Source organism: Cupressus sempervirens, chromosome 2 (assembly GCF_028749045.1).
Source record: "Cupressus sempervirens isolate cs-2001-9-10 chromosome 2, ASM2874904v1, whole genome shotgun sequence".
In the NCBI taxonomy this organism is placed as follows: domain Eukaryota; kingdom Viridiplantae; phylum Streptophyta; class Pinopsida; order Cupressales; family Cupressaceae; genus Cupressus; species Cupressus sempervirens.
In genome coordinates, this window is record NC_143119.1 from 609,712,354 (window position 1) to 609,784,442 (window position 72,089).

The window sequence follows — 72,089 nt, forward strand, 5'->3', positions numbered from 1 at the left end:
ATTAGTTGATACCGAGTAAAATTGTGCTAGTTGATGTCGAATAAGGGTAAGTCCTTCAGCTAATGAGTAAAAGGAAAATTACATTGATGCTGAGTAACATAGGAAAATGCATACAAGATGAGTTGACAGTTGTATGAGCACTAAGCATTTAATGCTAGGTATTGAAGGGTATTTGTTTGATTTTTTGACCATTTTTCATCTTTCGAATGCAAAGAAAAGAACAAGAAGAGAAAACAAGTGATTTTAAGTGAAGGCAAAACATTCAAAAAAATTTTAGCAGAGATTCAGCACAATTTCATCGATCTAAAGGTATTTAATCAAGTGCTAAGCTATGCAGTGTTTAAATTCATTAAACCCTAGTTTGTGCAAATGGAATCTAGCTCTAGAAACCCCAAGGATAAGGATCCATTTGAAGTTCAACTAGATAGTAGGGATGTAAAATAGCCATAATTTAGACCAATCCCTGAGGTAGCCTACAAGAATGACCCAACTAGTGCACTATCCATCATTCCCCCTAAAGTAGTCATGGTTCAAGACATTCAAAAATGCTATAATTACAAAGTAGGTGGGATAAGAGACATGGAAATTAGGGAAGCATATAATAAATTATGTGACAACAATATGTTGAAGGAAGAATATAGCATAGTTGAGAAAAAGGGACTTACCTATGCCCTAGACTTCCCTACAGTCTTTAAAATAGAATGGATCAAACTTGTTCTAAGAAAAATTCATGACAATTACTTATGGTTAGAAGGAGGACTAGTAAAGATAACCAAGAGAATCATTCACTAAGTCATAGGGTATCCAACCCTAAATCAGCCTAAGACCTTAAGAACTGACTCAAAGGAGGTCATTAAAAAGAACATTGGTGCTCAATAGAATAAGAGGGGTATGACAATTGAAACAATTAAGGACCCCCTCATAGAATTTGTTGTTAGAGTTATCTCTCACAAATTCTATTAGTCAATAAGATTGAACAATGTGCCCTGCATTGCAGTTGATGTAGGATATAAGATTGTGAAGAAAGATCATACATATGACCTATCTGAGCTACAACTACAACAAATCATGGAGAACTTGGGAGCCATAAGAAGATCTAAGAGTGCCCAATGCAAATTTGGATCAATTTTGATATGCACATTCTTTTATGTTCAAAATGAATTTCCATCCTTTGACAAGATAGGCTAGAAAACAAATAGATCAGCTATTGTATAGATCAATGAATACATAGAGCAGATGGGGGAAAATTTTGAAACAATTTTGACAAGCTATTTTGAAGACTTTAAGAAGTCTATGAAACAGAGGCTTAAGATACCTATTTCATTAGTTGAGTAGCACATCAATGACATCTATTTTCTAGTTGACATTGGTTATACATATATTCAAGCTGCAGTGCCAAGAGTTAGATGGCTAAGGCCACTTGGCTATGAAATCAATATTGATGAAGCATCAATGGCAATAAGAGCTTTACTTGTAGAGGAAGTAGATGAAAGTGTTGAACCCTTTAGCACTTATGATATTGTTAGATCCAAGGTGGAGATGGAACTAAAAATAGCATCAGTTTTGAAAAAGAAGGACAGATTAGTAAAGAAGTTAAAGGCCAGATTTGGTGAAGGAATAGTAGAAGGTGAAGAAGATGATGAAGAAGAAGATGAGGAAGAAGGAGAGTACGATCTTTCTTTGGCACAAGGCATGGGAGAAGATATAGAAGAACATGCTAAGGAAGAGGAAGTTGAGGAAGCACCTATTAGACCTTAGCCAAAGAAAACAAAAGCCTCCACCAAACTAGCTGCAAAGCCCAAGAAAGTTTCCAAGCCAAGCCCTGCCAAGCCCACAACAAGAGCAAGCACTAGGGAAACCACTCAGCAAGTCAAAGAATAGGCCAAAGAGAGGAAGAAGGAAATAGAGAAACAAAAGCCAAAAAAGAAAAAGTTGAGAAGAAAATATGTTGCTCAACCTGACTCTAGTGAAGACAAGACCAAGTCAAAGGACATAAGCCAATTTAGAGTGGTAAATCATGCATTTAAATCTAATTTAGAAAACATTTGTGATAATATTAAGGATAATGCTTACTTGATTCGCTTGAAAAGTATTTATTTTGGTAAGTTGAGTAGAGAAGAGAAAAACATGGTGGAAGAATCTATCTAAACCATGATGTCTAAGTTCAAGACAACTCCACTTGAACTTGACAACTCAATACCAAAAGATTTATATTCAATTATTGAAAATAAATGACATTACTACCTAAACATGGAAAATGAAATAAGAGAATCTACCTTAGCCATGGTAATGTCTGAGCTAACAAAAGGTTGGATCACTAAGGCAAGCAAAAAGCATGGGAGTAAATTCTATCCCAAGTATAGAGCCTTCAAAATTCTTCAAAATAACATTGAAGATGTTGTAAATAAATCAAAAAAGATATGGAAGTTGATTTATGGATTGACAATAGTGAAACCAAGAGAAGAGTATCCCCTTAAAGATAAAGACAATGAAGAAGAAGAAGAGAATCAGAAGGAGGAGGAAGTAGAGAAAGATTCAAGGGAAAACATAGTGGAGGAGACACAACAAAGGACAGATAAAGTGGCAACTACTGAGGAGCAGCAACAAGAACAAAGTGTGCAAGACATATAACTACCACCCTTGAGCCCTCCACATGATACCACCACACCTGTAGATTAATAATTGTAAAGGATGTCCTTGAAAAATCTGGTCCTAACATCAATCCACTGACTGTAGAGGATCTCAAAAAGATTCTTGACCAAACTACATTGCAAGCACAATTGTGTACAAATCTAGTTTTGGTCAGTGTGGAAGAACTACAAAAGGTTGTAGCATATATAACAAAGGATAAGGTGAATCCACAAGAACCACCTTCTCACATCCCTACAGCCACAAGTGGACAACTAATAGTGCAAATAGCAATAGAAACATCTGCAAAGGTTGATTCTATAGTTCAAGTATTGATGATTAAACAAAAGACACAGAGTACAGAGGAGAAAGAGCCTACAAGGGAGAAAATAGGATAGATAGATACATCTATATCTATAGCACAAGTACAAGGTGTAGTTGCATAGATCATAATAATTGATAAGGAAAGATATGAAGAGGGCAAGGGAATTCCTAAGGAGAAGGAGCAAGAAGTAATACAAACATTGGTAAATTTTCCTACAACAAGGACTCCAATAATGCTTCAAAAGTTTACCATTGTTGCCATGTCATTGCAAATATCTACACTAGGCTCAAGCTCAACAAGAGTAGCAATGGTACTTCACTATGGAGACCCTGCATTAGAAGATGACATAGTCATCCCCAAGTATGACTATGAAACTATGAACATCGATCAAATCAATGAAGTACAAGAGGCACTAGAGAGCAAAAAGAAGCAAGAGATACTTAGGAGCAAGTATAAATAGAGTCAAGCATTGATTGAAATAAAGGACATCTTTCTAGATGCCTTCAACTTGCAAACACCTAATGAAACAAGGCCAATTATGGAACAACTTTCAAATATAGTGGACTAGGTGCAAAATGAAGACCTTGATACAAATGCCAAACTACTAGAATGGTTAGAAAGGAAATTTTAGTTGAAGTTAAATGAGAAAATCTCTATTGAAATTGCACTTTCACAAGTTGAACTAGCTAAAAAAGTTGAAAAAGTGAAGAAAGTACTCAAGAACATTTTCTCATTGTACACAAAGCTATGTGATCCTTTCATCTTCACACAGAAAACTAGCCAGAGTATTATGTGCTTGGAAAAAGACTTGAAGTTATCTGCTATGCAACTACCAAGAGATCTAGCTCAAAGTGAGAAGCATTTTCACACTACACTTCACACTCAAAAGGAACTAGTTGTGTTAATAGTAGATGAGGCAAATACAAAGGCCAAACTAATCCAGATACAATCTGTCGTAACCCCACACATCAAAATTTTGCAAAAAGAACTAGCCTATGCTAAAAATGTATTACAGAAAGACCCCAATCTTTCCACATTAGATGGCTTACTTCACCTTGCAGTAGATTCAACCATCCAGATTAAATCACTGGAAGTAGCACTACAAAACTAGAATGTTTCTCGAGGATAGTAATGGAGGTAAAAAGATCCTTTTTGGAAAAATATTCAATTAATGTATAGACCCCTTTGACATAAGTGTCATCAATGGGGGAGATAAATTTTGAGGGGGAGAAATAAAAAAGCCAAAAGGAAACTATAACTACAAGGGAAGATATGTGAAAAGGGGAGTTAGAATAGAATAGATAGAGAAAGAATGATAAGGCAAGGCATAGATAAAGAGTATCAAAATCAACATGAGACAAATCTAGCATGAGAAGTTTTAGATATAGCAAAGGCACATCAACTTAGGGGGAGTTACAAATTTTGAGGTATAAATTCCTTCACAAAATTTTGAACAATTTTGAAGTTTTGTATATATGCCAAATAGAATGTATATTATACTCAAAAAGATTAGATTCATCATGTATAATTAAGTGTTTTTGACACTCATGTCAAAGGGGGAGATTGTTGATCTCATATTGGTTTTGATAATTGAGTGTCAACACACTTAAGAAACTTTCTACATTGATGTCAAGTATAATATAGATGTTGAGTTACAATATGTGCCAAGCCAAAAATTCAATATGTACTGAGTCATTTAGATGATGAGTAGATAGATAGTGTTGAGCAAGTTTTAACTACTAAGTGACTAATAGATGTTGAGCCAGTATATGTGTTGAGTAAACTATAGGTGTTGAGCAAGACACAATTTCTATATGTGTTGAGCATTAGTAATCAGTAAGTGTCAAGTAACATAGAATTAGCATAAGAGTTTGTGCCCTCACAAACTAAGATGTAAACTATTTTTGAGCTAGCATATGATAAATCTCAAAGGATTAAAAGATAAGATCGAATCTATTTGATTCCCTATGTAATCAACATGCAACTAATTAGAAAAATGGAAATATTTGAGTGACAAAGATGGATGAATCTCAATCATAGATTAATACCTATCCCTAAGTCATGAAACCTTTTTAAGGAGCTCAAAACCCCATAATTCAATAATGTATGAGAGAGTATGCGAGAAGAGAATGCATGCAAGGAGAGAATACTAGTGAAGTTTGAAGGAAGTGAAAGGGATGAAATGTCTTAGAAGGACAGCATTGAAGTATTAGTTAGTAGAACAATGAATCAAGATCATACAGAATCATATCAGATCAAAGAGGATCAGATCAAAATGAACTAAACATTGATCTAAAATCAGCAATTGAAGAATGTAAGTGATTAGGTTAACACATTCTACTATCCTTTCTAGCTATTGTATTAGGAGAATGAAAATCCTATGAAGATAGGTTGGTTTAATAGCCATTTTGTAAATCCTTTAACAAGGTGACATTCCAAGTGAATGTTTTGTAAATCCTTTAGAAAGGTACACTTCTAACAAGGTGTTGGAGCCTTTAATAGGGTAGGCCTCTCATAGCGCAGACCATTGTTGATGGTCAAACTTTGTAACATTGATAAGTTGCATATTGTTGTAGTGATAAGTTGTGGGTGTCATCCCCACCCCAATTTTACATTCTCATTTAGGAGGGTTTCTAGGTGATAAAATGTTATGTTATCTAATTTCATGCATGCCTTTACTTTCATGTTAATTAGAAATGTTACATGCATGCATTGATTTCAGCTTAAAGTTTTATAGCTTAAAGTTTTATACTTCTGATTCACCCCCCCTCTCAGAAGTATACTTCCTACTTGTAAATTCCAACACTTTTTTTCAAGGGGACATGTTCTAGTTTCTCCCCTTCTTCCTCATCTTCCACCTCAGGGATGGTTTCAGGCACTTGAGGTGATGGAGTGCTCTTTTTCTTCAACCCCTCCTCTTTTCCCCTACCATTGTCATCTTAGTTCTTGCCTTTTTAGGTACTAATAGAGAGATTTATGTTGTAGGGTCCTTAGGTGTTGGTTCTTCCTCTTCTATTGCTTGATCCTCTTCCTACTCAAGTTGGGCTTCTTCTCCTTGGGTAGTTGGATTTTCCTAAGTCTCTTCCTCTTGATACCTTACCCAAGAGACCCTCTTTCTCTTCTTTCTTTTTACCCTTTCTTTCTAAAAGTAATCTACCTCCCTCTCATGTTTATGTACCATTTTTGGCCTCACTGTTGACTTCATAGGGTAGCTAAGCATAGTAATTTTGGTTCATTTACCCTTTTTGGGTTGACCTATGGCTTGAAGAGTTGGATCTTGAGGAACTAGATCTAGATGGAAAGGTTTTATGACCTATTCCCTAGTTAATTTGACAATATGTCAAGCCTGATGATTAATACCATCATTTTTCACTCACCCAATGTCCACATTCATAATGGGCATGTAGTATTGTTAGAAATAGATAATACTGACAAGGTGGAATGAATCAATATTTTCAATCTTTTTGCCCACAACTGGATATTATTAATTACTTCAATACATGCATAAGGAAGTAAACCAATAATGCTAAATAGTATAAACAACCATACATAAAGAGAGCTCATAACACCATATTTTGTTAATTAGGGAAACCCTAGCCAAGGGAAAACCCTGGTGTGGATAAAACCCACAAGATGATTCACTATATAAAGAATTTGGTTAAGGAACCCTATTAGGAGTCTATGAAGACTGTATAGTGTCTTGAGTCCCTATTAGGAGATTAGGCCTTGTTAGAAGCCTCAACCTTGTTAGGAGTTTCTTCAACCCTGTTGGGATTTGGTGGATCATATAAAAATGTGTGCAAGAAGAGCCCACTACCCTAACATGAAACTATACAATTGAGTTCTTCAAGGGAATAGATATACATGCAATACTGGACCACTTGTTGTACTTCACAATACTTTTGGTTGTTAGTTCTTCATACAAGGAGTGACTGTGCATATATCAGTTTGCATCATATCTCGCATTATCACATCACATAACATTACTTTGCACCACATATCATAACATCACATTCCCTCTAACTTTGCAATTGAAGTTCTTTACTTATATCAATCATATTAATAAATTCTTCCTTAGTCAACTCATATATCATCCTTAGAGGTGGCTCATCAAGTTTTAAAAATTGAAACAATTCTTCAAGTCGTACAGCTCAATCTATTGACTTGATTTGTTCTACACTGTGAAGTAACTACATAGGTATTTCCTTCATCACTTGAACTTGGTTTCTTGTATGAACATGTGTACTAGTATGCATCATCAAAGTGACATTATGCTTCTATGGTTAACTACATAAGAGAATATTCTAAGGGAATATTCTACAATCAATAAATCTCATCATGTTGTTGTAACATTGTCCAATACTTAGACAATTTTCCTTCACAAATAATCATAATTAAAATTCAAAACATATGTTGCCATAAATGACAACCACATATCTCACCTAATTTGATTGATTGGTCATATTACTAATAAGTATATTGTGTCCCTATTATATAAGCAATCCAGGACTTCGAGGGCATCCTTGTTCCATACCTTGAGAGGTATCTCTATGTTAAGAAATTTTTTAGCAATTTTAGACTAAATCTATAGAATACTCTAATTCAAACATCGTAGTCATCTACAGTATTCATCTAATGATATTTTGGTGCCACTTCAGGCACAAATTTCTTTCCCACCAAATGTTGCACCATGGTGATATTTTAAAATATGGGTGAGGTGACTGGTAATCATCAAGAGGATATTGATCCCATTTTGAATCAAATGTAGCAATGTCATACTTCTATTTAACTTTGAAATCCCCAATGGTGATTGACCACACCCAAGTCTTATTATGTTGCTTCCTCACCCTATCATAAGAAGAAGTTAATTGCCTTGTTGCATCCAATAGCAGTAGCCTATCTGATGGATATCATGGGAGTTTCTTCAGGAATAGGAGAGTACCAGCTATCTAGATATAAGTAAATGTCTTGAATTGGATGTAATAAGATCCAATTTTTTTTATTTGTGTTGTTGCTTCTACTAATATTCTATTGGAAAAATATTGTTTGATGTAGCAAATGATGGAAAATATGAACCCATCATTGACCACCCTATATTCAGAACTTTATAGGGGGAGTTTCTTCTTAATCAATTGGGGATAAACTATGTATGGCCAGGCATTTGCATCTTGTATACTTTCTTTCCTGTACAACCCTAGGTAGTTAGTTGGTCTTGTTGCTAAAAGATACACCATATAAGAGGTCATATAAAAGTGGGGGTCATTATTTACTAAGATTAGTTGCTCATCCATATTATCATTTAGTATAATAGCCCAATCAATTGGCATATTCCCCCTTCTAGTTTTTTTTATGAAGTGCACCATCCATGTTTCTAGATGATTGGTTGCAGGAAGGCCCATGGGTCTACTCGAAAGAAAAATTGAGTACCCAATATCATCTATAATATAGCCTCAGGTGCTGCCCACTTTTCCACTTCTCTTGCCTAAAGGTGTTCTATCAATTAGGTACTTCCCTTGTACCAACTCCTTGGCTTTTGACTCATTCTCCATGTACCATCTATCTATTTCATCATAGGTGATTTGCAAGTATTGATCTACTTGTGGAACATGGAAAACCTTCTCAATGATCTCAGATCTAATGTCCAAGACTATCTCTCTAGTCCACTCTTGACTACTTTCTCTTCTAGCACATAATGGTGTGCTAAAGTCATATGATCAGTTCTAATGATTAAACTAACACCAAATGAGAATCAATGTTTACCAAACCCCTTTGGATCAATCTTGACATCATGGTTGACCTCTATTTGGACTTGTTACACAATAATAGGAAAGTGTTCCAATCAATATACCCCAGCTCAGTGTCTCGGATCTCAAAATGCTTATCTTGAAATTGGGATTTCTTTGGAGCTCCTTGATACTTGAAGGCAATTGGTTTTACTGCAATCTTCATAGCCATGGAGGATGAAGATGATGCCATTATATCTACAAAAAAGAGAGATATTAGTATTATTGAAGTTGAAAACATATGACTACCCTAAAGTGTGACTCAAACTGATAGAAGACAAACAAAAATAGAAGAAATTGGTTGAAATCCCCTAATTATGCCTAAAATATGCATATGTACACATTGCACACCTAGCACACCTATGGATGTGTGCAAGGTGCACATATGCACACCTTGTTAAGAATAATCTCCTGATTAGTGGAAGGTGTGTAGTTATTTACTTAGCAAATGTGTGTATGTGTGTAACTACGCACTTTACTTGTGTTAAAGTCATAATCATGTGGGGGCTTGTGTTTATGCACACCTAATGGAGGTGCACACATGTGCATATTTTTACATGCACATCCCTAGTAGTTGTGTTTTTACCTTCAAGTAGGTAGATGCCCTTTTGAGGTGGATTGGAGGAGTGAAGCTATGGAGGGTGTGAAAGTGCAGTGTTTGGTTGTTGAAAGAAGATGAGTGAGGATGAATTTAAGGGGGGGTTCAATTTAGAAGCATAAGCCTTCATAGTGCACACCTCCAAGAACATGCACACCTCCAAGAACATGTACACATCCTAAACTAGATGTGGGTGTAAAAATATACACTCAGCGCACATATGCATGTGTGTATGGTGAGATAGTGCACAATTGTGCACTTTTTGTACAATGAAGCAAAAAATTGAATTTCCAACCCTCAAACATGACATGAACTTTCTTGACCAAGGACCAAGGACTAATCTAGACCTATAGGAAGATCCTAATTGATCAAGGCACTTGACCAAGTATTTTGAGAGGGATCTTAAAAGGGGGGGTTCCCATTTTGGACGAGAAAAATGGGGCATGCCTTGTGAAACCACAACAAGTCTGTTCAACATTTCAATGAATTCCTTTCTAGATTTCTACTCATTCTTTAGTTTATCATCTTAAAATTTTGTAATCTCCAATTCCTTTCTTGCAATCTAAAGATCTTTAGTTAGTAACTGATTAACCATGTCAAATTGATTATGATTCATATTATGTACCTCTTTGATCCTTTCATCAATTCTTCTAGTCATCTATTTTTTATCTTCATCTACCATTACTTTGTCTTCTTCATCATTTTCTCTATCTTCCTCAACCATTTTATTTTGTTTAGTGACTTCACATAGTCTTACTACTTGTATCTCATGTTCTCTTTTCAATGATCTTACTTCTTCGTATAGAATATTTTTCTTCTCCAAAAAATCTTTTATTGTTGCATCAAAATCACTAGATCTTCCTTCATCAAAAAACTATTCAATAGTTTCTTCTTTGTATTGTGTGTCATTTTTTTTGAATTTCCATCTCTTTCCTTCTCTTCAAGGATTTCTTCAATGTCTTCTTTGTAGTCTTAACTTTTTCAAATGCCAATAGAACATCAATCTTCTAATTCTCAATGATCTTTCCTAGTTTCTAGGGTTCCATCTTCAATATATTGTACTCCTAAATGGTTATACTTTTTCCAAGAGTACCTAGCTCTTATAACAATTGTTGGAAATCTCATAGGAAGAGTAAGATGCTAAGAGGGGGGTGAATCAATATCTATGAAACTTTAATACTTCAAACTTGAATCATATTTGATGTCTTCACATTAACCCTCATCAAACCTTAATCTTATATCAATGGAATCATGTATTGCAATATAACATCATATCTAATATTGTATTGCATGAATAAAACTCACAAACAAATAACACATTTGACACAAATATTTGGTAACATAAAAACCCTCCAAGGTGAAGGCAAAGTTGTGATGGGGATGACACCCACAAAATCCTCACTACTGCACCAATAAAGTGTGCATGTTAAGGATACAATGTTTGATCACTTCTAATGATCAACCCTATGAGGGGTTTTCCCTATTAAAGGCTTACAATAATATTAGGTCTACCTTGATTAAAGGATTTTTCATCACAACTAAGTGAGAAATTTGTTAGGAGATTTACAAAGGTCTGTTAAAGCCACTCTATTAAGAGATTTAAACCTTGAAACACCTATTAAAATTTATCAATACCTAATCATTTTTTGTGCACTTCAATTTTGATGTGAAATCTCCTCTATTCAATTTATTATCACCTCTTTGTGACTGATCTTCAATAACTTTTCTCATAACTGTTCACTTCGTTGCTCTATTGCTTTGCCTAATTCACCTTCAACTTCACATGCATTCAAACTCTTAATCACATGTGTTTTTCATGAGAGAACTTGGTCTACCAACCCTTTTTGAATAATTTTTTAGTGAAGCTTCTAGATCCATATCAATGATCTAGATTCATCCCTTTTTCTACATAGTCCTTAAAAATTTTTGATTTGTGGATTTCCTTACATAGGGATTAATGATCCTCTATTGGATGCATAATCAACTCCTTGATTAGCTCCTCAATCTTTAAAATATGCTTCCAACTCAATAAAAATGGTTTACATAGGACTCACTGCCATTACAAACAAATATATCAAATTGTATTACTCAAAAAAAAACCTTACTAGCACTCGGTCCAAACTGACTCATCCTATTGTCATTCGGCCTTAACTATATTCAGCATACACTACTTTTCTCAGCCTCTCTATCACTTAGCTTTTGTGACTTACTGAAAAAATTAGTAATCACTAGAGTACTTGGTGACCTCTAGCTTGCTCAAAAACAACTACTAAGCTTCTGATTAAAATATGTAGAATTATTTAGTACATGGCTCAACCTATATAGGATGGCTTGGTCATAGTGATGACTGACCAATCCTTCTTTTTGAATAACTAAGTGTTTGACACTAATAGAAAACTTTGTCTTAGGGATCAACAACTAATGTAAATTGTGTTGAAAATAGATTGATACAAGTATGATTAATGTGTTTCAATCATTTTTTTGTCATTGATGTCAAGCCTACTACTTGTTGGTAAGACAATTTCTTATATAATTTGAGTACTATCATTTTTTTCATTGATGAAGAGGATTTGATCAAATGAGGTAACAATATAACCTAAAGTAAAGGTTGAGTTATGATATGGAAAAGGAGTACAAAGATCAGTTAAGACAATTGGATTATAGTTCATTAATAATCTACTGAAGGTTGCAAAGGATGGTTACACTAATTAAGTTCAGAAGAATAAGTTTTAAAAAGTATGTCTACCAAGCTTAACAATCTACATAGTAGGTGCCAAGAAAATATAGTGTAAGCCATGCAAAAAATTAGTTGGAGTCAAGCAAAGTCAATTTTAGTGTAATCCAAGTGAGGCAGTGTAAGCCAAGTAAAGTTTAGTTGATCTTGAGCACCAATAGACTTTAGTTTGTGCTAAGTGATTTGATAGTGGATGTCGAGCAATGCAGTATGTGTCGAGCATCAGAAGCCAGTTAATGTTGAGTGTTAGCATTATGAGAAAGATCAAGAATTTGATGAATATAAGTTGACAAGTTTGATTTCTTTAAGTATGTGAACCATGTGGAAGATAGGGTTGATGAGCTAGTGGCATAGAATTCATAGTGAACCATTTTGAGGTGAATTCAAAGAGAATTGAAGGAGAATTTTTTAGAAGGAAATGAAATGAAATAATGGGTAGATTCATTGAATCCTACCTAATCTAACCTAATCCTAAAATAAAAGATGGAGGATGAATGAAAAAATCTATATATAGAGATGGGTGGTCAGAAGAAAAGGTTGTCATGTGTGAGAACCTAAGGAAGACAAGGAGTCTATAGTACTACTTCATTTAGTGACCTAAGAGAAGAGAGTGCATTAGCAAGAAAAGAAAGAAGGCTTAAGGGTATGGATGCTTGAAGGGTGAACAAGTTGTCAGAGCTTAAGTGTGTGAAAGCCAAGCAGAATGGAGGACTGAAATAGAGATCTATAATCTACAAGTGTATTGTAAGTTATTATCAGATCAAACCTTACTATTACTTTTTTAATCATTGTATCAATCTAAGATAAATCCTTTGGATTAAGGTTGACCTAACAATCATTTGTAAATTCTTTAATCGGGTGACATTCCAAGTGAATGATATAAATTCCTCTAACAAGGCTCACTTCTAACAGGGTGATTGAAATCCTTTAACCAAGTCACATTTCATAGTGTGCATTGTAACCCTTAACAGGGTTGGCATTTCACAAGGCATCACTTTAGAAGAGTGAGAATGAGTAGCATGTTACTGGTGGTTTTCCCTAAATTGGGTTTCCATGTTAAATCATTATGTCAAATGTGTTATTGAATCTATTATGTTTCGTGTTTAAATTTTTGCAAATTTGATTTGATAGTAACCTACAAGTTTAAAGTGAATGTATGATCTAATGGATGCATGCATGATAAAATGTTTTATGGATATGGGTTCACTAAGTTGTGAGAATTTTTAATCGTACATTTGGACCTTGGATAACTGATTCACCCCCCCACCCCCCCCCCCCCCCCTAGTTATTCCAAATAAATAAAACAAATTTTACATGCAAGGTGTTGGGACTCAAAATTGAAGCCCCGATTTTGAGTACCATTAAAAAATTTAGCCCTATAAGCACTTTTTAATGCATGTGTACTCGATTGTTCTTGTGTGGCCTAAGAGGCATTTAATATTTCTAATACCTTCCATTCAGTATATCCACTCATCCCATGAAGATAAATTGCCATTTTGAGCCACTTAGTGAAGTCTTGTTTTGAGCAATTTCCAAATCTACATTTTTGCCTGTGTCAAACAATGATAGGAGGTTGTGTTTGCAATTGAATATCTTGCACCCAGTAATGTTTCATTACTCACCACTTTGGGACTGTTTAGAATCTATACCAGAGAGCCTATTTTTTAGATTTTGAGTCATTTTGAATCCATTTGACTAGTTTTTGAATCCCTCAAATTCGGTCATTTATTGTCATCATGCTAATGTGAATTGTTCAAAATTCTAGGAGGCATTGTTTGACTTGTTATAACTTTGACACAATTGACCAAAATGATAAAATTCCTTTTGCATTGAATTTTAGAAGTTAGATACTTTCAATGTTTCAATTTTGAGCTTATGATGAATCTATTTGATTAGTTATCGAACATGATTCCAAATGCAATTTGTAACTTTTTACTAGTGTCAATAAATGTAGATTGGTTAGTACCCCTATTCGTGTTGTCATAAGACCAAATCCATGATAGATGAGATCAAATGGATTGTATTTTTGTGTTGTACTCTAAAAATACTTTAAGTGTGCCAATTTTCAAATCTTAACCAATCCATCTGCACACTTTCCCAGGTCCATTCTGTTTGCAAAAAATGTTTTTTTGCCATTGTTTCTGATCTACAAATTTGAGTAGCCTACTTTGACCACTCGTCATTTGCATCCTATTATTCATCATGAGCCCTAATTTCATATTCATATTTTCCTCATGGAAGCAAACCAACATTCCAATTTTCTTATCTCCAAGTGTCAGTTTGTCCTATTTTTGGAGTCAATTCTGAACATGATTTGTAGTTTTCTGACATGTTTGCTTGCAGGCAGTTCTGAGAGGGAAACTTTGATAGTCAATATCTTTTGACTGAGAATTCATCATGAGACAATATTTGACAGAGTATGAGTGTAAAGAACAAAGAATTAGAATGTTCAATTTCAAAGCCCAGTTAAGTGTTTTTGTCATTTTTTAAAGTCGGTCAGAGGACCTCCTAGCACAAAGTTGACAATTCATAGATAGGTGTAAAATGAGTTGCAATTTTGTTTCCAGTGGTGGAATTTTTTTCAAATCAATGCTAAAGGGTGAATGAGCCTATTTAAAGTTTTAGGTGTTTGAATTCAAAAAAAATTATAGTCAAACCCACTCTGGTGCCCGATTGACTCCAAGTTGATAAAGTACTTTATGAGCTTGAAAATGTCATAACAATGTTTTAATGTTTCCAATTATTTGCTCCATTGAGTAAATTATTACTATAAATTTAATGGATTAATGGATACAATTGTTATTGCATGGGATTTAAGCACAACATTGGCTATCGAGACAATGAAGGACCATTAATTACAAGTTACCGATATTACTTTGGATGATCGAGGGGACTAGTCAAGGAATCCAAAAGGGAGTTATAGGTACAAGGGTTGCATATTATCTTCAAGGATTGTGGATGAAAAAAAAGGGGCCTTTATTTGCTACTATCTTTATTCCATTGACTAGGGTAATTATAGCAGTCATGGACTTCATTATTCTTCATCAGAGAATCTACATGGGCAGATTTCCTAGAGGTGGATATAAATATAACTGTGAAGATTTTGTCACTAGTGCAGCCTACACAACCCACTCCACAAAGGGATCTATGGAACTCTAATGTGGACCTGGTGGTTCCAAGAATACACACTACTAGTGTTTATTTCTATAAACCCGATGGTAGTCTAGACTTCTTTTCAATCGAGATTCTGAAGGAAGCTCTGAGTAAGGTGTTGGTCCCCTTCTATCCCATGGTTGGCTGACTCAAGAGAGACCCAAATGGGTGTATTGAAATTAGTTGAAATAGGAAAGGGGTTCTTCTTGTAGAGGCTGTCACAGATTTTGTGATTAAAGATTTTGGGGATTTCATGCCTACAATGGAGCTCAACCAACTCATTCCAAAGGTTAACTATATAGAAGACATTTTTGCATATCCTTTTCTTGTACTTCAAGTAACCTTCTTCAAATGTGGAGGAGTGTCATTAGGTGTAGGAATATAACATCATGCAACGGATGGTTATGCTAGTTTATATTTCATCAACACCTAGTCTGATGTAGCCCAAGGGCTAGACATTACTCTTCCACCATTCATAGATAGAACTTTGTTAAGAGCCAAAAACCCCCCAACTCCAAAATTTCATCATGTAGAGTATCAACCCCCTCCATCCCTAAAGAATCAAAATGATTTTCTGAAGAGAAATAAAAATAATTTCTCAGTTGGGATCTTCAAGATCACCAAAGAACAAATGGAAAGACTTAAAGGAAAGGAAAAAGAAAATGGAAACAAAGTGGCCTATAATAAATATGAAATGCTCTCTGGACATGTTTGGAGGAGTGCTTGTAAAGCAAGAAATCTTGGAGATGACCAAGAAACCAAATTGTACATTGCAATAGATGGCCAAAGTAGGCTTCGACCATTGCTTCCCCCTGGTTATTTTGGTAATTGTATTTTCACCATGACACCCATTGTTGTTTCAGGGGATCTTGTTTCAAAGCCCCTCTATTATTTAGCAAGTAGAATTCATGAAGACTTAGGGAGTCCAGAGAGAATGTGTGGGATGCCAAAGTCCTCTTGTGAATAGATGAAGGAAGCATGAGGGAACAATCTTGGCTATTTATCCACATTCACTGTGAAGAGGCATTTTGTACTATTAATATACTCCAACACTCAGCATGCTTAGTGTCTAATAAGATGGGATTTTGGAAGCACAAGCCCGCATGGTGGACCCAAGCCGGCCGGGAATGAAGAGTAAAATTTTGAACCAAAATATACATGCCCAAGAATGATGATGTGGAGATCCATAGATGAATTGGAAATTGACACATGTCAAGATATATTTCAATCTGGCATGGATTCCAAGGTGTTAACGTGGCATAGTGTTCCACATGTCATGAAGGTGCATTCCTACATGTGATGTGGTAGCTACTGATGATGCATGCAGGGAAGCAACTAGCTGACACGTATCAATAGGCCTCAGTCACAGTTGATGTGGCAGGTCTGATATGGGTGCTCTAGATTTTTCCATGTGGTGAGATTCGATGGTTGGTGCTTTCCCATAATATGGATTTGCTCAGAAGATAAGCAAAGTGGGAAAGCACCAAGTCGCCACATGGCAGTGGGCCTGACTTGTGGTGACATGGCAGGTGCAAATTTTGGACCAATAATAGAGTGCCACATGGTGATGATGTGGTAGGTGACATGACATGGTAGATGATGTAACAGTCTAAGAGCTAATCAAAGGTTGCCATGTGGCAGCCTGATCAAAGAGGGTTGACCCGAAATCCATAGGTAGGGCCAAAATTCAAAAAAAAAAAAAATTTAAATGGTTTTAAATATTTTTCAAAAAAAAGACACGTACTGAGATATTTAAATCTAAAAAAGGTTTATCATAAAATTTAAACTTTAGGAATTTTTAATTTTTTGAAAAAATAAGTTGTAGACCAAAGCCATAGTAGGGGGTACATTTTTCAAACTAAGATTTTGGGAGCTCCCAATAAGCGAATATAGGCATATTATATATCACTAGAACTAGGAGAAGATGAACTTTCCAATTCCAGAGTTTTTTTTGCATAGGAATTCATCTGTTCAGGTTATTCAAGCTTTTCTCCCAGATTCTCAACTTGCAACTACATTTAGATATTGAAGTCCAAATGTGTTTTCTAGCAGTGAAATAGGTTGAATGTGGGTAAAACATGGTAAAAATATAGTTAGGGTCAAGTTTGATCACCTTCAAATCAAATAGATCAAGATTTTTACCAACATTTCATGATGCAGCTCAGATATTTTGGTGACACAAGGGTTTTCATCATTTGTCTGAGATATTTTCAAGTTTGTTGCAGAATAATGATGAAAACTAAATCAAATTTTAGGGGTAGAAAGAGGAAAGAGGTTTTACAACTACAAAGGATGGAATTTCAAGTGGACACATGTTTTCTTTAGATCAGATCTGGGAATTCATTCCTTGTCTATATTTTCTTCTTTCTCATCCATCATAAGGGTTGGAAATTTTCAATGTGAGACCTCATTGTTAGTTCTAGTTTGTCTATGAGACCATATTGTTGGATCCAGAACTGTGATTCCACCATTATTCTTTAGCATATTTTTCTTGTATGAACAACAATAGTGGATATGATAAAGCTAGTTATGATATGTTAGGTGCTTTTTATGTTTTTATTTTCATGCATCTGAATGTATAGTTTCAAAGAAATGAATACAATGAGCAAGAATCTCTTTGTTTCATTATGATTCTCATCTCCAATCTCTGTAATTTGCAATCTTATGTGGTTTAAGGACAAAGAACTAAGACCCATTTGCAACCCTTTAAGGTTGTATGTTTGATATGTTTTGTTGTTGGAACAAAGGGCCAAGTAAATGCTTGATGTATTTGACACGATTGTTGGTTATTTTGAGAAGGATACTTCATAATAATGAGGTCTTTATGAACATCAATGTCTAATTCACAAAGTGATAAGATAGATATGATATCTAGGTGTACAGAACATGTCATTGATATCATAGATGTATGTGTTTGATTCATGGAATTGCCTAATAGATAAGGCATTGATCAACTACAAGATCATTTGTTCTTACTACTACATATTTTGGGATTATGTTGAAATCAACATCATTAATCAAATGTATTTCCCTTTAATGTTGAAGAACTAAAAAGGATACCCTCACTTAGCTTAGCAATTTCTTATGTCATGTTATTAGCTATTCCATGTTTGAGATCTGTGTATAAGTGTTAGAAGATTAAGGGTTTCATCTGTTGTTAATAGATTCAAGAATATGTTCAGCAATGGTACCATATAAGTGAATTTGAAGTACACCCACCTAGGTTTTGCAAAGCCTAAAGTAGAAGAAGGGTCTAGCCTTATAGTTCACCTGGTGTCTAAAATGGTATGTTGAAGGTGGGAGTTAGTTGACCCTAGATGTACCTTATTCTCATCGATGTAATTTGAAACTGTCTTTGTTTCAAAACACCAACACAAGGTACAAGGATAAATACTAGGTTTTATAAGTTTCACATTTGAACTTATAATGACCTTTAGAATTGTTGTCAAAGGGAGAGAGTATCAATAGTATACTGGGGGAGAAGTATAACAAGAAATAACAGTAAAATAATTTTATGTCCAAAAGAGGAGAGAAACAAGCAAAGTGGAGAGTAGATGACTTAGAGGAAGAGAATCTATAAAGAATGATGAAGATAATATCCTAAGGGGGAGAAATGTTGAAAAAGATTGATGTTGTTGAAGATACACACTTGGTACACCTATTGAGGAATTCTAATGTTGAGAACCTAATAATGAAAACAAAGAAATGAAAAGTCATATTGTTTTCAATGTGAACATTTTATTATCATATGTAATTTTTTGTAATGTAAAATTATATGTTATGTGTTTCCATCAATGCCAAAGGGGTAGATTGTTATCTCCAATTGATGATGTAACTAAGAATGCTATGAATGTATGTAAAAGAGTCATATCAATTGTTCAGTTGCCATTGATGTCAAGTCTTATTTTATTAGACATCATTCTAATTTAGTAGAATGTCGTATCATTTGATTGATGAAGAGAATTTGATATGACACAATGTGCATAATTAGAGTTGCGTACTTCTATATTGTCAACATGACAGATCAAAAAGGTGTGCAATCTCGTAAGTGTCTCATAAAAATAAATAAAATAATGAAAAATAATAAAATAATGCACTAACCTAAGTAAACTTAAGTAAAGTGTAAATAGTAAATATCTATTTACACCAACAGTAAGTATGGTATTAAATAGGTACTTGAATGAGTTGGATAGTGGTAATGTAATGTTGATTTGATTATTTTACAATCAAACAATATTGTAATGAGCTATATAAGCTACACCAAATGACAAAAAGGTCGAGCAGTTGCAAAAGAAAAGTAGAAAGTTTAGTATTAATCGAGTATGTTTAGTATTGATCAATTGATGTTTTACCCAAGTAAAGTTTTATGTCCATAGAGTAACAAAAAGAAGAAAAAGTTTGTGAAGATGGAATCTGAGGCAAACTTTTCATGGAAATAAAGAATGTTTGAGAAGTTCAAAGGAATGAGTCAAAGCTTGTTACAACATCTATGAGTGGAAAACTATAATGAAGATTTGATTATGGAGATTGAAGAAGGATAAGGATGAGCACAAAGTTCTATGAAAGTTCTATTTTGTAAGTGACTAAATGAAATGAATCTAAGATTGATGATTGTGATTAAGAAATAATAATTAGAATAATATAGAAGCATAGAGACTACTATATATGGAGAAGTGAGACTAATTTTTTGGTTGTTGATGCTATTGATCGTTATTGTTAAGTTGGTGATTCTATGAAGTTGAAGAAGAAAGAAGAGAAAGATAAATCGAGAAAAGAAAAAAGGTCATCAAATTAGAGTTAAAGTAAAAGGAGTGAATCACACAATAAAGATATTAGAGAAAAGAGATTAGAAAGAGATCTAAACAAGAAAGGTAGTGCTAAACCTAACAAATCAATTTATAGTGTTACTTTCTTACTATTGTCACAAAATTTTGCACCCTTGCCTGAAGTTTTTACCTAAGGACAACCTTGTGAAACATGGAAAAAACCTCCAAGTTGTGGGACTTGAATTGTGAGGTTGAGTCTTTAGAGAAGACCAGCTTCCTTTACTATCAAGATGCACCTAACTATTCTTGGAGAGGAAAAGGGAGAAAGAATGCATGAAAGAAAATCTACCTATTCTATTCTAAGGAGATGATGCACCAAAATAGAGTGTTTAAATCAATCTCTTCCCATACATGCACTTTTGAAGCATCATGACATCAACAGATATACACATCCATACTTGTTTTAATCTAAAAATCACATGTAGATCATAAAATCCAAATAAATGACACAAGGAAGATGAGATTCACTTATATATCATTCATAGGTCAAAGAGATACAGTCATGCAAAATTGTAGATATCCACAATACACTAATGAGAGGCAAATATGTCTTGCACAAAACATCAATGGTTGAAGGAGATAAGGTAGGATATCATTAAGTCTATAAGCAAAGGGAATTTACAGTGACTTGTAGAGAAAAATTAGAGAAAATAAAGAAGATTTGGCAACCCCTAAAAGGGTTCAAAACTTTCTTTTATAGTTGAAGCATAACTGAGATATTTCTAATTGAAGCTACTCCACAACTATTGCCATTAAGATTTACAAGGAATCATGAAGATGATCCCCACAACACTTGTAGAGGCTTGAAAATCATGAAAACCCTAGCTAAAGCAAACCCTAAAGTGATGGAAACACCACCAATCAATGCATAGATGGGGTAGATGGATAACTGGGTGATGATTGCATGTTCCTTTTGCATTTACTAGGCATGGGGATGCTAAAAGAAATTTGCAGATGATTAGAAATTTGATCCGCCATTAAAGATTCATTTTCCCTTTTCTTACAATTAGCACGCGAAGTCAGATGTATTAACAGGTCAATTATATTCAATGCTCACCCTATACCTTTCTTGCAATCTTATTGGTCAAAGACACTTTTCTTTTCTAGCTCAGACAAGTGAAACATCATTTTCGAGTCAACCTAGGTCTTACAATCGTATGATTTCCAATGTATCTTATGGTTGAGGTGCTCTTAATAATCTCTATGATCTTACAATCATCATTTTATCATAACATCAAGTCATCCTTGAAGTTTCTATATGATCTTATGATCGTTACAATGTCACGATAGAGCCTTGCCTTCATTCCATCAAAAGACCTCTATAGCTGCACCTATGATCTTATGACAACCATGTGCCATACATTTATAACCCTTCCTTATCATCTATCATGACCATACTCCTCTAAGATCTTATGATTGTTGAAAAACTCCTTTGTATCTTAGTGTTGCAAGCCCATAAAGATAGCTCTACGACTATATGATAAACTATGTATCGTAAGATCATGACCTGCATAAATGGTCTCTAAGACCTCTTGACACACTGACCATCGTAGCATCATGTCTCAAAATAGCATGTACACTCTCTTTTTGTTATGCCCCTGGGCTCACCTAGACATGCATCATCTCCTCACTTTGTCACCTTAGATAAAGAATCTGCAACTCTCTAAAGTGACAAAGAGACAACTCTTGATCTGTTTACATGAGAAGGTAGATAAAACATGGGTCTGCAAGGAGATATTAATTGCATATACTCTTAGAAAATGGTGATAACCTAAGTCATAATAAATATTACTTTTATGTGCCCTAATGTTTGGACTATTCAACTATTTTAATGATCATTACAACTTTTGCTAAAATATGAAATATGAATTTGGCAGGAGGGGAAAATAGCTAACACTTACCATTGCAGCAAAAAAATGTCTTAACCGAGTGGACCTAAAAATTCTATGAAATCCTATATGATAACATCGATTGGTGGAATATAAGGATAGATGGTATGGTGATGTATAGACTTACCCAAAAACTTGATAATATTAGAAGGAATGTCAGAGTCTGGGCTAAAAGTTCATTTGGTGACTTATTTAAAGTGAAAGGTGAAGTGGAGGAAAAGCTCAAAAAACTCCAAGGTGTTATTGCAAAAGGGACTAACTCAGAAGAATCTATTCAGAAAGAGGAGGAGTATAGAAAAAAGTGGGAGGAGATCCTTCAGAGGGAGGAAATCTTCTAGAAACAAAGATCTAGAATCCAATGGCTTAAGGAAGGGGATAAAAACACTACTTTCTTTCACAAGTCAGCATCTAACCATAGAAGAAGAAACACAATCTCAAGGATGAATGATGAAGAGGGGAGGGTTTTGAAAGAGCAGGAGGAGATGGGTAAACATGTGGTGGAACACTTTAGTAAAGTATTTGTTAAAGACAATTTTTTTGGGAACCCAATAATCAGGAGAAGCTTGATTAATTCAATCCCACAAACTCTAGGTGTAGAGGAAAATAACCTGATTCTTGGTAGTATCACTGAGGAGGAATTGAAAAGCCTTTAAGGTCATGGGCTTGGATGGGTTCCCTCTAGAATTTTTCCAGCATTTCTGGGAGGTGGTTAAATCAAAATTGATTTGGGCCACTAGGGATTTTTTCAGCATAGGTAAGCTACTAAGGAGAATAAATAAGACCTTCATTGCCTTAGTTCCTAAAAATTCAAATCCTCTGACCCTGCTTGACTTTAGACCTATAAGTTTATGTAATACTATTTATAAGATCTTTGCCAAGGTTTTGGTGAACAGAGTTAAGCCTTTCTTGGAAAGCATTATTGGTAGCCCTCAAAAAGGATTTGTGCCAAGAAGACAGATATTGGATGCAGCCATAACCACTCATGAGGTTATTCATTCTATGGAAAAGAACAGGCAACCAGGGATGGCATCCAAGTTTGACATCTCCAAAGCTTATGAAAAGGTCAATTGGGACTTCCTTCATGATGTGTTGGAAAGAGTAGGATTTAGCAATAGGATTATAAACTTAATCATGATGATGGTTGGCTCAGTGCAGTATTCTGTCCTGCTAAATGGTTCCCCCTGGGGTAACTTTGCTGCGAAGAAAGGTTTAAGACAGGGTGACCCACTTTCTCCTTACCTTTTTATTATGGTTGCTAAAGTTTTAGGGAGGTCATTCTATAAATTAGTGAATACGGGTTGTGTTAAAGGGGTTAAACCTGCTACTAATGCTAAAACTAAGGTCATATAGTAGTTTGTGGATGACACCTTCCTATTTGGAGAATCTTCACTCATGGAGGTAGAAGCTTGGAAGATGATTTTACACAATTATGAAGAAATCTTAGGGCAGCATGTGAATTACCACAAGAGTAAGATTTATTTCTTTAATAATGAAGCCTCATTACAAAGAAGGATAAGGAAAATCCTGGATTGCCAATTTGCATGCCTCTCGGATACTTATCTTAGTTTACCCCTTACTACTAAGGAAGTGACTAATGAATTCTAGAATATGATTATGGAGAGAATTTAGAGGAAGCTTGCAGGTTGGAAAGGGAAGATATTAAGTAATGCTGGAAAATTACAACTGCTCTCTACTACTCTTCAAGGAGTCCCTATCTGCTTCCTATCCATTTTCAAAATCAATCAAAACATGGCAAAGAAAATTGAGAGAATACAAAGGAATTTCCTTTGGTCAGGGACAGAGGAGAAAAATTAATTGAGTTTAGTCAGTTGGGAGGAGGTGTGTAAACCAAAAATTAAGGGGGGGTTGGGTGTTAGAAGGTTGAGGGACCTTAACAAAGCTCTCCTTATGAAAATTGGTTGGAGACTGGCTGAAAGAAATATTGGCTGGGGAAATATCATGAAGGCTAAATATTTTTCTAATACCTCCTTTAGATGGAATTTATATAGTAATGACCTCCTAGGAGGTTCAAAAATTTAGTAGAATATTGTTAGGAATAGAGGTTTACTAAGAGAAGGGTTGAGGTGGATTGTGGGGAATGGCTTCAATATCAGATTTTGGGAAGACAGGTGGATGGATGGGAAACCATTGGCCTTGAGTAAATTTAGTAGATTAGTGGAACTTCTTAAAGTGGATGTAGGGGGAAAAGTAGGGGACTATATTGATCAGGAGAGGAGGTGGAAGAAGATTCATAAGGATGAATACTCCCAAGAGGATATTGTTCTCCTAAAGGAACTGGAAGAGTTGATAAAAGAACAAAGACTTCCCTTATTGCCTTAGGGGGATACTATGGCTTGGGACTTAACCCCAAGTGGTAACTTCACTGTCAAATCAGCATACACATTCATGTTTAGTAAGGACCCCTACCCAACATTGTGTTGTAAGGTATGGATTACTAACCTTATTCCTAAAATTATTTTTTTTTGGTAGACAGCTTAGCATGGTAAAATCTTAACCTTAGACAACTTGAAAAGAAGGGGGTTCTATATAACAAACCATTGCTCTCTCTGTAAAGAAAAGGAAGAAAGTATATCACACCTTTTCCTAGAATGTCAATTTTCTTTAGGGATCTGGACTAAGGTATGGGAAAGATTTGGTGTGGATTGGATTATGAAGGATAACTTAGGATAGTTCGTGGAGAATTGGGGTTGTCCCTTTTATCACCCAAGATTAGTTTTTCTATGGAAGATTGTTCCACTGTATGTTTGCTGGCACATATGGAAAGAAAGAAATAATAGACTATTTAGGGAGGAAAGTAAAATGGTGGAAGTGGTTTTTGGTATAATGAACAAATTATTAAAGGAAAATTTAATAGTGGCTAAATGTAAAATGCCAAAGGAGGAGCCAGTTAGACATGAAGGCCTTGTTGCTGAAAGATGGGGTTGTCACAAGGATTTCTTCCTTTTTGATAACTCAGTTATAAGGAGGACACAACAGACAAGATGGAGACCTCCCATCCTAATATAGTACAAACTAAACTTTGATGGTGCTACAAAAGGAGGAATTGGAGCAGCGGGAGGTGTGCTGCGGACATGGTGAAGTGTTATTGGTATATGCTGGAAAGGTGGGGAATGGTAGCAATAATGTGGCTAAGGCCATGGCATTGTTATGGGGTCTTCAACTTTCTAGGGAAAGGAAAATTAAGGAGTTAACAATTGAAGGGGACTCCAAATTAATAATTGACTTGGTTAAGGGGGAGGCTAGACAGGGATGGAATATTTGAAACATCATTTTGGATATCAAGCAAGTCTTGAATGGAATGGAAAATGTCCACCTGTAGCACATCTACAAGGAAGGTAATCAGGTGGAAAATGTGGTGGCAACCATGGAGTTTAATGCTATGGCAATCATATGCTGAAGGAATTTGGTTGATCGCAAAAAAGATATAAGGTCTTTGATATCCAAGGAAAGAGGCAAGAATAATATATGAGGATGACTATAAATTTCAAAAGTAAGGCCAAATTTGGCAACAAGGCGATATTGGTCACTAAATTTAACCATTTCTTTTTGGAAATAATGGGTGGACGTGGTTGTACAAATGGAAATCAAAGTGATTACAAATTAAGAGAAATGTCATTTCATAATTATGGTAACCCATTGCGAGTTTCAAATTACTTCTCAATTGGAAGTACAAAAGATATCATTAATCATGGTGTCAAAAATCATCGAGGTGAGAAAATTATGATTTTATACATTCACAAATCCCATAATAATATCACATGGTATTTTGGAGCTCATCAAGCATAGGTCTACAAATTTTGTTTGCATCATACTAAAGGGTTTAAGGCAGAGAGTAGTTGCAAAAAGATTGAAGTCAAAAAAGTTCAGATGCATATTACTGAAGAAGGGGTGCTCAAAATTGGAGAAATTGATATGGGGGGGACCTGAATAGGTTGGAACCTATAAAAATTGAGAATTTTAAGGATAGAATGGCTACTTGGTTCCTACTAAAGGAAGGGAGTTTTTTAACCTACATGCAGTCAATGGCTGGGTATGACAAGAACTATGCGCTCCACTTTGTTAATGGCTGGAATGATAGAAAGGTTACCATTAATGGAATCACCTTCCAAGTCACTGAGGAAGTGATCGCCATGGTGACTAGCCTCTCCATGAAGGGGAAAAAAGGGAGGAAGGTAACCAAAATTATTGATGAGGCCAACATGAATAGCTTCTTCACGGAGGGTGAGGAGCCAATTCGTTACAAAGGAGGGTTTAAAAGAGACAAGCTTCCCACCCTCTGGGATGATGTGTGCCTGGTCCATATGAGGTATATGATGTTGGAGGTCAGGTTTGGTGTATGCTATTACTATCACTTCCCTTTTTTTAATCATTTTAGGAATAGGGATTTCATTTCTATCCCTTTTTATCTTCTGCATTCTCTTGAGGACATGGTTGTGGATGTTAGGGAAAATAGGAGTAAAGGTTTAAATTTCACCATAATTCATCAAGGCTTAATCTTCTGCCTTTATTAGTTTCACCTCACCTTGTGCCCCCCTAGAGTGGTGGTGGTGGAAAACCCATACCATGGTCAAAACTCCCCCCCCCCCCCCCCAAGCTCCAGTACGGGCACAAAAATTCACACCCCCAGGCCATCCCCTAGTAAGGAAAATAAGAAAAAGAAAAAAACCTAATATATCCATGGAACAAAAGGGAAACAAGAAGATGAAAATTGAAAAACTAGTTGAGGTTGTTGGAGAGGATTCAAAGGAGGAGACTGGGGGTAAGGTTAGAAGGAGATCCGGTAGGCTTACTAAATCTCAGGCTAGGAGCAAACAAAAGTCCATTAGATATCTTGTTGAGGAGGTTGAGGAAGATAATTCTAAAAATAATAGTGATAGAAGGGAGGAGGAAGATAATTCCAATTCCAAGAAGGATGATGGTAATGAGGAAGTGGAGAAAATTTTTAACTCGAGGGAAAATCTGGTGGATAATGCTCAGACCCAGGCGTCTACTGGAAATGCTGTGAAAATGGAGATCACCCGTGTGTCTGCCAGCTTTTCCCTCAAACCCATTACCTTTTATGAGGAGAGCAGCAAGATGGATAATTCCCCCATAACCATTTCATCCCCTACTAAGGATAATTCTAAGGTTTCCTCTAACCCATGGGTTTTGTAGGATGATTTACAGGTGCAAAAAATTAAGGTGGATGCATCAAAGGTTGAAGTGGGGTCTAAGGAAGGGATCGAGGTGTTGGAGGAGCGGTATATGAATCTAGAAAGAAGGGTAAATATTTGGAGAAGGGGTTCTTTACCTTCTCCAAATCTGGCCTTAAAGTTACTCATGTTGCTACCACTACCCTTCAATTGCTCACATAGGAAAAGGAGGACGTAGGTATGGATATGGAGGACCACAAGTTGTTCTTCAAGTTCCTTGCTGATGACTGGGCCCAGATCCTACTACACACGAAGGGGAAAGGAAAAAATGAAAACTAAGTTTTTTAAGTATTTTTAGTTTATTGGGATCTTTGGATCCAAGACTTTTAATGTTTTACTGGTAGTTTGGTTTTGCTAGTTTATAGCTATAATTATGACTCGGGTTGGCCAAGTTGCCATTTTTTATTATGTGGAACTTTTGTAGTTAGCTTGTTTCCTTTATTTGGTTTTAGCTTAGCAGTTGGTCTCTAGTTGTTTCTACAGACATTTGGAACTTTAATGTTGTTTAGTTAGTCCCTTGTCTCCTAGTGGTTTTGGCTGGTAATGTGTTGGTTACCAGCTTTTTTTTTGTCTATGGGCCGACCCCCTTGCTTTGGTCACTTTTAATTTCAAAAACATCGATTAGTGGTGTTTATAAGTCCTTTAGAGAAGACCATTCTGTAGACAAGATCAAGGAGTGATAAGGTCTAGATAATCATTTGGTGTAAATCCTTTAATCAAGTCACATTAACAATGTGTATGTAAACCTTTAAAAAGGTTGGCTCCTGGAAGAGCTCACTTCAGAAGAGTGATAATTTTAGGTTGCTAGTCCTAGGTGGTTTTTCCTTTACAGGGTTTCCATGCTAAAAATATTGGTATCAAATGTGTGATTATTGTAATGTTGCAAATTAATTTTTACGTTATTTACTATTTAGTGCAACTTAGTAACAACTAGATAAATAATTAATAAAAACTAATTTTTATTGCTGATAGTTGGTAATAATAGAAAAATGAATGAATAGTTTGGAAGTAAATTGACTGTGTGAGTTAATTAAGAATTTAAATGAGATTACCAAGTGATTGCTTATGATAATTATGAAGTTTGTTTAGTACTAAAGTGTTTGAAGGGACTGTAAGATAATTGGACATAACTGATCCATCCCCCCTCTTAGCTATCTAACATAAACACAAGGTGTTAGAGAAAGTCTCTAGTAATGTTGCGATCCAAAAAGTGGAATTATCCACTTATATTACTGAGTTGGAGATGATTGTGCAAAATGCCATTACTTTGTTTTAGAAGTTATGTGATATTCCATCTCTTACGTGTGATGTCAAGGATAAACTTTAGAAGGTGAATGAAGATATGAAGGCAAGTGCCAATACACTAATTGCAAATCCTGTGACTACATTAGTACACTATTCTCAAGTAATATTTCTAATAGGATTCCTACATGAATTGATGGAGGAAGAGACAAAACTAAGAGCTAAAATTAATGATATTCAAGCATTGATATTACCTCATGAGGTTATAAAAAATCATGTCAAAATTGCTAAAGATTTCATTGTTGCCCTAAGCTTATCCATTGTACAACACATGACCAAGCTATCAGCCAAACTGATGATTCAGAAGTAGGAAATTGAATTGATAAGGACAAATTGAGACAACACAATGACTATTATGCTAAAGAATCACAAGGAGTTTCTAGACCATTTTGCATTACATCCAAAGTAAGTAATTTTTATTTTGTTGTTTTGACATCAGTGTCAAAAAGGGGGAAAGGAAATTATATGTGTTTGAATGCATTAAGATTATTCTAGGAGTTAAAACGAGTTAATATTGCAAACAAAAGTAGTTTTGAAAAATGTTTTGAAGATATTTTGAAAAATAGCTAATACCAAGGAAGCACATGTATAGGGGAAGTTTGTATATACTTTCAAGTTATTTTGAAGCGTGATTCTTTTGCCACTAATTTCAAATGGGGAGAATATTACTCCCATAGATAGTTATGTTTCCTATTAGAGTGAAAAAGCTACATGAAGATGAATATAGTAACTGAGACACTACATTACCCAAGGAATGAAGCAAGAGAATGATAACTAAACAGTTATTACCAAGCTCAGTACTCATTGAGATAATCTATACTTGTAGAGATGAAGACTTGACTTAGCCAGATAGAGATCACCAAGCTAAGACATAACCAAGTGACAGTAGAAAAAAAAAGAGTACTTACCAAGTGGAATAGAGGCTATATACAAGTTTGATTTGGCATAAAATATGATGTAAAATTATCCTACCAAGTGAGAAACCTAATTCACAAATTTCAAGGAAAATATTTGAAAATATTTCTTGAATAATGTGATTTGATTGATTTATCGTTTCAAGGAAGAGAAGTCCAATGGAAATGTATGAAAGAAAAATATGGAATAGTGGACTATTCTAGATCATTGATTTTGATCAAGGATGTACACTAGAAGGTTCATAAACCCTAATTAGGTCAGAGATCAAAGAGGAAAAAGGAAAATATAAGAGGACCATGGAGTGTGATCCTAATGATGGATCACAGAGTGTGATCCAAAATATTGATGAGCAAAATTCTTACACATTCAATTCCAGAAGCAGAAATTGAAACTATAAGAGGACCTAACAAGAACATATTTTTGTTGTTTTTGAGAGGATTTTTGAAGCAAGAAAGATAAGTTTGTGATAGAGGAAAGTATTGAGGATAATCATAGGTCAAATATTCAAGAAGGACAAAGAGGAATTGTAAATTAGTCATAATAGGTGATAAACATTTGAGAAAATAGGAGATCTAATCAAGCAAAGGAATTTTCTATCATATAGATCATTTACTGCTACTTTCTAATCATTGTAGTAGTCTAAATCCTTGAAGAAGATAGACCTAATAGTCTTTTATGTAAATCTCTTAACCGAGTACACACTTAGAATAGTATTGTAAAATCCTAGAAGAAGTTTGATCTTAGTAGATCTAATTGTATACTCTTAATAAACTAAGCCACTAGAAGTGACAAAAACATTCTATCACTAATAAGGCATCCTCTTATTGCAGTATTGATGGATTTTTGGGTACCATCGCCATCGCATTTTTCCCTCTTACCAAGAATTTTTGCATAACCAAATACTTGTGTTATGTGTGATGATTTTATGTTTATGATTTGATGGTTGAAGCATGTTGAATTAGTTAAGTTACTTCCATTTACAAGTATTGTGGTAAATGTTATGTGATTACTGAATTACAAAGGAATCAAGCGAAGTTGATGAATTTTTTTAAGGTTGAAATTTTTGGAGGATACTAATTCACCACCCTCCCCCCCCCCACCATCTCACTATCCTACCTTTCCTAATATTCCAACAATTAGTTAATCCTCGGTGATATGTTTATCCTTCACCGAGTGACCATGCTTCTCCTTCCCTTAGGAATTACCTTAATGTCTTCACTTAAACTTATCTTCTTCCTTCAAAACATATTGATAAGCATCCTCAATGAAATCAATCTTCAACATACTTAGCAACCTTTTCCTTAGAAAGTTCTCTATGTTCAGACCAAATAGTCAACTTGTAAAACTCCTATGTATAATCCTTCACAAACATATCATTTTGTTTCAGAATCTGCAACCTCTCAAACAACTCAAATTCATAATGAGAATGAATGAACCTAACCTTCAAATTAGTCATTTTCAATCTCCACCTAGTGATTTTTATTTCACCATCCTCTTCTTTATTTCTTTACAATTCTTTCTACCATAAAGAAGTATGTCCTTTAAATTTGGTTTGTGTCAACCCCACTCTAAGTCAATCTCCAATATTCTCTAACTCAAAGTATCCTTCCAACTCACCAATCCAATCTATCATGTCTTCAAGATTCAAAGTACCTGGGAAATTAGAAACATCCATATTATGTCTTAGTTTCAAGTAAGCTTCAAATCTATCCAAATAAATAGTTCTATCTTCCATAGATCTCTCCATCTGATTAATTATTCTTCTCCACTGGATATAGCAACTTTAAAGTCTTCAGTAGCTTCCTCATAACCATCTTTCATACCCACATTCCTTGGTACACAAGCTATAACTCTCATAATCTTAGTGACCATAGCATTCTCCATCAACATCATCTAAGATCTAAAATCTAATCTATCCTTCTCTAGGATCCTAGTCTCTACAGCATCACAGAGATTTACAATTGCCTTAGCGTCCAATCTTCTCAAAGGCATCCTTCTAGATCTTCAAAAATCCCTCTACAAAAAATCCTACCAGATCACTTTTTGACCAACTTAGGTTGTTTGCAAATTAGATTGCAACCTGCCACCTCGCATGAATAAGGAGGAAGGGTTTCACAAGTCTAGGAACATAGTGTTTTGAACCAAATCACATGAAATATCCAAAACCACACTCTAACAATCTTCAATCAAATCAAACCTTTGGTTTAATACCTTTTGGATGCACTACAAGGCCTAGTGAATCCCTAAAGGATGTGACAAAGCCCCCAACAAACAACCACACAGCAAAAATACAACTCATAACATAATATCTAATAGAAAATCACCTATTTATTCATAAATAACTAATTGCATGCAATGTGTTGGGTTGTAAGGCCTTCTCGACTATAGCCAAATACAAAAGAAAATACAATAATAGTTTTGCAATATCTTGTGAGATCCAAATACTCCCAACTCTAGCTAGCCCCAAGCAAAAAAATCTAGTAGAAGCTCCAAGCCAAATATAAACTTTCTCTTGCAAGCAACCAAGCAATCTCTTTATTTCCAAGGTACACAATCACCTACTAGCTCTACTCACAATTTGAAACTTCATATTCATTCCTGAATCTCCACTCTCTCTTCCTACCTACAAAACTACCCAAACCCTCTATATATACTTGTATAGACACAAGTTGGCTTGTTGCAAATAGAATCATCTAGAGCCAAATAAACATAATATGCCTTAGTCATCTTACAATATTCATTAAATGCACATAGGAGAAAGAACTAAGACCCAAGTATTTTTTCACACATCCCATGATCAATCCATGTTATGATCACATGCTACGCATATTAAATGCACAAATTTTGTTGAGCAAATATCCAAGAACATCCAGTCGATGAGACAAACCATTGAGTATCAGTAGAAACCACCGAGTGAATGTCAAGTATACACCAAGCATACTAAGAAAGAACATCCATCAATCTCGCACAAAAATCAGAAAGCACTAGTTCTACCAAGTATATCATCAATTGAGCTCCATAAGGATCACTAATTTTCTTCAATCACTGAGCTACTCGAGTGAAAATACAACTAAAAACTACCCCAATAAGACCAAGTATCACCTCCTTTTCATTTAGTCCACCAACTCTAAGGTCTAAAACCACTCCAGTAAACAAAACCTCCAACTACCCTAGGATGCTCTTTCATCATCAATCTACTTGAAACATTTTGTTAAAACTTAGAAGTTTAAAATAGGTTATTTTGTACCTCTATATTTTAATAAGTTAAAACTCTTACTCACTCCTTTAGTCCACTTAAACTCTTTCCTATGCCCTCTCATTTTTTAAGTAAAGGATCAACATATATTGCTAAAACTCTTGATAAAGTTCCTGTAAAAGCTAGCTATTCTATGAAAATATTTTACCTCTATAGCACCCCTTGGAATAGGCCATTCAAGAAAAGCCTTCATTTTTTTCTGGGTCCATTTTTAGACCCTCTGTTGAAACTACAAATCCCAGATATACTAACTCCTTCACAAAACTACACTTATTCAAATTAATTAGAAATTTCTCTTCTCTCAACTTCTCAAACACCCTATGAATGTGCATCATATGCTCCTCCAATGCCTTACTAAAGATTAAAATATCATCTAGATAAACCATTAAAAATTCACCCATGAATTCTTCTAGTGCCTCGTTCATGAATCACATGAGAGTACTTGGCACATTGGTTAGCCCAAAAGGCATGACTAACTACTTACACAATCTTTCCTTTTCCTTGAAGGTAGACTTCCATTCATCTCCTTCTCTAATCTAAATCAAAATGATATCCATTCTTTAATTCTATTTTATGAAATACACAAATCTTCTCAAACAATCCATAATACATCCATCTGTGGTAATAAAAATTTGTGCTTGATTATGATTTTGTTGATAGCCCTAGAATCTGTATAGATCCTCCATTCTCCATTCTTTTTATGTTCTAATATTTTTGGTACATCACATGGACTTAGACTCTTCCAAATCAACCCCCTCTGCAAAAACTCTTGTCCTTTTTTGTTCAACTCTTCACTTTCTATTGGTGGCATTATGTGTTTTTCCTTATTTGGCTAACTGGCTTCTAGAATCAAGTCTATTTGATGATTATTCTTCCTCATTTGTGAAAATAATCAAGCACAGTATTGGATACAATATATAGAAATGCATCTAATGAATCTACATATTTTGTAAGTACATATTCTACTTCTTCTTTACCATCTTTTGGAATTATAGAAAAACATTTATGCCCACGTCTCCTACCATCTAGGAACTTCTTCCATCAACAAAACTTATTTTTTCATTACTACATACATTTTCTTATATTTCCTTCAATGATTTAGCTTATGTCACACTCTATATCCTTCCTCAAGGAATAGGTATTCACACGACCATCATGTACAAAATACATGTCAAACTACCACAGCCTACCTAGCAACATATGACATGTATTCATGGTTTCATATTTATAATAACTCATCATGGTAGCTTCCAATCTTGAACTTCACTAGGCACTATTCATTAAGCATGGTCTTGTGGTCATCTTTCACCAAGGTAATACAGTATGGGTATGGGTTTTTTTGTCTTTTGAGCTTTAACTTTGTGACCATCTTGTTGTTTAGTGGAGCCTGATCAGTCCCCAAGTGGGAGATTGTTAGATTATGGTGACTGATCAGGAAAGTATTGTACATGCTTCATAAATAGTGGGGTTCGGGGCCAACATGGTAGCCAACATATTATGGCCGACATATTATGGCCGAAATATTATAACCCTAAAGCGGTTTAATACTTGTATAAAAGGGTTTAGGGTTGGATATTTTTCATTATGTTGTGATGCGAAATTGGTTCTTGCAACAGTATTTAGCTGTAAGGGATTACGGATTGTAATCAGGTTGTAATCATTGGATTGTAATAAGATCGGACTTGTTGTTTGGTGGACGTAGCCCAGGGATTGGGTGAACCACGTTAAATCTTGGTGCCTTGTGTTCATTTCTATGTGATCTATTATTTTCTGTTATTGGTTATATTTGCATGTAGTTTTTTATTTATGTCCATGGTTTATCCTAACACATCTCCTCTAACACCAAATGTTCAATGCTTCCACCATCGATGATCACATCATAGCACTTATCATCACACTTGCACCTAGTGTGAAACAAGCTCCTCCTTTGATTAGATTCATTATCATCACTTAATACGACTCTTCTATTAACTAGGAATTCTCTTTAAGAATCTTCAAAATGTGATGATTTGGAATTTTCGTCCACATGTGTAACTCTTTCCTAGACTTCAGTCCTCCTATCCATCCTTCATTTTTGTAAGGATGTCCAAATTCTCTATGACCTTCTTACTAAAGTGAAAACATGTTCCACAAAAGTCTCCTCTTCTTGAACCTTGTCCTCTTCCTCTTCCTCTCTGATCCTTATTATTCTAATTATGAAAATAACTAAAATTATTTCCCATCTAATGATGACTGCTACTAATGGCCTTATCCTTCATCTTATAATCTTCATTTTGGCATGTAAAATACTACCCATCTGATCTTCCACTTTATCTTCTCTCAACCTTTGTGTTCATATTTTCCTCTACTCTTAGGGGAAAATGGTATGCACCTCCTCTATATTTTCATTCTAACTAGAATCAACTCCTTATGAATACTCGACCTCAATCCATTAAGGTAACAAATAACTTTCTCCTTGTCAACTTCTACATGGCCTATTATGATGAGGACTTGATAGAACTCTTCTATATACTCTGGAATGGATCTTCATGCTTTCTTTAACCCTTTTGTTTTCTTTAGTAGATTAAGCTCATAATCCATGGGAATGAATTTTCATTTCAATTTATCAACCATTTGATGCCATCTTGTGATTTTATCATTTCCTCTTCTATTTCGCTCCAAATGGACCTCCTTCCACCAAATCTTTGGATGGACCTTCAGTCTGGACTTCGTAAACTCAACCTTATTAGGATCTTTGATATCTTCATACTCAAAATATTCTTCCAATTCATTGATTTAGTCATTCTATTCCTTTAGGTTAAGATTTCTTGAAAATGTAAGAACCTCAATATTAGGTATTTTCCCTATCTTAAAAAGGGCCATGAATATCTATTCTTTCTCTTGGTTGAGAACTTCATCTTCTCCTTCCTGATCAAAATTTCCTTATTTTTCTCTTTCATCCTTATTTTTGTCTCTTACAATAGAATTCATCCCTCTGTGAATGTGTTCTTGCAATGCTTTCATTTGTCTCTAAAGGGTTTTAACCTCAAGTTGCACAAATCTTTCTCTTTGGCCACATTCCCTTTGTAGAGGAATTTTTACAATTGTCAATGATACCCTAACCACGATCTTGGTGCAAACTACCTTACAGTCAAAGATATGTCTACACACTTAACTCAAACCACAGTCCTTGTGTAGACTACCTCACAATCAGTAATTTATCTACACACTTAGGAACTTATTCTCTAATACCATTTGATGACGGGTGCTCCCCTTAATTCCACAAACACGTAATAGAAATAGAGAAATAAAAGCAATTTAGGATAACAAAATATGGGATTCTTATTATCTCCAAAAGTATGGAATTACATATTTTAAAAATACAATATGCAAGGCCACATGGGCGTCTTCCGTACAATATTCAACAAGACATAGTTGTGAACCGCCACCCATAACTTCCTTAAACAACCTACGGGTTTTCCTTATATAGGTAATATTGCACCTCCCTAGAATGTTCTAGACATTAGCCCTAACCTTTTAGGTCAACCACCCTAGAATTATATTATTTTATTACATAGAATTGAGTTGAAATAATTGCAAAAATATATTTTTTAGATATTTGGGTAGTCCAACTTCTCAAGATCATAACTTACAAATTGTTGACCATATTGGCTATTATAACCATTCCTACAATAATTGATTGTGCAAGCATTCATCAACCAAGGTTTGACCTTGTTTCAGAGCCTTTAAGGCCTTCAAAAATGAGCTCAAATTTTTAATACTAAAAATTCATACCGAGAATCTGCAATAACTTCATGAATACATAAGATATTAAAATTATTGATCCCTTATGGCCAACTACTGAAAATAGTAAAATTTTACAAATTTAAAAAATCTGCACTAAGACAACCCTTATTGAAAAGATAGAAATAGAAATATTTTTGGGTGATGCAAGATGGCCCTTACCCGTAGGATGCTCCTACATCAAAACATGAAAGCCCATTTTTTTGTTTTGAACATAGAACCACCTCCCTTCATCTATTCTCTAATCACACAACCATTTACAATTAAAAATCAAGGGAGCTAGTGGAAAATCAATTCATAAGGGACTATTTATAAAAATCATTGGTGAGTAAATTCTTACAATTATTTACACATATTTTCCCCATTTGTAGTACAAAGATAATGAAATAAAAGTATTTCCCAATTGTTTTTGTTTTAGCTCAACTTTGAAGTATGTTAAAAAAATTGTGTTGTAAAATTTCAATTTCATTTATAGTGTTTATGAATATAATTCTCCTAAATAGTGTTTTGGACCTCAAACTTATATACATTTAGATTAAAATTTTACATATTTTTTAATTTATCAACTTTAAATTTATTGTCTAAAATAAGGCTAATACAATTATTTATAAGGATAGAGTATGCATTTATATAATAGTTTCTTGTATGTGATGTATGTGATATATGTGAGGAATTTTGAGGCAAACTTATTATTTACAATAATAATATTTGTATATTTTTAATTATATTACACTTAAAATATTAATTTGTATAATTAATTTAAGCATAATTTTTTATTACAAAATAGAATTATAATTATAATTATAATTGATATTATAGAATTATTTTTTATAATTATTTAAATCAAGGGTTTATATATAACTAGTATACATATCTTAAATAAATCTATGTAAAGAAATGTTGATAGATATCCAGTGCAAAATTATTAAAATTCAATTTACTACACCCAAAACTATTTATATTTCATTTATCTTTTTTTTTTTTGTACTAACTTTTTTTTAAGTTGATGATTTATATCTTCAAGATCTTTCTCACATTGTAGAATGCCTATCGGCATTAATAAATGATTTTATGAGTTTTTTTTTTTAAATATAATAATTAAAATATTATGATTCTAATCTTAAATTAAATTATTTTAATGTGCATAATTATTCTAATTAATTTATTAAAATGGTCTTTCATATTTCTCCCTATAATTCCAAATCTCTCAATTCTCTTTTTTAACCTCTCTATCTCTACTTCTTCTACTTTACGTCTCTTGTTATTACACAAGTACTAATTGTGTAAAATACTTTCATTATTCTCTTATTTCCTTGTCAACTAATCATATTTAGATATATATTCTTTAAATATATTTTCCTTTTATTTAATTAACTCAATATTACATCATTTCCTTTAATATTATTAATTTCTAAAATTCAAATTGTACCTCACATCTATTATCTTCTACTAAAACATCAAACTTTAATCTTATACACATATATCAAAATTATATCTTTAAATTATAAATATAAATCATATTCATTTAAGATGTAAACATCCACTACAGTTATATTTTTAAATTATAAATATAAATCATATTCATTTCACTGCTTTTAAACTCACATTCTGCACATTTTGTTGGTAAATGTTGTTATTAACAAATCTCTTAAAGAATACCCTCCATTAATGGCCTTTCCTATATAATATGGGATTGTCAAAACTTTAATTGTTTCTCATTTATATGACTATGATTAAATTTTAATAGTTGAATCTCTGAATATTTTAGAGCAATTATTGTGTACTTCATTGTTACAAATTACATGTCTTACTTTTAATTTTTGAAATATTCAGCAACTTGTGTACTTCACTGTTACAAATTTAATATTTCATACAAATTATATGATTGGGTGAACTTATTTTGTGTTATAGGAGTCCTTTTTCCGAGTCTACATAATGTAATATTTCCAACTAGATTACTGGTTAATGTAAGTTTTATTTTCTTTCTAATGTCACAAAATCAAATACTACAACAAATATTTGATACTTAACATGACCAATTTTTTTTACCTTATAAAGATTATTCTAGAATATATATAAATGGAATAGTACAAATGAACTTGTAGTTAACTAGGTAATGTGAATATAATGTTTTTTACACTATTCTAGGTAATGTGAATATAATGTTTTTTACACTATTCTAGGTAATGTGAATATAATGTTTTTTACACTATTCTATTTATTTATTTATAATTATACTTAACAATTTATGAATTAAATTTTTTTTACTTTTCAAAATAATTTTTTATTGAATTAGATTAATTTAAATTTATTTTAAAAAATTATTATTTGTATTTAATACTTAGAAAAACAATTAATTACAATAAGACAAGTACATGCCACTATGTGACACTTGTTAAACTCACATTCTGCACATTTTGTTGATAAATGTTTTATTAACAAATCTCTTAAAGAATACCCTCCATTGATGGCCTTTCCTATATAATATGAGATTGTCATTTATATGATTGTGATTAAATTTTAATCGTTGAATCTCTGAATATTTTAGAGCAATTATTGTGTACTTTACTGTTACAAATTACATGTCTTAGTTTTAATTTTTGAAATATTCAGCGGCTTGCTTGTATTCCTTTGTGTCATGTGGAATACATAAAGATTTTTGGTTTTCAATCTTCTTTCAAATCTTCCATAGTAATTCACATTTGCATATATTTTTCTTCCTCCACAGTAGCCAATTGCTTATGAGACCTTTACACGTTTGAAACACAAAATATTTGTATATATTTTTCTAGCACATGTTAAATTCAGCATTTTTTAATTGTTTCGTGTTTGCCAGTTCATTATAAATTTGGCCAGTGAATCTTCACTTGCTCCATATTTTCTTTATATTTTTAGTTGGCAGTTCGATAAACCACTTAATTGCATGTTTGTAAGGTCGAGGAAATAATTCAGTTCATTTATACAGATCTATTATTTAAAAACTTCCCTGAACTATTCAAAATTTAAAGATAAAGCTAATCAGGTTTCTCTAGAGCTTTTCTCGAATAATCATTTATTCCTTCTCACCTAATTATTAAGGATGGTTATCTTTTATAAACAATAAAGGAATGATTTGTCTCTCATTTGTCTTTCAAAATTATTAGATCTATATGAAAAATTGGAGTTCACTTAATTGAAATTAATTGGTGATAATTGGTATGTTTCTTGATTATACGATTTTTTAAGGTTTAAAACATAAAATTGTGATAGGGCTAGTCATTTTGTAACTCACAAATTCCTTGATGCACTTGTCACAACTTTCTATTATACATAAAATAATAAGTAATAAAAAAGTTGTGTTTGTAATATTTACGTTCATTATCTACCTAAAAAAAATTTAAAGGACAATTATAAGCTTTCAAGTTATGGAAGTGAGTGAAGTTGGAGAACAATTAGAAGATAAGACTAGTAAGTCAAATATTTCACGTAAGTTTACATGATTAAACTTGATCCTTTCACTTTCACCTTACGCATCTAAATGTCATGTATTTCACAATGTTGCATAATAGAACTGATATATTCACTAGATAGATGATGGGTGTCTATATAAGAGAAAAGTATATTAATAGAGTTTTGATCAACAAATTTGTCATCTACTTGGTCTTTCCACATTTCTTTCCAATTTGCTAGAATTGAGTGGACAACTGAATATTGTCATGATCAATTAGTTAGACCATTATTGTTCTATATTTGCTTAGCTAATTATTCACTTTTATAGTCTTATACTTACACCTTCCTAAAGATTTAGCTTTGCAACCATACCATATATTCTTTATGATTAAGCTTACATCCAAGTCATTGATGTAATTTCATTTGTATAGTTTAGTGTGTGAAATAATTAAGTTTTCATTATTCTATTTATCAATCTAACGATTGACTTGATATTGTTATTAAAATTTGAAAAGTAGTACAAATCTACATCTATTTTCTTTAAATTAATACTAAGTTAAATAAGATATATTTATCCAAACAAAATTTAAAACTTAATTTTGTCGTATACTATAAAATAACTAAGCAACTATTGAAATATTACCTTAATAGCACATAAAAACTAGATTATAACACCAAAATTGGATAATTTTACACATACAAATTAGAAAAATAATATTTTTAATTTATAGTTAACTTGTTATTATCTCTTAGTTGCAATCATAACTTAGAAATGACAACTTAAAAGCCTGTAGATTTTTTATCTTGATTAAAATAAATATCATAAAGATTGTACAAAAAAAAAAATTTAGAAATATTTCAAATAGGATGGGTTCATGTAGGCACTATTTCAAAAATTAACTTTACAAATAAAATGGTAAATCAATAATAAACAAGGTTCAATTTATTAGAATTGCAATAAACTAAATGTGAACTAATCTTATGAAGATATAGTAAATGAAGTATATAATAATATTTTTTAAATATTTTATATATTGCCTACAACAAGTTTAGAAGTGAGTGATTTTTTAAATTTAAGTGTATCTTAGAGTAAGAAAATTATTTGTTAATATTGGTATCATTAAAGTATCATTTATATTCTTTCAATGAATTATTTTAAAAGAGTTAATTCATGTCTCTTTAAAAATTGTATGAGAAAATTTGATTTATTAGTCAATGTTAGATTAGTAATTTTATCTCTAAATTACATTGAAAACATGAGAAAGATAACAAAAACAATACTTAGCAATGTTCAATGTTAATGGTGATCCTAGTTCAAATTTACAAGTAGTTTCATCATGCTTGGACTACTAAGCATAAGCTAATAAAAGTACATCAATGGCATCTTTGGAATCCCCTTTAAATCATAGAGAGTGATTAGTAATCCCTTCATAATTTAAATACAAGAAACAATAATGTACCTTGAGTGACAAACTAATGAAAGATGGTGATTTGAGAACCGACCTTTTTCATGCACATGATGCTTTGTCATTGGCTAGTTGGCTTATGAGAGTCTTTATCCTCATAAAAAGAATACCAAGTCTTCTACTTGTTGATTTAACACCTTCTTTGACCATTTAAATGTGGATGCTTCTACTTCTTCGTTTACATTAGTGGTTGATGATTTTTCTTCCTTTGTGATCTAGATCTAGTTGCTACTCCTTTGGTGTCTCCCACTTAAGTTGGTATAGTTATTGATAGAACGTATTTTATTCTAGTAACCTTGATACTAGAGAATCTTGTGTGTAAGGGCAATCTTGCCTTACCCAAAAATATTATATGGTTTTTCAATAAGGGCTAGCTCATTGCAGAGTTATTATTTTTGGAAACTTACTATCTTTGGTAAGTTGGTTGTTGGAGATCATAATGTTCTTATTTCTTCCCTAGAGGTTCACTTTGGATGTATCAACCTACTAGTAAATTTTTATTGCAAGATCAAGTCTAATTAAATGATGATGTTGAAAACTTTTGATAAACTTTTGATATTGGCATCGATACAAAAACTTTGAACTCAGTTTTGAATGTGTTCGTTCCCAAAATGGTTTTACGATCTTAATGTTACTGGTACACTTACTATAGGGTTTATAGAGTTTTCAACTCCCACAATTAAACTATCCTCAATGATTGGACCAATTAACAAGGATAAAATATCCTGCTATACTTCTGGCTCTACAAGATTAAGGCAAGTAGACCTAGATTCAACTAAATAACACTTTATTTTACACATCTTTGAATCATAAAACAATAGATAACCTCATGTTTAAAGGCTCTACAATAGCAAGAAGTTACTAAATAAGGACTAATTATTCATTGAACCTCAATTGCAGTGGAGCATGAGATAGGACTTCCTTAATATACATGAACTTAAAATGATTTTGATTTTATCAAAAGTTGACATACACAAACACCATTGGGATTTACCACAAATATCTTCAAATTGAATGAATAAAAATACCATTTATTGATAACTAATTAGGTTCACTATTCTTGTATAAAATACCTCAGTTAATATAGAATTGTACTTCTTATATAATCCTAAAACTAACCTGTAACCCAATGAATTATATTTCAAACAATCAAATCAGTCTTTGATCAAACTATGAAATATAAAACATAAACATTCATTTAATGAATACTATGAGATCATTGATACTCATTATCCACAATTATATTTTTTTAATTGATTTATCATTATAATTCATACATTGTTCACACATTTTTAGATGACACTCATTTGACTAAAACTTTGAAAACATGTGTATTGATATAGCACAAGAACATAATACTTGTTATATCAGACTGAGACTATCCACTATAACATACTCTCTTTTTTTAATCCCATCCCCTTCTAATTGATATTGAGATTCCTTTTATAAAATTAATTCAACAAACTTAGGATCACTTAGAATCACAACTTAATAAAAACTAACATGAAAAAAACTAGTCTACAAAGAGAAACTGAGAACTTGGACAAGAGTAATATTTACTTTTAGCACTGAATCATAACAATCTCCAATCACAACTTTGTTCCTTAAAATGTACGTCACTCACAATTGTAATAGTAAACTCAAGGTGTCTATATAAATATTTTCACTTTCATGTGATGCGAATAAAATATCTTCAAATTGAATGAATAAAAATACTATTTATTGATAACTAATTAGGTTCACTATTCTTGTATAAAATACCTCAATTAATATAAAATAGTACTTTTATATAATCCTAAAACTAACCTATAATCCAATGAATTATATTTCAAACAATCAAATCGGTCTTTGATCAAACTATGAAATATAAAACATAAACATTCATTTAATGAATACTATGAGATCATTGATACTCATGATCTACAATTATATTTTGTTAATTGATTTATCATTATAATTCATTCATTGTTCACATATTTGTAGATGACACTCATTTGACTAAAACTTTGAACACATTTGTATTGATACAGCACAAGAACATGATACTTGTTATATCAAACTGAGGCTATCCACTATAACATACTCTCTCTTTTTAATCACATCCCCCTCTAAGTGATATTGAGATTCCTTTTATAAAATTAATGCAACAAACTTAGGATCACTTAGAATCACAACTTAATAAAAACTAACATGAAAATAACTAGTCTACAAAGAGAAACTGAGAACTTGGGAAGGAGTAATATTTACATTTATCACTGAATCATAACAATCTGTAGTTACAACTTTGTTCCTTAAAATGTATATCACTCACAATTGTAATAGTAAACTCAAGGTGTCTATATAAATATTTTCACTTTCATGTGATAAGAATAAAAGCCATGTCATACTACCCAATTCTTCATAAAGACAAAAATTGAACAACTATAATCCTCAAGTAGTTTTCCCCTTATTAGGGCTACCTCCCATTTGACAAATTCCTTATTTGTAGGCCAGCCAAAGTCCTTACATTCTTGTAACTTCTCAATTGTATCTTTCTAACGTGCATATGTGATAGCTTTGGCATCAACAATAAATTTATAAAATTCTACCTCAACTCAAAAACAATTATCAAGAACCTCATTAAACATGTGAATGTCAACATAATTTGTCATGTTCAAAAATGTCTTGATATTATTTATGAAAAGATCAAATTCATTAGAATAAGTGGTCATTTATTTCATTTTCCCTTCCTTATAAATTCTTCGCACATAGATATTGTAAGAAGTCAAAAATATGCCAAGCTTACCTTTAATAATCTAGTGTTTCCCTTTCAATAATGCATAAATAGTGTTGATTGTATCCACCATATATTTGGTCTCAGATATCCTATCTAGAAGATCGGCCTTGTAAATAAAAATTATCTTTAGCTTTTCCATTGTTAAGTTCCTTCCTAACCATAAATTGAAGAAAGGTTCCAAAAACCCAATAGCATCAATACACAGGTTCTCTAAATTTTTCTATGAAACATGGGAAACATGAACCATTCCCAATTTTTATTTCAATATATGAATTATATGGTACAATACCTCAAGAAATACACTAATTCCAAGGTTACACTTATCTTCCTCTAGCTCCTCAATTCTACCAGTATAGTTTTCTAATTTTGCATTTACATTATCAAGAAATGCAAGTGCATCAAAAGGAACAATAGAAACCTCACCTTCAATCTCAACTACAACATCCACCATTGTATGGGTCCCATAGGCTTGCATATTTTTAATTTTCTCATTTAATTTAGTAATCTTCTCTTCCAATTTGGAATTTAGCATCAATTTCCCTTCATAGTCATTTGATGCTCTAATGAGATCATTGTAGGACTTGGCATATCTCTTTTCTAAATCTTCATTCTTTGTATCATTCATGAATGGAACATGTGACATCATCTTTAAAATCTCTATACCAATATTCTAGATATTCTACATCATCTTAATCCCTTGTCTCTCACCTTGTACATCAATTATGGCTTTTGGGATGTAGGAGTAGCAAGTGACCAAATCACCAATGTCTTACTCTTGTGCTCAAAACCTTATCCTCTAACAAAATTAGCATATTCAATTTTGACCTAAAAAGATCATTTCGTTTCCTTCTAATTTGATCAATGATAAAAGAGGAAATCCCTTTCTTGTTCAACATTGAGACTATGTCTCTTGGGATCAAATTCTTGCAAATCCTAACCAACTCCTCCTTCTCATTGATTTCATTCTCAAAACCCAAGCCCTATTTCAATTTATTTTCTTTCAATATAAACATAAAATATTTTAATTTTTCATATTTGATGAATTAATCATCTTAAATAAATATTTGAAAAAGTATAATTGTGCCATCACTGGCCTTAACAATTTATATTTAGCTTTCACTTGATTCCTTTGGTGGAGGTACTTGAACTTCCCTCAATATTGTTCTTAGATCTTTTAAATACTCATAGACTCATGAATTACTATCTTGGTTGAATCACTAATGACTTGAGTCACTTACTCAATCTTTTTTCTCTTAGGTGTTGACCTTTGTGATCATTTTGAGTCATCACCTTCCTCAACAATTTCTGTTGAAATCTAATTGAAAAGATCATTATTGAAGAAGGGAGATTGTTTGCAAAGAGGGAGATTGTTGATAAAGAATGTTTTCAATCATTTTTTTGTCACTCATGTCAAACTTGCTATTTTTTGGAATGACAAATGCTTATAAGATCCAAGTACTACCACTTAGTTGATTGATGAAGAGGATTTAAACAATAAGATGTAACAAAAAACACCTAAGGGAAAGGTTGAGTTATGGTTTTGTAATGAAGTATAAGGATTAGTTAAGACAATGATAAAATGATGTATTGATAATATACTTGAAGAGATAGAGGTTGGCTACACTTAGAAATTCTGGAAGAATAAGTTGCAACAAAGCTGTCTGCAAAGCTTGATAAGTTCATTAGTGGGTGCCGAGCAAGCTAGTTCATGCTGAGCAGATTATCAATAAGTGATGAGAAAATGCAAAATCTAATGTGTGCCAAGTGAAATAGAAGGACCTGAGCAAGTTCAGGTGCTGAGAAAGTACTAAGTTTCAAGCATCAGTAAAAACTTAATTGATGTTGAGTGAATCCACAATAGGTACTAAGCATTAGTAAAACATAGTAGGTGTTGAGTAACACAGTATGTGTCGGGCATCAAAAATTCAATAGTGTCGAGCTACTACATTATTTGAAAATTCAAAGATTCACTAGATCTAAGCTGACAAGTTTGTTACCTTGAATTTTGTGAACCAGATTGAGGATAAGGATGATGAGTTGGTGGCACAAGATTTTAGATAAATCATTTTTGGTCGAATATAGGTGGATTCTTCATGATGTTTCTAGAAGAAACAAGATAAGGGGTAGATTCATTGAACCTTACCTAATCCATTCAAACTAAAATTAAAATTGGAAAGATTAGAGTAGGAAAAAGTATTCCAGACTTCTATTTAAGGAGTTATAGGTCAAGAAGCAAGATTTTTAGAGAGGTTGGTTGGAAAAATTTGATTGGATGTCAAGGTGAAGGCATCAAGAAGAAAGAACAGAGTACAGAGACTCTACTTCGATAGGTGACCATAGAGGTGATTGCACTAGTACATTGAGCATGGAGACTCAAGAAGACTAAGCTTGAAAGGAGGACAAGATGTCAGAGTTGCAGAGACTGAAAGCCAGGCAAAATTTGAGAGCTGAATTATGATCTAAAATTTGCAAGTTATGTTGTGAGTTGTATTAGATCAAAAGCCCTTATTGTTACTTTCTAACAATTGTATCAGCTAGGGTAAAATCCTATGGACTTAGGTTGGTTTAACAGCCATTTGTAAATCCTTTAACAGGGTGGCATTCCAAGTGAATGTTTTAAAGTCCTCTATCCAGGCCCACTTCTAACAGGGTGGTTTAAATTCTTTAACCAGGTCACATTTAATAGTGTGTTGTAGCCTTTAACAGGGTAGGCCTTTCATAGGGCATCACTTCAAAAGAGTGAGAATTGAGTAGCATGTTACTGGTGGTTTTTTCCAAATTGGTTTTCCACATAAATCACTGTGTTATGTGTTAATCTTTCATGTTTTATTCCTGCATGTTGATTTTTAGTAACTTGTTAAGTAGAATGTTTAGCTTGGATGCATGATTAGTTAAATGTGCTCACTATAATTAGTGAAAAAAATTTATTAGGAAATTTGGACCTTGAATAACTAATTCAACCCCACCCGCTCCCCCCCCCCCCCCTCTTAGTTATTCTAAAGAATTTCTAACAATTTCAATGTATCCCCTCTTAGTGGGCCAAAGGCCTTTGGAAGATTAAACATCATCAAGTTCAACCCTCTCTTCTAGCCTAGAGATTCTAACTAAATAAAATTACATCAACTCAATGTAATTCTCAATTATTTTACCAAATTCTTTGCAAGTAATATAACTCAAGATAAAAACCTCAAAATTGGGATCACGCCCATTGAGATCACTCACCACTATCATAAGATAAAAACATTTTGTTCTCATTTCTGCCACCTTCTCCTTTCCAAGATAGATCATGATTACATCTTCTTTATACAATGGCTCATGATTTGGAAAAGTTAAATTTTCCATTTCTTTTAAAGTTGTTTGCATAAATCCTGATGGATCACACATTCTAGGTTTCCTTGTTAACATCCTATACTGTTGAAGGAAACATGTTCATCTCATCGAATGGTCATTTACCTCTTAAGATCTCTTGCGACCCACAACCTAGGGAGAAATTTACCCTCCTTATTTTGTGGACCAATATATTATTTATGTACTAATGTAAGTTTCCAAATAAGTTCAAACACACCTACCCTCCATGGGAAAAATTTTGGCAAGTTATGGGGTGGCATTGAAAAAGAATAAACACTTATAATAGTGAAAAGATCAAAAAAAAAATCCCCCTTATATGACCAATTACTATCCATATGAAATGGTCTATTTATCCTCCTCATCCTTTTAGGATTTCTCTTTTTCCCTAGTCCCGAACACTGCTTTAATGGGATTAAGTATTTAAAAATTAAAATAAAGGAAAGAAGACATAGGAGTACCACTCTCCAAAATCCTAGTCCATAATTGAATTTTGCATAGGAAGACCCCTATTTAATTCCCAAAATCTACCTTAGTGGAATCATGTTGAATAGTCACCAAGTTATATTGTATCCTCTTTACTAGGTAGCCCACATAATCATACTCCTTTTTTACATGGTGATGTTGAATATACATTTCCATCATCAGCAAATCTTTAATCACATTATTATCACAATCCATTCCAAGGACTTTTTTGAGTCCATACACAATATACCTTATATAATTATGGAAAGTGTCTAGCTCAAATGGTAGTTTGACATCATTTGAAATGGGGAGGTTGTATTGCCTTCTTTCTAGAGCCTTGTGGAGGTAAAGAGGATATATTGCCTAGTGAAGTTTAGATTTTCTCTTTAGCAGAGCATTGTGGATTTTGTATTTCCTTCTTTCCTCCCCCAATTGATGTCAATTCACGATGCACCACCAATTCCAAAAGTCCCCACAAAACTAGCTTTGTGAAACTTCACTAGGGTTAACTTTTCCATTTCCCTTATCATTCTAGTTATATGATATTGGTACTTTGCTAGGTCCCTAACTAGGTCCATGTCCATGAATACTTTAGGAATAATTGATTTCACCAACTTCATCTCCAAGGGTTGCACATCGGTACTTCCCTCACTCTATTAACTAGTTTTTGTTCAAATTTCATTCAATTTTCCTGGTGTTTGTGCCTTTTTTCATGGTTTTGTGCTTAAATGGGTATTTTGTTCCTTGGTTTTTGTTTTTTCTTAATAATATTAACCCCCATAGTCTAATGGTGTGGTTGGTTGTTGTTTTCTACATGCACAACATATTTGTCATGAATTCTGATGAATTTTGGGGTGTTCGGGAGGATTTTATTTTATTTCTAATAGTCTAATTCATCAATTCGATATAGTTATTAGTATAGAGGACATTCTCTTCAACTCAAGGCTTGTCTATAAATGTATATCTTATAGGGTTATCTCTCATGATCCTTTTTTTATTGTTGTGATTTGGTTGTTAATGGTTAATTGGGGTTTTTTGGGGGATAGTGGGGATCATTATCTACTAGCCTAAAAAAATTCTTAAGAAGTAATTTTGTTTCAAGTCTAATAGAAATTACTTGTTAGCCATATTTGTCATCTCACCAAAATTTGAGTTTTCCTATTAAACATATCCAATAGTCATATCTTTTCAAATATTGAAATGATCAAATGTTATATAAGGATTTATTTAGATCTTTGGTCTTATCCATTTTACCCTAGGTCTTCAAGATTTTCATGATTATGGTCTTATTTACATCCTATTCCAAGATTTTTTGTCACGACCCTTCGACTATCATTCATCATCTAGTTGCACACGTTTATGGCTTAACCACCAACTTCACCGCGAAGGCATGAAACAACTAAGTCTAGTGTTAGCACTATTTTGTAGCATTTATGTCTGCATACAGTTTCTAGTTGTGACCCTGCAAAAAGCCATATCTCTAGTGTTCACATAGTTGCATGAGTTAATAAAGAACTCAGGGTTAGGGTCATGACCATGCGAATGATCAATGAAAATAGTTATTTTTGGTTTTGGCTGGTCATAAAGAGTTAGGGTTGGACTAGAGTTGAAGCTGCAATAATGTGATTAACTATCATACACGCTCAGGTTCACATCAATCACATGATCGCAGACATTTTATGCTAAGTCAATTTTTAGCTACGATGATGCAAAAAACTTGGATTCATGCAGTCAGAAGGTCATGACGGTTAAGAGAATAACGTGATGCTAGGCTATGAAATGGTGATTGGTGATTAATTTGATAGGGCCGTGGCTTTGTAGGATTAAAATAGTTAATAAGGATAAGGGTGGCGAAGCTACGAACAAAGAGAAGCATGGGTCAACGTAAAAGTTTCAAGATCGGCAAGGTGGAAAAATATTTAAATTATATTGGGCCACATGGCACACATCGAGGGATTGACTCCAATTGACCAATGATATCCAGCTGATTTGGCATACTAATGATAGAGGAAGCATCTCTTTGATGGTAGATCTAATCTTTTGATCTCCTGCAAACCTTTTCATTGTTCCCCATGCCTAATAGATGGAGAGGAACACTCCATTGCTGCCTGGCAGTCTATCCAATTAGTCAAAACATTCATGGCCACCATTTATGTCTTCTCAGAGCTCTATTTGGTGAAGAATTAATTTTCCTATGTCTGGATGTGTACCATGATCAGATCTTTCCCAAATTTGTAGTAACTAATTTTTGTAATCTTGAATGTAGATGTTGAGTTTTTTCTTAGGGCAGAAGCTATTTGAGTTATGCTTAAGCTATAAAAGAACATTTTGTAATCTTTTGAATGGTCAATTCTTCTCTTCTTCTTTGGCATGTTTTGACATGCGCATTGTAAAATATCCTTTTCCTCTAAGCTATTCATGATATTTTGTCTTATCTCTTTTATACATTGATGTATTATGCAAGCTTTATTTTCCTCTCTTCAATGTACTATGGATATCTATAATCGACATGGTTGTATCTCTTTTGGCCTATGAATGATATAAAGTGAATCTCCTCTTCCTTGTGTCACTCATTTGGTTGTATGATATGCATGTGGTTATTAGATTAAACAAGTGTAAATCTATATATCATTTTGATGTCATAATAGTAAACTATGCGTGTGTTGTTAGGGATAGGGTTGAACATTATATTTTGGTGCATCACCTCCTTAGGATAGATTGGGTTAGTGTTTTATGCATGCTTTCTTCCCTTTTCCTCTCTAAGTATAGTTTATGTGCATCCTGGTAGCAAAGGAATTTGGCCTTCTCCAAAGACTCAACCTCATAGTTCAAGTCCCACAGCTTGGACGTTGTTTCCATATTTCACAAGGTTTTCCTTAGGTAAAATATTTGGACAAGAGTGGAAGATTTTGTGAAAACATTACTTATTACTGAGAAAAGATGAATTTATAGATTACAAGTCATTGTTGAGAAATCTTAAATTTGTATAAAAAATTGAAGATGATAATACTTGAAATATTAATATATCTAAGCTAGCTTCTAAAGAAGTACAACTTATTATTTATAGCATAAACTTACTAAACACTACATAATCAATGCCAAGAGAATTGGTGGATCAGAATTATTATAAAATAAGATAGGAGGAAAATTATGCACTAAATGAGGAATAAAAAAACTTGTTCAACTACACAAAGAGTAGATGTATCTCCCACTATCTCTGAGGTTTATTTTACATTACTAGTAACCATTTCGTATGTTATACATGAGTTGTGACTAGTTCATCATTTGAATGCTTCACTTATCAATCCTTGTTATGGTATTGCTATCAGGATTTAATTGTGTAGTTTTTGAGTCAAACTCATTGACCCATTTTTCATGAGTATTGATTCACACATGAGTCCATCTCTCATGAGAATAAATGGAACACTTAGCACTCATTAGATCTTCATGATGCTCACAGAGGTGAAGCACTAAGACTTCCTAGGAGAATTCTCATGAGAGATGGATTCATGTGTGAATCACAACTCATGAAACATGGGTCAATGAGTTTGACTCAAAAACTACTCAGTTAAATCTTAACCGCAATATCACAATTTGACCTGTTGTGGAAATGTCTCCTACTTATGATTATCAATCCTTATTGAGATGCTTGAGCATCATTTTTTGATCACTTCTACATTTATTCTTAATTTTGTACAAAACACATGCAAGCCATATACCATTTATCAGTGGATTAATATTTCACTAATCCATAATATATATAAGCATAAAAGAATGTCTTTTATCCATGAAGATCAAGTCCATAAGAATGACTTAAAATAACTTAAAACCAAAGATCATGATCAAATTGTTGATGCAACCTAGGAATGGGATAGAGAAAATATGTCAAACTAGTATAATACTTTTTTTTAAGTGATATTATAGTTGAGCCAATACTTATGCTCATCAAGGTCAATAGAAAAAGGGTAAGGAACTTAGGCTTTTGTAGAGGATGGAATAATGAAATGAAATAAAGTGTCTAACCAGAGCTAACATGTCATACCACATAAGTGGCAAGGAGTCAAATATGATATGTTAAGGGTGTTTGATGGTGCATTCATGAAGTTGAGCAAAGAGGTGAGTGTCCTTAGGAATGAAAGACATTTTGTAGGCCTAATTAGTGAGAATTTCAATGGGCCAACCAAATGGTTAATAAATTTTTCTATCAAAAGACTATAAGTGTCAAATTCAACTTAGTTGTAACCATATTTCAATAACTTCAAGACTTTTGTTGATAGATTGTGTCAAAGAATGTTACATCAAAGGGAAAAAAAACATATTATTACCATTAAATATAAAATGTGAAAGAAGAGGATAAAGGTTGACAATGATAAAGATAAATACTCCTTCAGGTTATATAGTTGTATTTGAGAGTGAGTTTACGAAGTTTATAATTTACCGAGTTGCATTGTTAGAATGGAATTTTTTACCTTGTTTTTTTATCTTATTTGAGAAGTTTCATATGAGGAAACTCAAATAGATTAAGAATATTATATCTTGTGCCTTATTTACATGCACTACTCTGAATAAAGTGCCATTGATAGTTGATGTTTTGTCTTTGTTTGTCATCTTCCTTTGTCCATTGAGTGTCCCTTTCATGACATTAGCCCCATGATATGTCTAAGATTGATCACATCATTACACACATATGTACTCTTGTGTACATCTTGATCATGGTGTTTGAACTCAAAAGTGAAGCATTGATTTTGAGTATCATTCTAAAAACTAAGTCTAATTAAGCCTCTATAAGAGTTTTTCATGCATATGTACCCCATTGTCATTTTGAGGCCTATGGTATGTTTCATTTGTTTAACACCTTTCATTCGGTATATGCATATGTCCTATGACAATAATTTTTTACTCTAAATCATTCTATGAAGTGTCATTTTGAGCATTTTTCAAATCTTCATTTTTGCTAAAGTATCCAACAACGATAGGAAGCCTAGTTTACAATTGAATATCTTGCACTAAGTTAAGTTGGGTAACTCGCTACTTTGGAGTGTATAGTATGCATATAAGTGAACCTATGATTCATAACTCAGTCATTTTGATGTTTTTTTACTAGGTTTTGAATCCCTAAAAGTTGGTTGTTTATTGTTATCATACTGATGCATATTGTTCAGAATTTCAGGAAGCCCTGTTTGACTAGTTATAACTTTCACCCAGTTGACCCAATTGAGAAAAACATTTTTGCATTACATTTTGGGGAACAAAGACATGTTATGTTCTAGATTTTAGCCTATGAAAAATTTGTTTGACTAGTTTTCGAATGCGATTCCAAATGCAATTTCTAAAGTTTCACTCATATCTAAAAGTGCAGATTGATCAGTAGCCCTGTTCGGGACACTATAACTTTGAAACCATGATAGATGAGACCAAACTCATTATACAAATGTGTTCTACTCTAGAAAACTCTTCAAGTGTGCCAATTTTCAAATTTTAATGATTACATTTACACATTTTCCCAGGTCCCTTCCGTTTGTAAAAAAAAACTACATTTTAATAGTTTTTTTGGTTCTGCAATTCCAAGTACCTAATTTTGAACACCTACCAAATTTGCCTAGATATTCATCATAATCCTAAATCATAGACTTATACTCTCCACATGACTAGTAAACCAATGCCCCAAATTTCATATTTTTAAGTGATCAAATGAACTATTTTCAAAGCCAAAACAAACTGCACTTTTATGTTTCTGAAATGGTTGTTTGCGGGATAGTTTGGAAGAAAGAACTTGGTTAGTTGATATCTTTTGACTGGAGGATCATCGTGAGATGATTTTTTTAGATTGAAAGAGTGTTAAGAAGAGAGCAAGTATGTCAAGTTCCAAGGAGATGCTAGGTGTTTTGTTTAGTTTTTTTAAGCCAGCTCAAAGACCTCCCAACACCAAAAAAATGAAAGTTTACAAAAAAGGGTTAAATACGAGTTTTAAATATTCAAAAGGTGGTTGATATTGAATCTAATCAATATAAGGAGCTTAGATGGATCAGTTTGAATGCTTTGTTGTTTGAGATGCAAAAAAAATTGGTCAGGCCCACCTTTAGGGTCAGACTGATTCTATCAAATCGCTAGGATGCTTTGAGGATTGGAGATTTTATAAATCACTATGGTAATAAAAATAGTGCAAGTGATCACCCAAAAATATATTTAAAAAAATAACCAAATATTGGTACCAATTTAAATGGAGGTTTGTACAACCATGAAAAGGGGAATTTATTTTAGAATTGGTGCCTATGAAGGTAACCTTAAAACAATCTAATTATTGCTAAGTGTGTGTGCTCCTTAAATATCCTAGATTGGTGCATCAATGACAAGTGTTTAGGCACAAGGATCTAACTAACCATGAGCTTGTAAATGTAGAGATGCCTATTCTTGGAAAAACCTTTTTATTCATGATATGAGGCTAGTTAAGATAGAGTTGATTCTAGAAAATCTCACCTTGCTTTTATGGGTAGACAATAGACAAGGTGAGCTAATGATAGACAAATAAAAATTCAATATAATGGAATTCTTTTTTTCCTCCACTAAATAAGCTAGGAAAACCTCACTCAATTTATCAAAAGTTGACCTAGCCTTTTGCAGGTCTATGTGTGGATTGCGAGAGATGTATGTTATGAACTTATACTGGTGAGATGGAGCTTAAATCATAGAATCCTTTAGAGATGGAGAAGGACAATGGATTGTCAAAGTTTCTTGATGCCCACCTAATTATTAGCAAATTTCAATATGCAGCCTCTAGAAATTATGCAAAGAGATGCCAACTAGTTCGAATCAATAGGATAATGTATGAGAAGATATAATCAAAGTCAAAGGTGAATAAGGAAGAAAAAGGTGTTTAAGATCACAAATGATGTCAGTGAATTCTATCACTAATCTAATATAAGTTCATTCAGTCTCGTTGAACGATTGAACATAGGAAAAATTTACAAGAAAGATGAGTTCTTTCAGGAATCGCACCCTATTAGAAGAAAACTAAGGTCATCATTGTAGAGGTCTTGGTTGGTTCTATTGATGCCATTGGTCAGAAGATTCATGGGGTCTGTTTCATGGTAATAAAGACAAAGTGAGTTGATTTCACATATGATGTGACTGGGCATTCATATCATATGTATCATCATTTTAAATAAGATCACTAAGGAGAAGCAATGATGAAGATGAAGGACCAGTTGCCATAGAGGGAGCCGAGTTAATGATGTGTGGCATTAAAATATCTTCCTATTGATTCCCTCATGTAAAAGCAAGAGATCATGTAGTAGGATGAGTGACATGGAGTTATATTACAAAAAAAACTAGATATTCATGGGTTGATTCTACTATCCTCTGTGTACCTTGTGCTAGGAATCTAAATTACACTTGATTGGAGAGCCTCCATTATGAAAGCGAGTAGAGCAGCACCGTGACAAATTCTAAATGCTTCCTGAAGTAGATAACTATAAGAGGAACCTCAATTTTTCATAGGGTACCTTTCTACCTTCTTACTTCTGCCCATATGTATCATTTGTTGCTTTCTGTAGAAAATCACCTTCATGGGTTAAAAACCCATTGAGGAGAAGGTGAAGTCCACATTTCCACAAACTTCTATTCTCATGAAGGAAACAATGAATCTCAAGTGGATATAACTCTTGTTAGTGCTCTTTGCATGTTACGGGAATCTTCATCGGATTAGGTACTAAACTATCCGCAAAAACTCACAACGCAAAAGGAAAACCACCCGACTATGAAATGTGGGGAAGGGGAAGATGAAAAATCTAATGAAGACTCCTTACACCTTAAGGGGGCTTGGACTTAGACTCGGACATACCTAGGATTTTACTAGACACAAAGTTTCTACTTTGCAAATTGGTTAGAGAATGAAAAGTGGAGCAACATACAAGTCCTTTGAATTTCCATTGGATAGCATGAACAAGTCTTTTGATGGAAATGAATTTCAATCTGATTGTGAAATTCAAGAGCATGTTGATCTATACTTTCATAATGAGCAAGTTGTAGGCAATAATTCTAGTTTTTATATGCATTATGGAAGTGAAGATGTAGAGTTTCTTTTGCCAAGTGAATTGATTGAAGATGCTAATCTGATTGGTGAAACTAATGGAAGTGATATCTTTAGCTTACCTCATGAAGATGTAAATAAAAATAAGGTCTATGACAGAGGTAAGAAGTTTTCTTGAAGTTGTAGTGGCCCAAGGCCATCGTTTGTACAATTTAGGTATAGATTTCTTGCTTTCAATAAAGTTGTTCAAGAGAAATTTTTGGAATGGATAAATACAAGCAAACAAATGTGCTCTACTAGGGTTTGTATAGGTTCTATTTGAGCCCTCATTGGTTTGCCGGCTATCATACCACATTTACTATAGGAATAGTTTTCATTTATAATGGTCTTGTCCTTCTCTAGCTTAGCAGTTGATGATGGAGCTGGAGTTGTTGTTGTTGGAGAGAATGGTGCTGCCAAAAAAACAACTACACAAGTTCATCCCCAAGGTGTTTCACAAGGCAATTCCTCTCTAGATATTTCTTTGAATGTCAAGGAGTTTGATAGTGCATGCACTTGGTTAGAACAAAAAATCCTCATTGGGTATTTTGTGGGTCACACTCCCTCTAAAAGCATGTTGCAAGAATGGGTTTCCAAGGTTTGGACACCTCAAGGTGTTCACCTTGAAGGTGTTCAAAGCCTTACCAAAGGCCTTTTCCTTTTTGCTTTGGCAACTCAAGCCAAGATGATCATATGTTTGTTCGAGGTCCCTAGACTATTAGGTCCTCCCTCTTTTTTTTCAAGGTTGGTCACATGATTTTTTTATTTCTAATTATAGCAAGCTTAAGATCCTTGTTTGGGTGGAGTTCCCTGGACTACCTACCTCATGCTAGTCATTTTTGTCAACCATTGTGCAAATTGTTGGCAAGGTTGTTTGCCTTGAACTGGATAATTTTTTCAATGCTCAGCCAAAGCATAGGGTTTATGTTGAGGTTGACCTATCTAGGGACCTCAAAGACTCTATGGATATTCAGATTGGTGGTACCACCTTCACTCAGAAGTTTATTTACCTAAACCTTCTAAATACTTGTTATTAGTGCCAATCCACCGAACACAAGATTAGGAATATCCTTTGTTGGACCACAACCCTCCACCCTTTTTGGAAGTCAAGCTAGCTACGGTTGCTAAGAAAGATGAATGAACTACAGTGGTGAAAAAAGGAAAGGGTTAAGTTGTGGCTAAGGTGAACTCTTTGCCTGTGGATAATAATAGACCTAGCTCAAGCCTAGTTCAACCAGAGCCTTATGTCCCTTTACTTCCTCTACCTCCTATTTCAAACCCTAGAGTGCAAAGGACAGTGGGTGTTCATACTCTTGATCCTCATCCTTTATAGATTTGAGCATCGCAAGTAGTGTCGATGATTGCTCAATAAAACCTATGTCGATATTATAGCCCAGATGGTCGAGATGAGTATCTTGATAATGGGAAGAAGATTTGGAGGGTCATCTCTCTTAATGACTCCTTATTTGATGCTCCCACATTTTTACGTAATAGTTTCTCCTCTCTTGGAGACAAGGATGACATGCAAGTTGGTTTACCATGAATTGCCTCTCATGGAATGTGCAGGGGCAGACAGTCCTCCCTAGAAAATATTATTTTCATGACACCAAGCGTCAGCTTGGTAACCTTGATGTGCTTTGTCTTCAAGTTAAAGTTGTTAGGTTTTTCCTTACCTCAAGTTTTAAGATTACTTGGCTGGACAGTGTCATATTTTCTTCTCAGCATAAGGTTGGTCAAGGTGGAGTTGTTACTCTTCTTTCCCCTTGTTTACTTTCTTTTGTTATTTTGCATGGATTTGACCCTCTGCATTGGGCAGTTTTTATTTTACTATCTTTTTAGAATCATTCTTTTGGTATTGCTAACATTTATTCCCCAATGATGTTGTCGAGCATTCACACCTATGGCACTAGTTAGCAGATCACTTACCACCTGCAACCTAGGTTTTATGTGGGGACTTCAACATGGTTGAGTTGGCCACTAACAAGGAAGGGCTTTTGCCTTTTTGATGGGTAGCTAGCGAAAGAGAGGCCTAGTTTTACATGTGGAATAAGCTAGGTCTTTTTTATCCCAATACTAGCCACCGCATAGATGGGGTTTGGCATACGCATTCCAATTTTTGAGTTGGGCCTGACGAAGTCTTAAAGGGACTTGACAGGGCTATGATTTCTATGCAAATTTTTTTTTTGTTTTCTCACAAGTATGCCATACCTATCACACCTCTACTAGATGTGACACTATTAGATCATTCCCCCATTATCTTTTCTATCACTTAGAAAATAGCTCAACTTCATCCTTGTAAAACCTAATTTTATCTCAATATGTCTTTGTTGTCCTATCCACTAACTATTTCCCACATTCTTCGAGTTTAGAATCTTGAGCCTTGGCCCCACACCCAGGTTGGGTGGATTTAGTGGTGGATTGATACCATCCTCTGTACTACAAGGTTTCTTTGCATTTATGGTAGGTAGTTGGTTAAGTGTCATAGAAGATCTCATGAAGCCACAACTTAAGATCTATGCATGGCCTCAGAAGCCCTCGCCATGAATCTATTTGATATGGCTCTCCAAGTTTGGCTTGCCAATCTTCAACACTAGAAGAAAGTTGCAGATAGTTATGTTGCTCAAGGGGCTCAGATCAAAGCCCATCTCCATTGGTTGGAGGTCGGCGAGCAGGCTTCTAAAGAATTTTTTTATGTTGTGCAAGCTTTTCATTCTATAGTTGGCATCAAACACATCCAAGAAGACCAATAGATTCTTACTACCCTGCCAAACATTCTCTAGGCTTTTGTGTGCCACTATGAGTAGGTTCAAGGTGTGTCACCAAGCTTTACAAGCTTGCCTTTTTGTCACTCCTAATAGGCTTTCTCTTGAGAAATATGCCTTTTGTGAGAAAAAGTTAACACTTGCAAACCTGAAGGAAGCTGTCATTTCAATGGTTGATGACAAGGCCCCTGGTTGTGATGGTCTTCCTCATGAGTTTTACAAAATCCTATGGGATGATATTGGCCCTGATTTTCTTTAGGTGTACCATGAAGCTTACAATTTTAATTCCCTAGGCAACATTATAAACAAGGGTATTATTAAGTTCATACCTAAAGCTAGTGATCCCAAGGAAATATGCAATTGGAGGCCCATCACTTTGTTGAATGTCTCCTACAAGATTGTTGCCAAAGCCATCTCTCTTAAAATTGTTTATCCTAAACAAACTGGTTTCATCAAGTCTTGATATATTTTGGATAACTTTTTTGTTGCTTGGAAAGGTATGGAATGGGCCCAAAAATCCAAGCAATAGGTTTTATTTCTCAAGATTGGTTTTACCATAGCTTATGACCAGATCGAGTGGCCTTTAATCTTGGGCATGCTTCAAGCTCTAGGATTTGGTTTAGTCTTTTTATATTCTATACATATGCTTTTTGGTGATGCCTCTACCTACATCACCATTAATGGGAGGCAATCTGAAGCTTTTGGGCTCTTTAGATCTATTCATCAAGGTTTCCTTCTTGCACCTTCGCTCTATGTGTTGACGGCTGAAGGTCTTAGCTATCTTCTTGCCAATGCCATTTCTCAGGGTCTAGTGTGTGGCATCTCTATTTCAGAGTCCTCGACACACCTTGTTAATGTTCATTTTGCAGATGAGTCCTTACTTAATTTGGTGGAAGAAAAAGACAATATTGCCAATGCCTTGCAATGCTTGGATACTTTTTGTGTTACCTCTAGGTCTGTCATTCAATGGCATAAAACCCTTTGTTATAGACAATCTTTCTTGCCAAGCTCTCTGTGGTTGTAGCAGTATGGATGCGAATGGGTACAACATGGAGAAATATTTAAGTTTTTGGGCATTCCTTTTTCTTTTCAAGCCTCCCCCGTGGAGTTGTGGATTACACGGATTGAGAAGAAGTTGGAATATTGGATCACTAAGCCACTCTCCCTTGTGAGAAAGTTTCAAATCTATTCTAAAGTGCTTGTTGCTACACATTTCTACTACTCTTCCTATTGGGCCCCTTCTAAAACTTCATACATCAAACTCGAGCATCTCCTCTAGGATTTCCTCTGGGCCTCTGATGTTGTGCATCATCACTTTCATAGAGTAGCCTGGGATTATTGTTGTTTTCCCAAAGATTTTGGTGGGCTTGGGATGCTTTCCACTCACAATCAAGGGATTTCCCTTTGTCCTAAGTGGTTCATTTGGGCCTTCACTAGAGATGAGGCCTGGATAATTTTATTATGATACTTATTCTTCAGGCTTTCTGGTTAATTGGCCTACCTCAAAGGGGATTGGCTTTCAGACCCTTCTTGTGACTCCTGAACCTATTCATATTCAAGATACTTTTATTGTTTAGAGCATCTGGAAAGCCTAGGAAGCTCCCAAACCTTGGCTTCGCTAGGCAAGTAATGGGTTCAGAATGGCCTCTCAATGAACCAAAAAAACCTTTGGTGGTCTCCCTTGTTTGCTACTCAAGGTGTTCCTTTAGCTAAGATACAAGGAGTCAGTGCTATATGCTTGTTTTGAAGGGGTATCAAAACTCCCAAGGACTTATTTTCTTGGGTTACTATGAGCCTTCACTCGTGGGAGGACCTGCAGGTACAATTCAAGCTTAGCCATGCAGATCAGCAGATAGTTGATCTTCTAGTTTATGTTGTGCCTCCCAATTTGTTACACAAGCTTGGTATTTACTCATCTCACCCATGGTGGAAAGATTGGAAGTGGTATCTTGTCACTCCTATGACAAGTTACAAGCCCAAGGTAGGTTATCGGTGGTTGGTGCCCCATCTTCCAATGGTTAATACTCTCAATCATCTTTGGCATTTGCATTCTTCCTATAAGACTTGGAGTAATAGATTTACCACTTTCTGGAATTCCATTACAAAGCTGAATATTGCTCACTTTTCCTTGTGCCTCCTCTTCCATGACTTTCCTTTGGGCCCTTGACTCTAGTGTCTTGGAGTCTCATATCCTAGATGCCCTTTTTGTGGCCAGCTCAAGACCTTCTTGCACATTTTTTGGTTCTACAGAAGAGCCCAGAAGTATTGGCTCTAGATTCAAGACTTTTTCAAGCCTTTTTATCTAGAAGATTTCATTTGGCATATGGTTGTTCTAGGACGTCCACCCAGGCTTCCTTTTAGATATGCCCAGATTTGGCATGCTTTCAGAATGGAGATTTTGTTTACTATTTGGAAGAACTACAATGTTGCTTTATTTTCTCACAACTTTCTTGATATCTATGTTTCTATGTACTCTAAAGCATGTATCTGTAATAATTTCATGATGAAAATTCAAGTACAAACTAACAATGTCACGATGGAGGTGGCTCACCTACAAGATTTGTTAACTCATTGGAGAAATATGCCTTGAGGTCGGAGTAAATCTACACATTGCTCACATATTCCCTAGTCTCAGCTTCATCGCCACTCTCCTAGTGGTTTTGGTGGCCATTATCACTCAGCCTCACCTCCATGGAGGTTCAGCTCAGGCTAGTCCCTAGTGGCTTCTCCTGCTACCCCTGATGCAGGTTGGCCGTCTGCACAACGTGACCCCAAATGGACTTTCCCTCAATTGGATTTAGGCATTTCTCCACCCAGATAGGAGGGCGATAAAGATGTTGATGTTATTGTTGGTGATGGTTGGGCTCACCTTGAGCCAACCACTAACACCAAGGACTTATGGGGTTCTGATGATAATGACCCACCCTCGGCTGGCACTGCTCTTGCAGCCTGAGGGTTTTCTTCTTTTTGCATATATGTGTTTTTTTGATGAATAGTTGTTAATTTGGCCTTGTTCCATTTGAACTCGCAGGGTGATCTTGTATCCCCCAGCCCTTTTTTATGAATATGTATCTTTAAATTTTAATTAATGGAAAAGGTCTATTCATCAAAAAAAATTAGAGTGGTCTGCTTCTTCCAGAGATCTGAATCCTTTCCATGCCCACAAGAGACATGCATCCCCAGAAAGATCCACTATTAGGACTCATAATTGAAGCATTGATTTTGAGTACCATTCTAAAAATTGAGTCTAATTAAACCCCTATAAGAGTTTTCCATGCATATGTACCTCATTGTCATTCTGAGGCCTATGATGTGTTTCATGTGTTTAACACCTTTCATTCGGTATATGCATACGTCCTATGATGATAAGTGATTTTGAATCATTCTCTAAAGTGTCATTTTGAGTATTTCTCAAATATGCATTTTTGTTAAGTGTCAAGTAGTGATAGGAATCCTAGTTTACAATTGAATATCTTGCACTTGATTAAGTTTCATGACTCACCGCTTTGGGAGTCTCTAGTATGCATATCAGAGAACCTATAATTCAGATTTCAAGTCATTTCAATGTGATTTGACTAGGTTTTGAATCCCTCAAAGTTAGTTGTTTACTATTGTCATGTTGATGCATATTGTTCAGAATTTTGGGAAGCCTTGTTTGACCAGTTATAACTTTCACCTAGTTGACCCAATTGAGGAAATTCGACATGCTATGTTCCTAATTTGATCCTATGATGAATCTGTTTGACTAGTTTTCAAATGTGATTCCAAATGCAATTTTTGAAGTTACACTGGTATATAAAAGTGTTGATTGATCAGTAGCCCTATTCGGGATGCTATAACTTTGAAACCATGATAGATGAGACCAAACTCATTGTAACACTTTTTTCTACTCTAAAAATTCTTCAAGTGTGTCAGTTTGAAAATCTTGACGAATCCATATGCACATTTTTCCAAGTCCTTTCCATTTGCAAAAAAACTATGTTTTGATAGTTTGTTCAGTTCTATAATTCCAAGTACCTAACTTTGAACACCTACCAAATCTTCCTAGATATTCTTCATAAGCCCAAATCATAGACATATACTCTTTATGTGACAATAAAATAATGCCCTAGATTGTAAATTCCCAAGAGATCATATGACCTATTTTCAAAGCCAAAATCGACTGCACTTTTATGTTTCTTACATGGTTGTTTGTAGGATAGTTTGGAAGAGGCAACTTGGTTAGTCAATATCTTTTGATTGGAGGATCGTCATGAGGCAATATTTTGTAGAATGAAAGAGTGTTAACAAGAGAGTAAGTATTCCAGGTTCCAAGGAGATGTCAGGTGTTTTGATCAATTTCTAAAGACATCTCAGAGACCTCGTGACACAAAAAAATAACAATTTGCAGAAAAGGGTTAAATATGAGTTTTAAATGTTCAAAAGGTGGTTGATTTTGAATCTAATCAGTAGAAAGAGCTTAAATGGATTAGTTTGAATGCTCTATGTTTGAAATGTGAAAAAGGAATTGGTCGGCCCCACCTTTGGGACCCGACTGACTCTATCAAATTGTTAGGATGCTTTGAGGATTGGAGATTTTCTAAACCACGTGGTAATAAAAATAGTGCAAGTGATCACCCAACAATAGGTTAAACAATATAACCAAAGATTGATACCAATTTAAATGGAGGTTTGTACAACTATGAAAAAGGGAATCTATGTTACAATTGGCACCTATGAATGTAACCTTGTAGTGACATGATTAGTGCTAAATGTGTACACTCCTTAAATTTCCTAGATCGGTGCGGCAAGGCAAGTGTTTAGGCACAAGGATATAACTAACCATGAACTTGCAAATGTGGAGATTCCTATTGTTGGAAAAACCTTTTTATTTATGATATGAGGCTAGTTAGGATAGAGTTGATTCTAGAACAACCCACCTTGCTTTGATGGGTAGACAACAGATAAGGTGAGCTAATGATAGACTGATCAAAATTGACTATAATGGATTGACTTTTTTCCTCCTTTACATAGGTTGGGAAAGCCTCACTAAATTTATTAAAAGTTGACTTCTAGCCTTTTGTGAGTTTGTGTGTGGATGGCAAGAGATATATGCTATGAACTTATACCGATGACATGGAGCTTAAATCACAAAGTCCTTTAGAGATGGAGATGTACAATGGTTGTCAAAGTTGCTCAATGCCCACTTGATTATTAACATATTTCAATATGCAACCTCTAGAATTTGTGAAAATAGATGCCAACAAGTTTGTATGGATGGGATGATGTATGAGCAAATATAATCAAAGTCAAAAGTGAATGACGAAGCAAAAAGTTTTTAAGATCACAAATTATGTCAATGAATTCTATCTCCAATCTAATATGATTCCTTTCAATCTTATTAAAGATTGAACATAGGTGTAATTTACAAGAAAGACGGGTTCTTTTTGGAATCACACCCTATGTAAAGAAAACTAAGGCCATTGATGTAGGGGTCTTAGCTAGTTCTAGTGATGCCATTGGTCAAAAGATTCATGGGGTCTATTTCATGGTAATAAAGACAAAGTGAGTTGATTTCACATACAATGTGACTAGGCATTCATATCGTATGTATCATCATTTTAAATCAAGCAATGGTGAATGTGAAGGACCAGTCGCCAGAGAGGGAGTTGAGTTAATGATGTCTGCCATTAAAATATCTTCCTACTGTTCTACTCATGTAAAAGAAAGAGATCATGCAGCGAGATGATGAGTGACATGAAATTATATTAAAACAAAAACTAGTTATTCATGGGTTGTTTCTACTATCCTCTATGTACCTTGTGCCATGAATCTAAATTACACTTGATTGGAGAGCCTCCATTATCAAAGTGAGTAGAGCAACACCCTATGTGGTTACTTTTGGCAAAGCAAATTGAGAACAAGTTCAATCATTTGAGAAAGAATCCAAAAAGTGCCAATGAGACGACAACTTCATCCATGGGAAAAAGCCTACATTTTTCTTAAATCTCTCCAAGATGGCTTGCAAGATGCAAGAAGTGACTAATGCTTGTGTTTCAAATTGATTCCCAAGCACATTTTCCCATTCAAGCTCACCCAACAGTCATTCACCTATTGCAATGTCTAGTATGTACATTGTGGATAAGAATTGTGCTCCAAAAGAAAAAAATTGGAGGATGATGATGTTTCTTAATGACTCAAAAGACGAGGAAAAAATCATTATTCCAACAATTTTCATAACGTGAAAATCATTATTCCAACTGTTTTCATAATGCAAGAAGTTTTCATCAGATCAGAAGTAGTTTCTAGTTCGATCGTTGTTATAAAATGGCTCAATTAATGTTTAAAATAGGTTGAATGGAAATGCAAAAGATTTGGATATTTCTAAATATCGTCCACTAGGTTGGCTCATGCAACTCTATCTAAATTGTAAAATCAACTATCCCACATGGGTTGTGCGGTGGAAGTTTTACTAATTTCTATTAAGAAACACTCACATGTCTAGTGTTTAAAAGGCACGACTCTTTTGAGACGCAAAGCCATGTGTGGTGGGCCCAAGCTTGTTTGACATTTCTAAGGATAGTTTTAAATGAATTGATGTACACATGGAGGTGAGTTGGCAAGTTGCAACCGAATCAGAACTCGACACATGGTAGTAAACTGGAACAGGTGCTCTGGTGAGATGAATGAATGGGAGCACAACACATGGCACACATCCAAAGGTGGGACTAGTAGTTGTGCAGTCACGCATCTAGTTGGCAGTTGGCAGTCGCGAAGGTGTGTGGCAGTTAGTGATGCAATTAATGTGACTTCGGTGGCTATTGACACGGTTAAGAGAAATAGGTAGTGAAACCATGAAATGGTTAAGTTGGTGGTTAGTCATGTGGTTGGAATTAATGTTGTAGATAGAGGTTAACAGCTCCAACATCATGACTAACCACTAGCGGTTAGTCACACAATTGTCGATTAAGCTTGACATTTAATGTTAAAAGTTGTGAAGACAAAAAATCTTGACATGTGGCACTAAGGGCACGCAAGCAGATGAGGTGGCATTTCCAAAAAATTAGATGGTGACACATGGTGCCAAGGTGGACAAAGGTGCCAATTTGGGAGTGCCACACGGCAAGGCCGATCAACAACCAATCTAGGAGTGCCACATGGCAAGGTTGATGAACAAGGTTTGACCCAAATTGAAAATGAAGGAAAAAATGCAAAGTTGAAAAAAAATATTTTTTATTCATTTCCTTTATTTGAACGTGTAGGGCTTTTAAATAAAACTTGGCTATATTTATAAAGTTTGAACTTTAGTATAAAGTTAACAAATTCAAAGGCCTAAATCAGTCTTTGAACCTACAACTTCTTTTGGATGTCCTAGACATGTCTTTGAGGCCAATATAGAACTATTATAAATCGTCGGAAAGCTCTAAACATCTATTTTCCAGATATGCTATTAGTTTTTGCATAGGTATCAATGGGAAGCAGTTATGATCATATTTTTCCAAGGCACTCAAATTTCAACTAAATTATGGTATGAGCAGTACATGTTCTATTTGTGGCTAAACGGTTAGATGGGTATGCACCAAACTTGGAAAGGTTCATTTTAGCAGTATTATTTTGCCTTGAAAAATCAGCTGGGTAGAGGTTTTGGAAAATTTGGACACCATATCAGATATTTTATCAAAAAGGGACTTTTCTCATCATTTAGAGAGATATTTTCAAAGTTTTTTGTGCACAATAAAAGGGTTTGATCTGGTTTTCAGTTGAAGAGAGAAGAGAGAGATTTGGTTTCAACAAATGGGAGAATTTCAAGTGGACAAATGACATCATCACATCAGATCCAACATTCCTTCCTTCCTTGATATCTTTCTTTCTTCTCTCATTGTACAAGGTTGGTTCCAAAATTTTGGACAAGTTTCCATAGCTATGATACCACCATTCTCAGCATTTCTCTCTTGTATGAACAGCAATAATGAGCTATAGTGTATAGTTCTGATCTCTTTGGTATTTTATGAGTCTTTCATGCATCTTGAATGTACTTGTTTGAAAAGAATGAATATAAAGAACAACAAATTATTTAGTTTCATTTTGATTCTTGTCCCCTATATTTTGATTCTTGTCCCCTATCTCTGTTGTTTGCAATCTTTTGTGATCTATGGACAAATAACATAGATCCAATTGCATCTCGTTTTGAGTTGTATAACTTGATGTGTTTTTCTTTTGGTTCAAAGAATCAAGTAAATGTTTGACATATTTTGATAGGGTTGCAGATTTCATGGAAGGATTTTGATGAGTATGAGGTTCAGTTTGAACATTGATGTATGATGATTCATAAAGTGATAGGATAGGTCTCATATCTTACTATATGTGGTAGATCATTGATATCCTGGATGTATGTTGTGATTTATAGAATACCCAATGGATAGGGCACTGATCATATACAAAATCAATTTAGTTTGTTGTTGCATATGTGGGTTATGTTGATTCAAAATCAAATATCAATTATCCATTTTCTCTTTTTGTGTAAGAGCTAAAAGGATAACCTCACTCAGCTTGTAGATTTCATATGTGTTGTAACTTTTTATTGCATAAGTATAGGAGAGAAAAGGGTTAATATGTTTTCTATTTATTTAGATCTATAAATTCATATGTATGCTTTGAACTAGTACCATATGAACAAATCTAAAGGTCTACTCGCCTAGGTTTTGCAGAGCCTAAAGTGAAGAAAGAGTGCAGCCTTATAGTTGGTCCAGGTTCTAGACAAATTATGTCCATCATAGGAGATAGTTTCCCTTAGACTTAATCTTGTCTTTGCTACCTAGTAGTTGATATCTCTGTTAAATTAGGAGCCAACATGTGGTTCCTTGACATGTATTTCTTTTGGCCCACTTCACTCTTGTCTACATTAGGGGAGTTTCTATTGTTTCTCATGCTTCCTTGGTTCGATGAAGAGCTATGTGTTTAGTATTTTTTCCTATGTACTAGGTGGATGCAGTGGCTAGATACATATGCATTTCGATGAGATGGATCATTTACCATATAGACACTCTTCTTTTTGTTCCTACTATGGATACAGCCTTCTACGATTGATTGATTAGCTCTTTAGGCTTTGGTATTTTATGTCATTTGTATCTTCAAGTTCAATTGTTTTCCTTGTTTTCCTCCTTATTCGAGTAGTGTCTTATGAGTGCACTCATGCAGATTATAGTCTTCTCTACCTAGTCAGGTTCTATTTCAGTGGAAGTTCTTCAGATCAATAGTTACTTTTGATAGAGCTTTGTACCTTCTACATGATTCAGTGGTGTTCTTCATGATCATCTTTTTTTCTCATCTTTTGGGACATTCCCTAGTTTGGATGCTTCTTCAATCCTTCACTAGTTTTTTTCAGCATTATTTCCATCTCTTTTTGAAGTAGGGTTTTTCTCATGTGGTTTTATCTATTTCTCATATTTTCATATATTTAGTTGTGCTTGGGTACCTCATCAACCCTTGTTGTTGAGACTCAAATTTACTTTCAATAGTAGTTTATAGGTTTTTAGCTATTTCCTAAGTTTATATTAAGGAGTGCATAAGAGTAATAAAGTATTTTCTTATTTATTAAATCATATTGATTTAATTATTAAGTCACTTGTTATCTCTAGTTTACTTAAGCTAAACTTTGGACATATAATAATTAATTATTATCATGCAACCTAGGTTTCACCTTTTAGAGTTTTGATCTCTTTTATAAGGATTGATCTCTTTGTAATAATTCATTCACTTTCGATTATAGCAATCTCTCTTTTTGTTCATCAAGAATGTCTCATCTATGGATATGGGAATTCTAGCATCCATAACTTTTGCTTCTCTTTCTGTGACAGGTGTTTGTGTGTAGGTGATTCTTGGGAGTTGTGGAGTTGATCTTTCATCAACTTTAATAGTTAATAGTGCTATAGGAGGTTTTCACAAGAATTTTAGTCGTAAAAGATGCATTATCTTGTGGCTACAGAGTTATCCAAAGGCCATGGGATGGTTATTTAGATGTCCAAATACCACAGTCCAAGATTTGGCCCCATCAATCTATTGTTGAAGAAAACTATGTATTTTCGAACCCTTATTTTGATTAGAAGGGTGGGTTAAGTAGGACGAATTAGATGGAGGCCAGGAAAAGAGGTCTCGAGGGTTTTCAACATCCTTTGAGACTCGTGAAAACCCTGCCACCTTCAAAAGGGGTTGCTTAAAAATCATGTACCTAAGGCCTCCTTGTGGTGACATGAGGATGAAAATCTTGCATTTGTTGATCTATTGCAATGGTGAACCATAAGGTGTAATAGTGGAATGGCTCATAGACCTCTAGGAACACTAACTCACTTTGACTTTCCAGTGAGCTACAAGCCAAAACAAAAACCATGCTAGAAGACAAAATGGATGGACAAACATTCATGGTGAAGGAACTCGTCTCCAAATTACCCTTAGTGGTTGAGGATTCTTTTGGGATGTTGTCAACTAGTAATGTATTGCATCCCTTGTATAATGCAAGTGAAACTGTAATATAGTAATCAAAAGGCTATTTTTTTTGGTATAATAGGATTTTTTCTTCATATAATTTTAAGTACACCTTTTGTTATAAAAAATATCAAATTAATTTTTTAAAATATACCATTAAGGATATAGTCCTTAATTTTTTTCCCTATGTAAAATTTTAATTTTATTGATAGATGAAAATACATTGCATTTTGCACAAAGAGAGAGTTCTACAATAGCTTCAAATTTGCATCGATCATTTTCAACCAAAAATAACCCACCCCCAAGAGACCTTACCTAGTCATTACAAAGAAACCACACCCCATGAAACATGTGCCAATCAGAATGATTTACAATTCAACCTAGTATAATACCACCAAAACTTGGCTTTCAAACAAACCCTTACCATCACCCAACTAGACCATGTAGTGTTCTACGATTATAGACAAAATTGGCATTTACAATTATTTCATCAAAGAAAGTTGTGACTTCATAAAACCAAACTATTGTTTAACAAATTTCTTATAAACCCAACAAGAACAAAGTTGAACCACAGAGATTTAACACACATCCAGCTCCCAGATAACACAACCTAGACCGAAAACAAAAGTAGAGGACCACATATAATTCATTGAAGGGCTCATGGAACAAAGCCTTATTCTTTCTTGTAGCATTGCATTAGTTTGGGCTATTGAGAAATCTTCTTCCTCAATGTTTTCCTTTGCTCATGCATACATCAGCTCTAGCATTTTTTGTTCATCCTCATCTATCCAGCCCACCCTAGCCTTCATTTTCCCATGTCATCGTCAATTATTTCTCATAACCAATGACTTGAGCACGTACGATCCCCTCCTAGCTTCCCTAAATCTTTGATTAATGAACTTCTCTTTAAACCTCCACACAAATGGTGTGTACTTATTCCCTGGAACTTTTTCCAACCACTTTTTTTATGTCGCGACTATCCAAATTCTTGTGATTGACGCTTCTAAAATTTCATCCATGCCTAGAAGATCCTCTAGTGGAACAAGTTTAACCATCATAAATCTCGCAATGTCTTTTCCTTTTCCAAATTGTAAATCCTAGGCCATGATCATTAAGTAAATGTTTGTGTTTATTCAATGGTGGTTTTCCACTTTGTAAAACATCTCACCCAAGAATAGGTCAACCACTAGGGTGAGTATATTGTGGATAGAATCAAATATTTTGTCAATTATCACCTTCTTGCTATGTCCATAAAATGGATTTTGTTGCTTCAGACAAGTTAATGTGAATGTCGTTCACATCTCTACTCGCACCAAATCAATCACTTCATTATTTTTTCTCTGCAAATTTCAAATGATTTTTGGTGTTGAGGCACACTTCAGCCATTTAACATGATTGTTGATGGGGAAGGTAATAAATGCCTATCACCATCACTTTTGTACTTTACAATTAAGTCATCCCATCAAGACCATAGGTTGCATGTTGCATTTATGGGGAGGCCTAGTAGCAACCAAATTAAGTTTGTGGAAGAATGTAGGAAAAGTGGGATTTCATTTCTCAAACCTAACATTTTAGAAATCCTCAATAACAACTTTAGACATTTTTAGTCTGAATACCTAGTTGGACATGATGTCAACCTCTTTATTTCCTTGCCTTCTAATGTGTGATAATTTGAAATTTCAATAGATGTCAATTCATCATTAATTTTGATTATGGAGTTCTAACGATTCCAAACTTCCATTTCACCTTTAATGATGGCACATATAATAATTTATGAGTCACCTTCCACGTGGAACTTCCTAACTCCTAGCTTCTTGGATGCTCTTATTTCTAAGAGAGAAGTTTCTTCTTATGTCATGTTGTTTGTTCCATCCATCAGTTACATTCCATTGCATGTTATAAGATCACCTTTTGAATCTCGAATTATGAATCTTACACCAGAAGGGTCAGGGTTCCCCTTTGAGGGACCATAAAAATTGCACCTCCACCATCCATCTTAAGTTTTTTCCAAAGAATCGCATTAGACATGGGTGGGGAGGGATTAACCCCAAAACACCCATTTACGAGTTTGAGTTTGATATTTGACCACTTTTTTTGAATGAGTCAATCCCCCAAAGTGAAATACAATATAGAACCAGATAATCCAAAAGTTGCGACTCTTGTTGGTTCTTTAATTTTATTATTGTTTTTCAACAAAATACATTCCAAGGTTTCCTTCTTATCCTAAAAATATGCCTATGTCTCCCCTTCCATACCTCTCATATCAATAGGGATGGACTTAGAGTCCAAACACTCAAAAAGAGTAGATTTGGAATGATATTTTGGTCATTCTTGGAAGACTAGTTTGAATTTTATTATGTAATGGTCCTTGCCACCCCAATTTACCTTGAAGCATCATCCAACACTCGAGTGATTTTGTATTAAAACAACAAATAATCAATACCTTCTTCTACTTCATTACATAGTACACATTTAGGTCCATGGAAGCTCAATATTTTTCTTCTCTCTCCTATAAGAATTTTGCATTTCCTTGCTAGCCATGCAAAGGTCCCTTGGTCCAATAGGTCAGTCAACCACTGTTCCTCTTCTAAAGGTTTGTCCATTAGGTTATCGCTTAATTTAACTAAGATCTTCCCATCCTTTGCACCATACAAAATGATTTTGTTTGTATTATTACTCCAACTTATTAATCTAGAGTTAAAGATAGCTTATATTTGTGCTTTGAAGCCTACCAGTAGATCTATATTTTCAACATTTTTCCATCCTCTTATGTTTCCCAAGGATTCATCCATCATTTCTCTATAATCCTAAACCTTGGCTCCTCAATGCATTTTACACCAATTTTTAACTAAGTTTGTATCTTCATTAACATTTAAGTTTTCATAACCATTCCATGAATCCTCCTAGAATTT

The 72,089-nt window shown here is 34.2% G+C and overlaps 1 pseudogene; it reads left to right on the forward strand.

Moving 5' to 3' along the window:
- Window positions 1-3,260: 3,260 nt before the first annotated feature.
- Window positions 3,261-16,188, forward strand: LOC149574856 (shikimate O-hydroxycinnamoyltransferase pseudogene; annotated as a pseudogene).
- Window positions 16,189-72,089: the final 55,901 nt, after the last annotated feature.